Below are 72,089 nucleotides of genomic sequence, written 5' to 3' on the forward strand. Positions count from 1 at the left end.
ACACGCCCACTTTTTAAAAAAAATTTTTTTTAAATACAAATTTTAACAAAAAATTTAATATCTTTACTGTATATAAGTAAATTAAGTCAAAATTCAACTCCAGTAATGATATGATGCAACAAAATACAAAAATAAAAGAAAATTTCAAAATCGGCGTGGCTCCGCCCATTTTCATTTAGTGTGTCTAGAATACTTTTAATGCCATAAGTCGAACAAAAATTTACCAATCCTTTTGAAATTTGGTAGGAGCATTGATTCTATGACGTTAACTGTTCTCTGTGAAAATGGACGAAATCGGTGGAAGCCACGCCCAGTTTTTATACACAGTCCTCCGTCTGTCCTTCCGCTCGGCCGTTAACACAATAACTTGAGCAAAAACCGATATATCTTTACTAAACTTAGCCCACGTACTTATCTGAACTCACTTTATCTTGGTATAAAAAATGGCCGAAATCCGACCATAACCACGCCCACTTTATCGATATCGAAAATTACGAAAAATTAAAAAAATGCCATAATTCTATACCAAGTACGAAAAAAGGGATGAAGCATGGTAACTGGATTGGTTTATTGGCTCAAAATATAACTTTGGAAAAAACTTTGTAAAATGGGTGTGACACCTACCATATTAAGTAGAAGAAAATGAAAACGTTCTACAAGGCGAAATCAACAGCCCTTGGAATCTTGGCAGGAATACTGTTAGTGTTATTGAATATATAAATAAATTAGCAGTACCCGACAGATGATTTTCTGGATCACCTGATCCACATTTGGTCGATATCGCGAGAACGCCTTCACATATATATCTAAGGGCCACTCGCTTTTAAAACCCTCATCAATACCTCTAATTTGATATCCATATCGTACAAACACATTCTAGAGTCAACCCTGGTCCACCCTAATGGCGATTTCTCGAAAAGGCGTGCACCTATAGACCTAATGCCCACTCCCTCTTAAAATGCTCAGTAACACCTTTCGTTTGATACCCATATCGTAAAAACATTCTAGAGTCACCCGTGGCCCACCCTAATGGCGATATCTCGAAAAGGCGTCCACCTATAGACCTAATGTCCACTCCCTCTTAAAATGCTCAGTAACACCTTTCCTTTGATACCCATATCGTACAAACATTCTAGAGTCACCCCTGGCCCACCCTAATGGCGATATCTCGAAAAGGCGTCCACCTATAGACCTAATGCCCACTCCCTCTTAAAATGCTCAGTAACACCTTTCGTTTGATACCCATATCGTACAAACATTCTAGAGTCACCCTTGGTCAACCTTTATGGCGATATCTCGAAAAGGCGTCCACCTATAGAACTGAGGATTACTCCCTTTTAAAATACTTATTACCACCTTTCATTTGATACCCATATCGTACAAACACATTCTAGAGTCACCCTGGCCCACCCTAATGGCGATATCACGAAAAGGCGCCCACCTATAGACCTAATGCCCACTTTCTCTTAAAATGCTCAGTAACACCTTTCGTTTGATACCCATATCGTACAAACATTCTAGAGTCACCCCTGGCCCACCCTAATGGCGATATCTCGAAAAGGCGTCCACCTATAGACCTAGTGCCCACTCCCTCTTAAAATGCTCAGTAACACCTTTCGTTTGATACCCATATCGTAAAAACATTCTAGAGTCACCCTTGGTCCACCTTTATGGCGATATCTCGAAAAGGCGTCCACTTATAGAACTAAGGATTGCTCCCTTTTAAAATACTCATTACCACCTTTCATTTGATACCCATATCGTACAAACACATTCCAGAGTCACCCCTGGCCCACCCTAATGGCGATATCTCGAAAAGGCGTCCACCTATGGACCTAATGCCCACTCCCTCTTAAAATGCTCAGTAACACCTTTCGTTTGATACCCATATCGTACAAACACATTCTAGAGTCACCCCTGGCCCACCCTAATGGCGACATTTCGAAAAGGCGTCCACCTATAGACCTAATGCCCACTCCCTCTTAAAACGCTCAGTAACACCTTTCATTTGATTCCCATATCGCACAACTAGAGACACTCCTGGTCCACCTTTATGGCGATATCTCGAAACGGCGTCCACCTAGGGAACTAAGGATCACTCCTTTTCAAAATACTCATTACCATCTTTCATTTGATACCCATATCGTACAAACATATTCTAGAGTCACCCCTGGTCCACCTTTATGGGGATTTCTCGAAAAGGCGTTCACCTATAGAACTAAAGCCCATTCCCTTTTAAAATACTCATTATCACCTTTCATTTGATACCCATATCGTACAAACACATTCTAGAGTCAGCCCTGGTCCACCTTTATGGCGATATCCCTAAATGGCGTCCATCCATAGAACTATGGCCTACTCTCTCTTAAAATACTCTTTAATACCTTCCATTTGATACACATGTCATACAACTACATTCCAGGGTTACGCTAGGTTCATTTTCCTACATGGTGATTTTCCTTATTTTGTCTCCATAGCTCTCAACTGAGTATGTAATGTTCGGTTACACCCGAACTTAGCCTTCCTTACTTGTTTGTTTTTGTCATGAGTTAAGATAGGATAGGAAAGTTTTCTTTATGGTAAGAGGTGAATCCGTTATATCAAATGAACTAGAAATAATATTAAAATCATGACACAAACACTCAAAAGAAGAGGTTTGTAATGTCTTAACAATCGTGATCGCACGTTAAAGTTCACTTCGTTCAAGAGAATTGGGCTAGAAATCAATCCATTCAGTAGTTTAGCCATAAATATTATGCCTAGCATTTCTCTACGACTTGCAAGAGTTGGAAGATTGATAAGCTTCAACCGACTAGTATAAGGGGGAAGATTATACGCAGAGTCCCATTGAAAATTTCTTAAAGACAAAAGTATAAAATGCTTTTGTACTCCTTCAAGTCTATCTACGGGAACTCGATATTTTGGATTCCAAACTAATGATCCGCATTCTAGTATTGGTCTAACTACAGTGGTGAAAAGTGCTTTAGTTACATACATAAGGGTCACTAAATTCTCTGGATCACCGTTTAACGAATTCAATAACTGTTATAGCTTTATTCAGAGTACCATTAATATGAAGGTTGAAACTAAGTATATTATATATCGTGACTCCTAAGTCCATAAAATAGTTTACTGATAGAAGACAAAATTAACTACTAACTAAGCAGTTTAAATCCGCCTGAAGCAAGGGACGTTCTTCGATAGACGCATAAGATTTAAAAGGTTTAACATCATCAGCATACATTAAGATTTTGGAATACTTTATTATGGTACAGATATCATTAGTAAATAGAAAGAACAGAATTGGACCGAGATGACTGCCCTGTGGGACCCCAGAGGGAACATTAATGACATCTGAAGGAGTACTTTTAAATATTACTTGTTGCGTTCGACCGCAGAGATACGAAGAGATCCACTGGGTGAGATCAGGTTGGCAGCCAAGCCGATCCAGCTTGTAGATAAGTAAGGAGTTTGTTAAATGCTTTACTGAAATCAGTATAAATAACATCGGTGTGAAGATAATCTCTAAATCCATTAGGAACATGAGTTGTGAATTCAAGTAGATTAGTAATGGTAGATTTGCCTTTACAGAATCAGTGTTGCAGGTCTGCAATCAAAGTAGAATTGGAAAAAGTTATCTGATTGGTAACTGTAGCTTCAAACAACTACAACTGACCTACTGCCACTTTTTTGGAGGGGTAAGAGAAAAGATTCTTTCCAGGCAGAAGGAAAAACCCAACTTTTTTGGGACATATTGAATAAATCAGTTAGGGGCTGATAAATGTGTTCAGCGCATTTTTTAAGAAGGCAAGTGGGAACTAAATCACGACAGTACTTGTAAAATTCCTTCAAAGACGTTAAATATAAAAATCCCCCATCATTGCTGCAATATTGATTGTTAAGTGACTTAATTTATGTTCAGCGGAATATTTTTCTCTGAAAAATTGTGCAAAGAAATAAGCAATATCTTGATCGTCACTATACAAAACTGGTGGTAATTTTAAGCAGACGGAAACCCTTTAACCCTACGTTTAGAGTTCACGAAATCATAGAAGGCTTTCGGATTGCAAGTTATTTTCCTTTTCATCTTGCAAACGATGATTTCAGCTCTTTAGAGAACCATATTTGGATTGGTTCGGTAGACACAATTAGCTTTTGCAAAGTCATATCTGAAACTAGAGTCATATTTAGAAACAGCGCTACTCAAAGAATTTGTTCCGAAATCATATGATATTTCCAGGAAAGGATGGTAAGGGTCTTTAGGTACAGTTAGAGGTTCACCCCGACCGCGAACATTTCGCCATTTGTTGGGACTATTCAAAAACGTTCTCAGTACTATTTTAAAGATCATACATTGGTATATCCCAATAGTTTTATGTTATATTCTCTTCGTACGGACTGACTCGCGGGTATTGGCTAGTTTTACGAGTATGTGAAAGATGAACAGACGTTTAAATCCATATCAAATTAACGTCTCATTAATACTTAAGGCAAGATCTTGAGTTGTAAGTGCGGTTGCTGAAAATTAGTGCACTGCTCCGCACTCTGGTTCTGTAGCAATGTACGACGAAATATTACCAGCTTGAAAATAGAATAGACTAATTAAGTGTTCCCTTTGTTTGTTCACATGTCAACTTAATAACGCAATTCAACCTTACAAATACATATGGACAAGTCCTTGGTAACGGGCGCAACATTCGCACGAACTTAAAACTGTATAAAAGAGAAAATGAGCAGCGGACTGAGTGGATATTACAATATTTGAAGCAACAACCATATATGACGAGATTCGGGCGCGACAAGGAATAGATATAATTTTTTAATGCTTGTGAAAGTATGCAACACTTAAAGAAGCCAAGGAGAGGTTTTACATTCCCTAGATGAGAGAGAGAAGGTGAAATAAAGACCCAATGTCCGTATATTTTCGAAATCTGAAATATCTTTTTTAAATTCGTAAAATTACGGGCGCGACACACTAATGACATTGAAAATATATTCTTTGTGAGGCATTACGTTTTAGGTCTAGTAGGGTAAACAAAATCTGCGTCGACAAATTTTTATATATTTTTTTACAAGCAGATAACATTCACAAGAAAAATGCAAGCAAATTTGTACTGCTTCCTTTTGCATCTTCATATGAAATTGTTGAATACACCATTAAAGCCTACATTATTCTTTAAAATTCATATATTGTTAAAATAAAAGCAGATTTTAGATTTTCTCAGATAATCCTTTGTATAAATAAATTAAAAAAGAGATACAACAATTCAAATTTTCGTCATATTTTGTAAGATTTCTCTAACATCTCTAAGAATCAATAAATATTTTATACTCTGCTGAAGGTGCAAAATGCCTTCTTTCTGACACATAAAAGATTTGTTCGTTGGCTAAACAGAAATAAAGTTATTTGCCATTATATGGATCAACTAAAGGAAGAGAGTTAATGGACTTGACAAATTTGAAACACCAATAAATAATGTTACCCTAACTTTCCGGAAAAATTGTAGTAAACAGACCTATTTAACATCTGAAAGCTTTTTTAATTTAAAGTCGACGTTTCCTTACTAGCAAAATAATAAGGATAAAGGCATGATCAATTTATAAATCCTCTGCTTTTCAAAGTTTTTTAATGCTAAATAAAAGTCTAGACAAAGTTTTATTAATAGCAAAAATATAGATATGGGTTTAACAGCGCAACAATATGAAGAAAGAATTTTATATTTTGTTAGTAAAATATCCAAATTTGCAAACCCAATGAAGCCTTTCTTTAAAATCATATTTCTCTGTCCATTATGAGGGGAAAGAATAAACTATTTGATTTCCACATCATACACATATTTGACCTTTAATCCCAAGTGATACAAATAAGGTCTGACCACTTTTGATTTTCGGTTCGTGATGGACCTTTTTTGGGATTCGCCCATACATACATAAACAAACAAATTTTGTCTCAAAAAAAGCATAGCAAAATGCGTAATTTCATTTCGTTAGAATATCAATAGATATGTATGTACGTTTAATTTGTTATTTTGATAGAACAAAATATGTTTGTTCAGCTAATTAAAAAACAAAAAGCAAATAAATGTGCCTAAGTTTGAGTGTAGTCGAATATTTTATATTCAGCGTGGTTTGAATTGTACAGTTGATTTCAGATAAATTAACTTTTTCGAATTTTGTAACGATGCATTTATTTTTTTTTGGGCTATGGAAATCTTGTGTAATGTCTGATCGGAATAGGGGCGTGGCACCGCTCATTAAAAAAATGTCTCCTAATTTCTTCTTTCAATAAAACTTGATAAGTGAAATATCACTGACACCAAACTATTTTTCGCTAATATATAACATATTATTCTAGTCTACGACCATCTTAAAAGTCTTTTATATAAATATGGGCGTGGTTCTAGACCGATCTCGTTTTTTAGAGAAATATTTCCTGCTATAAGGAAGGTATGTCCACCCAATCTTATTACGATCCGTTAATTTTTCATCGAGTTATGGCTCCCGAAACATAGAAAATTGTTTGGTCATAAAAGGGGCGGCGCCACACCTATTTTCAAAAATTAAAATTTCTTCCATATTCTGGTTATAATTCCGCATGTAAAACCATTGATATAAAGCTCTTTTTTGCAAAAATATAGCTTATTTTATTCGTTCACGACCAGTTTAAAAATCTTTGATATCGAATTGGGTGTGGTTCTTGACCGATTTCGTTAGTTTTTCTTCGAAGGATTCTTTATAGTAAAGGCAACCTCTTTGCAAAATGTTGTTATGTTAGGGTTAACGGTTTTTGATTTATGATTAGTAATATTTGTAAAATTGATCTTATCACAAGTGGCGGTGCCACGCCCATTTTCATGAAAAATAAAGAGTTTCAATATCAGTTCACACATCAAATTTTAGCGTTCTAGATGAATTATTTAAAATTAATCAGGTTTTATGTGGTTTCCAAAATGTTATATAGGTAAAAAGTGGGCGTGGTTACCATCCGATTTCCCTCATTTTTAATAGCGATGGCAGATAAGAGCCAAATAACCCATATACCAAATTGCAATATTTTATTCTCGAGATTTACTCAAGTTATCATGTGCACCGACCGGATGGTTGGATGGAGATGGCTAAACCTATTCCCTTTTTCATCCTCAGCATGTTGATATACGGAAGTCTATATTTATCTCGATTCGTGTATGCCCGTTATGCTACCAAAATTAGTACACTCTGTGTGCAAAGTAAATGGAGCTATTTCAAAATCATTTAAATAAAAAAGTAATTCTGGGGAGTATTGGAGCCTACCTTTTTAAAACATGCAACATGTCATTCTTTCTACTTATCACTGTGTGGTTATTTCCGCGAGTGCGAACATTTCGCAATTGTTGGTTAGGTTAGGTTGAACTGGCCGATCAATAAATACCTCACATAAATTGAATGTGCCCATAGTGTTGCCAAACGGAAGAACTCCAAACAGGTGCCTAGATTTATGTTATAGAATAAATCCGTCTATACTAGCAGTTTTCTAGGACCCAGCTTAATTGCAGCCTCAAGATATGGCATCTATGCCGTCCCTAATAGCTGGAGCCTTGACCTGGCGAGCGCAGTACATGAACACTGAAAGTGCTCAACCGTTTCTCTCTGCAGCTCACACTTCCTACACTCGCTGTTTCTGACGAGGCCTAACTTATAAGCATGTGATGCAGGAGCCAGTGTCCAGTCAGTATGCCCATCGTGAGCCTTAAGTCTTCTCCCTTCAGAGATATGAGCCTGAGTCTAATATCGTAGGCTTTACACATGATCGTAGAAATTTTGCAGCCCCGCGCTTTTGTCCACGCCTTTCCTGCTTGATTGATCATATGTCTCCTTTGATTTCTCCCAAATGGAATGGAACGTCTATCGTCGACTTGGGGAGTGTTGCACCCTCCTTTACCAACTCATCGGTCCTTTTATTACCTTCTTTACCTTTATGGCTGGAAACACAGTAAATATTTGTGGTCCGGCCTGAGCGAAGTCCTTCTAATACTTCTTTGCATTCCAGAACACTTCTTGATGAAGTACTGTATGAGATTATTGCCTTAATCGCAGCCAGACTATCAATATATGTATAAATAGACAGCAGTTTCCAGAATTTTCGCTGCCATTATTTCCGCTTGAAAAACGCTGTAGTAATCTGGCAGCCTGTAGGATCTACTTATTTCTGGGTCGACACAGTAAACCGCAGAGCCAACCCTTTCGATTTATTTGGAACCATCTGTATACACGTGTATAGTATATTCTGCCATTTCTGCACGCCGGCACCAACCCTCCGGCACAATTGTGGCCCAATACCTCTTTCGAAGCTCAGACACCGGACCATATATTCCGTTTGCCCCGTATTAGATGGCGCTATACTGCTGTGGCCATAAGGACTGCACTCCAGCTGCCCCGAGGCCGTAAGCCTTGTTGCAGTTGCTATCGCGATGTTTTTGGCCGTTAGGTCTGCAGGCGAGATGTGTAGAATGGCATGCAATGCTTTGGGACTATTCAAAGATTATTTTCTGGACATTCTCGGTACTGTTTTCAAGATCATATATTGGTATATCGCATTAGTTTTGCATTTTATTTTCTTCGTGCGAATCTGTGAAAGATGAACAGACGTTTAAATCCATAAAAAATTGACGTCTCATTAATACTTACGGCAAGATCTTGATTGGGCTGACATCACTTAAGTTGCAATTGTTCTTGCTGAAAATTTAGTGCACTGATCCACACTCTGGTTTTGTAGCAGTGTATGGCGGAATATTACCAGCTTGAAAACAGATAAGACTAATTAAGTGTTCCCTTTATTTGTTCACATGTCAACTTAACCCTCATTTTGACGGATACCTGTATTGTCATATTGAGTACCCATGGTTCTGGCTGGACCCCAAAGAAAATTTAAAATAAATTTGTTGAAACTGCACTTTATTTTTTTTTAAATAACATCTTGAAAACTTATATAAGGCATTCTATCAATAAAATAAAATATTTAAATTAAAATTAGTTTGTTTTTGTGGACTAAAAACATATGTAATAGCATTTTGAGTGTTGCTGGCAAACAGCTTCTTCACAATCCAGGCAAAAGAATCTTGTTTTTCTACGATGTTTATCTTGAGAATGGCATAAGCTGCAGTCCCTTTTCTTTTCTAAAGTGTCACTTTGGGTTTCTCTTAATTCTTTTCGTAGTTTATGTAAAATATGTTTGCTATATATATTTATTCCCATTAAATTTATTGCATACATACCTCAGATTCTCCCAAAATAGCTTCAATTGCAGATCGGCAAACGGAATTCTTCATATCATGTATATTGTTGCGTCTGCATTCGATTTGTGGGAGTACTAACATTTCGGATAAATTAAATAAAAACTTTCTGCGTGCGTCTAATTTAGTGTAGCTATTATTTTCTTTGCATATAATAAAACTTGCTAACGCCATCACATCCACAATGTTATAAAAAAAGACAAGAGTCCATCTCTTTGTCTTCCTTTTTGTAGTGTATCGGGTTAGCATTTGGTCCATAGCATCAACACCCACTTTATTTTTGTTATAATACATTATTGCTGCTGGTTTTTGCTTGGCGCCTTCAACTTTCTTATCGTAATGCACCGTTGATAGCAATATCACTGCTTTGTTTTTCTTAGAAACGTATGAACAAATGGCAATGTTGTCTTTGTGGAATCCAAATTTAGAGGAAAGAACTGCCCTATTCTTCTGTTTTTCATTTCGGGTGCGATGCATGCTTTATTGCTTCGAAGAGTTCCAACGTAGGACAAACGTAAGCTCATTAGACGCTTACATAAATTGAAACTAGTATAAGAATATAGAAATGGTAGAGATATGTTTGTAAATTACAAAGAAAAAACAGTTGAAATAGCACTGAGAATGAGAAAGGTTATATATAAAGCAACTCAGAAAGTTTGGGAGCTTAGCGGTAGCTAGCAGTTTTAGAGTCACTGTCACTTGACACTTAAAAAGCGACGCAAACAGCTGCGAAGACAGTAAATTGCGAGAAAAACAAAAAGTGTGCGCACAAAAACAATTGCAAGGTGAAAAGGTGCCAATCAAAAATTGCAACAAAAACACAAATGCATTGTAAACTTTACCAAGTAGCGCAACTAACAGCTGATCGCTCAAAATTTGCACACACAGACAAACATCACTAATGGCCATATTACGGAAATCTTAAGGAAATTCAAGTTAAATTTTTAAACAGACATAAAATGTTATAATTTTGGAATATATAGCATCTAGGACACGTTAGTTGCAGTAATTGAACTAAAATGTTTGCTTATACTCAAGTATTTAATTATTTCTTCTAAATGTATCTTTAATATTGATGCAATGATTGATCGGAGGGTGGGGCCGTGTGTAGAAGTCCACGAAAGTGGGGAAAGCTTCTGTCCGCCATTCACCTGGGAATGGCCAGAGCGATTCTTTTGCATGCGGTTCAAGCAGCTCACTACTGCCGGTCGCTTGCGGCCAAGTATCCTCTGGGTAGCCGCTAAACACCCGTTTAGCGGTGAGCTAATGTGAGAAGGCGACAACCTGGCTAGGCCACTCTGACATAATCGGTTTAAGGGCTAGCCGGGGGAGATTTCATCGGCAGCGTCTGTACACCTCTAGGTGCGGCTGCAAGCGGGCGTCTGTCTTGGAGCAAGCGGCTCGCTATATAAACGTGCCAAGTAATATTTTCACCCCCGCTGAGCGGGTTGTGCGCTGGGCTTGGGACCCGCCACGTAAAACCATACTCCAATGAAATATAACAACAAGCCTCGGATAAATACACTCTCTATTGATGACGACCATGGCAAACGTTTGAAGGACAATGAATTGAGGGCATGCACCTGGAACGTCCGCTCCCTGAATGGGATTGGTGCAGATGCCCGGCTGGTTGATGTCCTCGTCAAAGCAAAATCTGACATCACCGCCATCCAAGAAATGCGTTGGACGAAGCAAGGAAGAAAGAAGATCAAAAATTGTGACATATATTGGAGTGGCCATGCGAATAAGCGCAGTTTCGGCGTCGGATTCATGGTGGAAGAGAGACTTTGTCGCCAAGTGCTGGCGTTCACGCCTGTGGACGAGCGTCTCGCCGCTATTCGAATAAAAGCAAAAATTTTTAATATATCATTCATCTGCGCCCATGCGCCGACAGAGGAGAAAGACGATGAGGTGAAAGACACTTTTTATGAACAATTAGAACGCACATACGAGCACTGCCCCCGTCATGATATAAAAGTCGTGCTTGGCGACTTTAACGCCAGGGTGGGCAAAGAAGGTGTTTTTGGCCCTACAGTCGGAAAGTTCAGCCTACACAATGAAACTTCTCCTAACGGACTGAGGCTGATTGACTTTGCCGGTGCTCGAAACATGGTCATATCAAGCACAAGGTTCATGCATAAAAAGATACATCAAGCTACATGGCTGTCTCCTGATCGAAATACTCGCAATCAGATCGATCACGTTGTGATAGACGGACGGCATGCCTCCAGTGTTTTAGATGTGCGAACGATCCGAGGACCTAACATCGATTCGGACCATTATCTCGTTGCAGCCAAAATACGCACCCGCCTCAACGCGGCTAAAAACAAGGAACAAAAAACACAAGGAAAGCTAGACGTCGAAAAGCTTCAATCACAACAGACTGCCAATGATTTCGCAACTCGACTCTCACACCTGCTCTCTGAGGGCACAACTCATCCTGAAGGAATACAGGAGCAGTGGGAGCATATCTCCAAAGCACTTCATACTGCCGCCGAGGAAAAAATTGGTTACCGGCGGCCACGAAAAAACAACTGGTATGATGAAGAATGCCGCGTTGCAACCGAAAGAAAATACGCTGCCTACAGGGCTACGTTAAAAGCGAGCGCGACAAGAGGAGTGTGTGAACGCTATCGTGAGTTGAAAAGGGAAGCGAGACGCCTTTTCAGGAAGAAAAAAGCAGAAGCAGAAAGGCGTGAGTGCGAGGAGCTTGAGCTGCTAGCCACCAGGAATAACGCCCGAAAATTCTACCAAAAAATACGGCGACAGACGGAAGGTTTTAAGACCGGCGCAAACTCCTGTAGGAATGAAAACGGCGACCTTGTAACTGATGTCCAGAGAGTGCTTAGATTATGGAGGGAACACTTCTCTGCTCTCCTAAATGGAGGCAGCAATTCACCGCGCAGAGATGAAGAACCCGATCCCGCAATCGATGATGATGGAATATATGTCCCCCCGCCCGATTATGACGAAGTTAGAATAGCAATAACCAGATTGAAAAACAACAAGGCCGTGGGCGCTGATGGATTGCCTGCGGAGCTATTCAAGTTCGGCGGCGAGGAGTTGGTAAGGCGCATGCAGCAGCTTCTTAGCAAAATATGGGCGGACGAAAGCATGCCCGACGGTTGGAATCTAAGTGTTCTTTGCCCAGTCCACAAGAAGGGGGATACTGCAAAATGCACCAACTATCGTGGAATCAGCCTTCTTAATATCGCATATAAGGTCCTTTCAAGTGTATTGTGCGAAAGATTGAAGCCCACCGTGAACCGGCTGATTGGACCTTATCAGTGCGGCTTCAGACCTGGTAAATCTACCATCGACCAGATTTTCACAATGCGCCAAATCTTGGAAAAAACCCGTGAAAAGAGAATCGACACACATCACCTCTTCGTCGACTTTAAAGCCGCCTTCGACAGCACGAAAAGGAGCTGCCTATATGCCGCTATGTCTGAATTTGGTTTCCCCGCAAAACTTATACGGCTGTGCAAAATGACGTTGAGCAACACCATCAGCTCAGTCAGAATTGGGAAGGACCTCTCCGAGCCGTTCGAAACTAAACGAGGTTTCAGACAGGGTGACCCCCTATCGTGCGATTTCTTTAATTTGATGCTGGAGAAAATTATACTAGCTGCAGAACTTAACCGCACTGGAACAATATACTATAAAAGCGTGCAATTACTGGCATATGCTGATGACATTGATATCATCGGCCTAAACACCCGCGCTGTTAGTTCTGCTTACTCCAAGCTGGCAAAAGAAGCGGTAAAGATGGGTTTGATGGTGAATGAGGACAAAACGAAGTACCTGCTGTCATCGAGCAAAGAGTCAGCGCATATGCGCCTTGGCAACCACGCTACTGTTGGCAGCCATAATTTCGAAATAGTAAAAGACTTCGTTTATTTGGGAACCAGCATCAACATTAGCAACAACATCAGCACTGAAATCCAGCGAAGAATCAATCTTGCCAATAAATGCTACTTTGGACTAGGTAGGCAATTGAAAAGTAAAGTCCTCTCTCGGCGAACGAAAATCATACTCTACAAGTCACTTATCGTACCCGTCCTGCTATATGGGGCAGAAGCATGGACCATGACAACAGCAGATGAAGCGGCTTTGGGAGTGTTCGAGAGAAAAGTTCTTCGAAAGATTTATGGACCTCTACGCGTTGGCGATGGCGAGTACCGAAGAAGATTCAATGATGAGCTGTACGAGCTATACGCAGACATCAACATAGTCCAGCGAATTAAAACGCAGCGGCTGCGCTGGCTAGGCCATGTTATGCGAATGAAAGATGATGCTCCGGCCAAGAAAGTGTTTCTATCGGAACCCGCCTATGGAAGCAGAGGTAGAGGGCGGCCCCCACTCCGTTGGAAGGACCAGGTGGAAGACGATTTAAACTCCCTTGGTGTGACCAATTGGCGCCGGTTGGCGGAGCGAAGGAGCGACTGGCGCGCCTTGTTGGACGGCCATAACCGTTTAGACGGTTAAGCGCCAATTAAGTAAGTAAGTAATGATTGATCCAATGCAACTCTGGTCTTCCTACTGTTCTTCATTCCACTCCATTCGAGTGCCTATTTTCACGGCCTGCGAGTGCCTTCCACTCTATTCGCAACATAACCTCGAATTAAGCTGCCAAACTATATAGTAAACAATGCACAAATGCACAATGACTCGGCAAACACAAAATGAATAATAAGAAATTGATTCAAAACTTTAAAAATTCACAAAATCTTAACTTTTCAAAGCAAATCAATTGTATTAAAATGAACTCTAGGTTTTCGCACTTATTTTTGTCACAAACTAGTATTACAATTTAGATATTATAATTTAAAACTCGCAAAATAAACACAGCAAAATAAAATGCAACTTCACACTTTGCGTCTGAAAAGATGGACCGCAAATTATCTGATTGGTCGGCAAGCGTCGGTTCAATTCCTCAAGCGTCTCAAAACCTAGGACAATTAATCAGGGTGTACCACAGGGTGGTGTCCTATCCCCATTTCTGCATATCAAATACCAAAACTCCCTTCCCAACCAGAAGGAGTTACAATCGTTTCCTATGCCGATGACTGCACGATTATGGCAACGGGACCTGGCCCTTCAATTGATGAATTAGATGCATGCGCTTTACCCAGTCCTCGCCCCCGTATTCGAGTAGTTATCCAAACAGCTTTATTTTATTGCTATTCTGATTTTGTCATAATTGAGTGTGGGGAATTTACTACTCTATGGACATTGGTAACAAGGTCGCCGTTTTTCCTCTTACGGCAGTTTGCCCCGAACTTAAAACTTTCGTCTGTCGCAGAATTAGCCTGGTGGCTAGCAGCTCAAGCTCCTCGCATTCACGCCTTTCTGCTTCTGCTTATTTCTTCCTCCAAAAGCGTCTCGCTTTCCTTCTTAACTCGCGGTAGCGTACACAGCGTTGTTTTTCCGTGGACGCCCGTAACAAATTTTTTCCTCGGCGGCAGTACGAAGTGCTTTGGAGATATGCTCCCGCTGCTCCTGCATTCCATCGGGTTGATTTGTGCTCTCACTGCGCAGGTGTGAGAGTCGAGTTGCGAAATAATTGGCAGTCTGTTGCGATTCCTGGCTTTCGGCGGGTAACTTTCCTTGTGTTTTTTGTACCTTGGTTTTAGCCGCGCAGAAGCGGGTGCGTATTTTGGCTGCGACGAAATAATGGTCCGAGTCGATGTTAGGTCCTCGGATCGTGCGCACATCTAAGAAACTGGCGGCATGCCGTCCGTCTATCACAACTTGGTCGATCTGATTACTTGTATTTCGATCGGGGGACAGCCATGTAGCTTGATGTACATATATTTGTATGCATGAACCTCGTGCTGGATATGACCATGTTTCGAGCACGCGTAAAGTCAATCAGCCTCAGTAGAAGTTTCATTGTGTGGGCTAAACTTTCCGACGGTGGGGCCGAAAACACCTTATTTTCCCACCCTGCCGCTAAAGTCGCAAAGCGCGACTTGTATATCATGGCGGAAAAATTGCATTCTTTAAAATGGCCAACGCACTTTTTAGAATTTTTGTGGATATTTGTTTTTTTTTCACCCAAAAAACTTGTTTCTTAAATAAAAATTGTTTATTAATTAAAGAAGAGGGGTTTTATTTCTAAAATTGGTAAATGGTTAAAAATCGGTTGATAAATACAAATATTTGAGTCATATTGGTATGGAAAGGTTGGTTCTTAACTTAGACAACAGTGAGCCAAGTAAAAATTACTGAGTCACTTTGATAAAATAAACATCATTTTAACATTTGGATCAGGATAGTTTCGGAATTGGCACTGGATTATTTTTGAATAGTTTTCGTGTCTTTTTAGGAATAATAACGGAATTTATTTAATATTTTTATCAGAACCATTCCTGGAGAATTTTAGGATGGTTTGGGAATGTTTCCGGATTATTTAATATTAATATTAATAATAATAATAATAATAATAATAATAATAATAATAATAATAATAATAATAATAATAATAATAATAATAATAATAATAATAATAATAATAATAATAATAATAATGGCAATGGTGGAGGCTGAGCTCAGGGCTCCACCGGGGTCACAAGGTGGCGGATCGTGAAAGGCCTCTAGTAGGTAAGCTGCGAATAACCAATAAGCAGTCCCCGACCAAGAGCGACCATAGAGGAGGGCGTGGCGCAAAAGGCCACACATACCCAATGAATCTTGGTGGCAGGGCGAGTGGGTGCCGCCCTAAAACTTCAATAAGCATCCTCAGGATCGAGCCCAGTAAGATCCTGACGGCGACAACTGGAAAATGTTAAGGAAAAGATTGCTATGGGCTGGCGTGGACGGTATTCTACCATTTTAGTAGCCGAGGGTGACACCTCGTCGAAACGGCTGGTGGGCTAATATCGTCTTCGTCTCCGTCTCGTCTCCAAGTACGTTCGAAGCCACGTCACCATTAAGTTGCCGGTGCAGGTTCAGTTGAGATGACTCCTGACTTACGCCGGATTCCCGGATTCTGGCTCTGAACACAGACTCTCATAAGCACCTGTGTCAACACTCGCGTGGCCTCCCTGCACATGCAAAGATAACCACGGGAATCTAAAACGGCGACTGCACATCGGGCGGAGATAGCGGCTTGGAGCGGAGACCCAACTGAAAAGAAATGAGCCAAACAATTGAAATGCGAAAAAGTAACGATGTTAGATATAGCAGCGTAACCCTTTTTCAAAGGAGCAGCAAGGTGCTCCGATCGCCGGTGTTAAAAGCCGCCACCAATGCGACAATAGCACCAGCAGAGAAACAAGGTGACAGGTCAGCAATGGCCAGGTACACCCCACGGCGAACGAAAGTAGATGCCACCCCATCTACCCCTGGACAGCAAGGTGGCGGCAATTACGGGCGGGAAACCTCCGTATGCGGTGCAACACCGGGGAGGACAAGTCATGCAGGCTGCTGCGGCCAAACAGAAAAATGTGTCGATGGACATAAAGAACGACATGGCACAAGTTGAAGAGACACTGAGTCGCATGCGCTCTTTATTAGAGGGTGAAAGCGCAGAGTACACCGAACCGAAAGCGCCTCGTGGGAACAAAAGAGCACGAGCGAACTCTGGCTCGCAACCGGGCGCCTCGGAGGCCAAGAAAAAGTTCGATGAGGGTTCTGGAGAGAAAATCTCGGGCGAGGCCTGGACGACCGTAAGGAACCGGAAAGCCAAACCACGCCCTGAGAAAGAACAAAGGACACCACCTGCGTAAGCCAAGAAGGCAAAAAGAAAAGGCAAGCCCAGAAACAGACGGGCCGCAACTTTCGTAGTTAGACCAGCCCAGGGAAAGAACTACGCCGAAGTCGTAGGAGCCATCCGGGGCGAGCTTCGGCCTGAAGATACAGGGACCATCATACGCTCCGTCCGAGAAACCAAATCCGGGAGTTTACTTATAGAAACTGCACGCTACGGCGATAAATCAGCGTTCATCCAAGCGATAGGAAGCGCTGTTAGAGAAGCGGGCGAAACCAAGCAGCTTACACGGCGAATGCGGATAGAGGTGCTGGGCATGGACTGTCTGGCAACCGCCGAAGAATTTGCCGAGGCTGTTAGGAAAGCTGCTGGCAGGGAAATGACGGGACAGGTCCGTGTGTCTATTTTCTCGGCAAACCAGCGTGAACAGGAGATGGCAGCCATTGAAGCGGACGAAGTTGTTGGCGTTCTTTTACTAGCCAAGGGCAAGATCTGTATCGGCTAGCTGCAATGCAGGCTTAGACAGAGGGTAGACGTGCAGCGATGCTTCAGGTGTCTAGGCTACGGACACCAAAAAGCAGACTGCAAAGGCCCTGATAGAAGAAGTGCTTGCTGGAAGTGCGGACAGAGAGGCCACCAGGCCTCGGCCTGCACGGAAACTCGAAAAGTGCTTTTTATGCCAGTCAGTGAAGGTCAACCACCTTCCCGGGTCTGGAGCATGCAGCACCTTCAGGGAGGCACTCGCTGCCGCAAAGGCCAAACAGGCGCGCAAGTGACCAGGTTCATCCAAGGCAACCTGAACCGAAACAGGTTAGCCGATTGTCTGCTGGACCAACTGGTTCTTGAAAACAGAGCCAGCTATGCCATCATCAGCGAACCTTATAGAGTCAGGAGTGACTGGCACGTAGACTTAACAGGTGCTGCTGCGATCTGGATCGTAGACGCTGGCACCCACGTACGAAGCCGTGTTTTCGGAAACGGCTACGTACGCGTAACAGTGGCGCAGACCACACTAGTGTGCTGCTACCTGTCCTCAAACGATCCAATTCAGGGGTTTAAAAATAAGCTTGAACTACACGAAGACGATTTACGTGATGAAATCGGTAACGTCGTCGTCGCTGGAGATTTAAATGCTAGGGCTGTTGAGTGGGGAATGCCCCAGACTAACTCCAGAGGAAGGCTAGCGCTAGAAATGGCTGCCCGACTTGGATTGATCATTCTGAATACAGGCACGACCCCCACATATCGGCGACCAGGCTTTGGAAACTCGATCTCTGATATTACATTAGTATCGGAAAACCTGCTGTCAAAGGCGGCTGGATGGAGGGTGATGGAGGATCTCACGGGTAGTGACCATAACTACATCACCTTCCATCTTAATGACTCAGGGAAAAGTCGGACAGGGAGACCGCCCCGTATGAAAACAAAATGGGATGCCTCTAAGGTTGACGCTGCAAAGTTCTCCGCTTTTCTACAATGTCGAAGCGGCGAACGCTACGGTAAAGCCTGAACCACACATGCAATACCTCAATGCCACGAAAAGGGCCTAGGAGAGGTAAAAAACAAGTGCACTGGTGGAGTAGCGAAATCGCCGAACTGCGCAGGGTATGCCACAGAAAGCGAAGGCTGGCAACCCGCGCACGCAGCAGGCTTGACGCGCTAGGACATGCGGAGGCATACAAAAGAGCAAAAAGGGTTCTCTGTTACGTCACCTACGAAGGCCACGACGAGCAGCCGTTCAGTGAAGGTGAGCTAAAAGCGGCCCTACACAGAATGAAGCCCGGTAAAGCGCCAGGACAGGATGGGATACCAGCTGAAGCAATAAGACTGGCTGCTAAGAACAGTCCTGAGTTGCTGCTGCATATGTATAACAAATGCTTGGAGGCCAGGATCTTTCCTACAAGGTGGAAGACAGCGCACCGCGTGCTAATCCCGAAAGGCAAGGGAGACCCGAACTCCCCGTCGTCTTTCCGACCATTATGCATGTTCGACACGGCCGGGAAAATGATGGAAAGCCTCCTTAAACAACGGCTGATAGCAGACATTGAAGATTGAGGTGGTCTGTCCTATCGGCAGCATGGGTTCCGGAAAGGTCACTCCACAATAGATGCCATAGCCGAGGTTATAAATGCGGTAAGGAAAGCCGAAACCGCGTGCCACCAAGCTAGGCCGGTTGTCTCACTGGTCACGCTGGACGTGAAAAATGCCTTCAATTCCGTCAGGTGGAAGGACATGCTCGATGCGCTGAAACACTCTTTCAAGGTACCTCCTTATCTACTAGCCATATTAGGGGACTACCTAAAAGATCGCTGGCTCACGTACGAAACAAATCAAGGTCAGAGAAAGGTGAGGATAACAGGCGGAGCAGCCCAGGGATCGGTGTTAAGTCCCGACCTCTGGAATGCTTCGTATGACAGCCTCCATCGTTTGCATATGCCAGAAAGTGCTTTTCTTGTCGTTTTTGCAGACGACGTGGCTGCCGTAATTACAGCACGGAGCTGCGAGATGGCGCAGCTTAAATTAAACCAAGTAATGCGCAGTGTAAATAGATGGATGAGTGACCATGGACTTCAGCTCGCGACAGCGAGAACTGAGATCGTAATCCTCACCAAGAGACGAATTCCCACTATTATGAATATCATGGTTGGAGAACAAGTACAAACACGCAGCTCCACGAAATACCTTGGGGTTAGGCTAGATAGCAAGCTAACCTTCTCGGAACACTTTCAAGGAGCCTGCGAAAACACTGCACAGACCATAGGATACTTAAGTCGATTAATGGCAAACACAGGCGGGCCAAGGCCATGTATAAGAAAGCTGCTTGCTTCCGCTTCCGCAATGGAGCTGCGGTACTGCAGGCAAGTGGACCAGGGAACTGATTCCCGAGATGAAGCCATGGTTAGAACGGCCACATGGAGAGGTCGACTTCTACCTGACACAGTTTTTAAGTGGCCACGGCTACTTCCGGGAATACCTCCACAGGATGGGAAAGGTTGAAAATCCGAATTGCTTATACTGTGGGCTCGTAGACGACGTACGCCACACCTTTTTAGAATGCGATCACTTCGCACAGCAACGAAGAAGAGTGGAAGTACCACTAGCGACCTATCCCCGGGCAGTGTCATCCATAAAATGACCTGCGGAAATGACAGATGGGACATGGTCATCAGATATGCAAAGAATATCCTCCCCGCTAAACGGCAACATGGTTGCTTAGCCCAATAACGTGAGAGTAGCCAAAGAGCTCACGTAGCGCGCTTCCGTACCCGAAGTTATGCTAAACGCGGTCCCAGGTGCGGAAAATGCGCGGGCCGTGGGAGGTTAGGAGGTTTTAGTAGGTAGCCCATGAAGAAAAAGAAAGGGAGTCCTACACTCGGAGAGGCTCGCTGCTGCAGAGAGTAGCACCGAGGCTTAACAACCCGGTTAGTGCATAAAGCATTTCCTCCTTCCACGTAACAAAAAAATAATAATAATAATATTAATAATAATAATAATAAAAATAATAATAATAACAATAATAATAATAATAATAATAATAATAAAAAAAAATTTTAAAAAGTACCCAACGGATTAACACCCTCCAAAGCCCACCCAACCGACGCGAAGGCCGCGTTTTGTTTTTGCCGAGTTCTTAATAGGCGGAGGTTTGTTAAGCGTTGAGATCTAAAACTGCTCAGCTACAGAATAAAAATCATCAGCTGAGTATTATACATAACAGTTAGAAATTATACATATACTACATTGTTAAATAAGTAAAATGTTTATGTTTATTTGTTTTTGTCACGAGTTAAGATAGGATAGGATAGTTTGCTTTACGGTAAAAGGTGAATCCGTTATATCAAATGAACTAGAATGAGTATTAAAAGCATGACACCGAACACCGAAAGGGTTCATTTAACTCGAAATTAGTTCTACACTGCCTCAAAAGAAGAGGTTTTGTAATGTCTTTACACTCGTGATGGTACGCTAAAGTTTACATCGTTCAAGAATTGGGATAGAAATCAATCCATTCAGTAGTTTAGCCATAAGTATTACGCCTAGCATTTCCTTTCGAATCGCAAGAGTTGGAAGACTGATAAGCATCAACCGACTAGTATAAGGGGGAAGATTATACGCAGAGTCCCACTTAAAATTTCTTAAAGAGAAAAGTAGAAATTGCTTTTGTACTGATTCAAGTCTATATGCATGAACTCGATATTTTGGCTTCCAAACTAATGATCCGAATTCTAGTACGTGTGTGGTGAAAAGTGCTTTAGTTACATAAGGGTCACTAAATTCTTTGGATCACGGTTTCACGAATGAAAGAATACCTCTAGCTTTGTTGACAGTACCAGTAATATGAAGGTGGAAGGAGACTAAGTTTAGTATATATCGTGACTCCCAAGTCAACAATTTAGTTTACTGATAGAAGACAAAATAATTAATTACGTAAGAGGGTACGGGCAAAGATCTTCGAGAGAGGCACATGAATTTGCATTTATTGAGGTTCAGCGGCATTGAGTTTGCGTTGCACCAAGCAACTAAGCAGTTTAAAACCGCCTGAAGCAAGGGACGTTCTTCGATAGACGCATAAGATTCAAAAAGTTTTACATCATCAGCGTACATCAAGATTTTGGAATATTTTATTATGGTACAGATATCATTAATAAATAGAAAGAACAGAATTGTACCGAGATGACTGCCCTGTGGGACGTCAGGGGGAACATCAATGAAATCTGAAGGAGTATTTTTAAAAATTACTTGTTGGATTCGACCGAATATATACGACGAGATCCACTGGGTGAGATCAGGTTGGAAGCCAAGCCGATGCAGCTTGTAGATAAGTATCCTTCCTTTGTCAAATGCTTTACTGAAATCAGTATAAATAAAATCGGTGTGAAGATTTTCTCTAAATCCATTAGAAGCATGAGTTGTGAATTAAAGTAGATTAGTAATGGTAGATTTGCCTTTACAGAATCCGTGTTGCAGGTCTGCAATCAAAGTAGAATCGGAAAACGTTATCTCATTGGTAATTATCGCTCCAAACAACTTTTGGATGGCCGACAACTTTGAAATTCCTCTATAGTTTTCTACACACGACCTACTGCCACTTTTGTGGAGGGGTAAGAGAAACGATTCTTTCCAAGCAGAAGGAAAAACCCAGCTTTTTGGGGACAGATGGAATAAATCAGTTAGGGGCTGATAAATGTGTTCAGCGTATTTTTTAAGACAGCAAGTGGGAACTAAATCAGTACCGTACTTGTAAAATTCCTTCAAAGACGTTAAATATAAAAAAAACCTCATCAGTAGATATTGCTGGAATATTAGTTGTGTTTAATGACTTAATTTGAAATGAATATTCGTTTGAAAAAGAGTTAAGTTCAGCCGAATAGGTTTCTCTGAAAAATTGTGCAAAGAAATAAGCAATATCCTGATCGTCACTAGACAAACCTGGTGGTAATTTTAAGCAGACGCAAGCCCTTTAACCCTACGTTTGGAGTTCATGAAATCATAGAAGGCTTTCGGATTGCAAGTCACTTTCCTTTTCATCTTGAAGACGATGACTTCAGCTCTTTAGTGAACCATATTTGCACTGGTTCGGTAGACACACGTTTTCGCTTAGGTACGTGTTTTTCCAAAATACCGTAAATGATGGTATAAAAGTATGAAACATTTTTGTGAATATCTGCACAGTATTTGGGCCAAGCCACTGTAGATAAAGTTTGATTAAGTTAGCTAAAATTAGCCTTTTCAAAGTCATATCTGAAACTAGAGTCATATTTAGAAACAGTGCTACTCAAAGAATTTGTTTCGAATTCGTTTCCAGGGAAGGATGATAAGGGTCTTCAGGTATAGTTAGAGGTTCACCCCGACTGCGAACATTTCGCGATTTGTTGGGGCTATTCAAAACGATCTCGGTACTGTTTTCAAGATCATATATTGGTATATCGCAATAGTTTATTGTTGTATTTTCTTCGTACGGACTGACTCGCGGGTATTGGCTAGTTTTACGAGTATGTGAAAGATGGACAGACGTTTAAATCCATAACAAATTAAAGTCTCATTAATACTTAAGGCAAGATCTTGAGTTGTAAGTGTTGTTGCTGAAAATTTAGTGCACTGCTCCGCACTCTGGTTCTGTAGCAGTGTACGACGGAATATTACCAGCTTGAAAACAGATAAGACTAATTAAGTGTTCCCTTTGTTTGTTCACATGTCAATTTAATAACGGAATTCAACCTTACAAATACATATGGGCAAGTCCTTGGTAACGGGCGCAACATTCGCACGAATTTCAACCTGCATAAAATAGAATATAAGCAGCGGACTGAGTGGATATTACAACATTTGAAGCAACAATTGTGGGTACCTCAAAAATGTAAGTATATATATGACCATATATGATGAGGTTCGACCGGGGCAAGGAATAGAAATAATTTTTTAATGCCTGTGAAAGTATGCAACACTTAAAAAGGCTAAGGGGAGGTTTTACATTCCTTAGATGAGAGAGAGAAGGTGAAATAAAGACCCAATGCCCGTATATTTTCGAAATCTGAAATATCTTTTTTAAATGCGTAAAGTTACGGGCGCGACACACTAAATGACATTGAAAATGTATTATTTGCAAGACATTAAGTTCTAGGTCTAGTAGAGTAAACAAAATCTGCGTACCTGGAATTTCGAATACGCCCTCAATATCCGGGCTAAGGGTCCAAAAACCCCTTTTCATACGCGAAGACTTATAGCTTTCCCTTTATTTATTCTTCGATAAATTTTTGGTCATTAAATGTTAGTTTTATAGAAGAAATAGAACAAAAGTACAAAATAAATTAAAACTTTAAACGGGTCGTTTATAATTATGCGTTCAAAAGCTCACGAATATAATAAATGAATTGAAATTTGGATAAGATATTCCCATTTAACCATTTCTAGTCGAAAAATTTGTATAAAGGTTTTTTCAGCACATAAGATTCACAAGAAAAATGCAAGCTAATTTGTACTGCTCCCTTTTGCGTCTTCATATGAAATTGTTGAATACACCAATAAAGCCAACATTATTCTTAAAAATTCATATATTGTTAAAATAAAAGCAGATTTTAGATTTCTCAGATAATCCTTTGTATAAATAAATTAAAAAAGAGATACAACAATTCAAATTTTCGTCATATTTTGTAAGATTTCTCTAACATCCCCAAGAATCAATTAACAGTTTATACTCTGCTGCACAAAATGCCCCCTTTCTGACACATATAAATCTTGTTCGTTGGCAAAACAGAAATAATGTTATTCGACTTGAGACTTGACACATTTTGGACACCAATAAAAAATGTTACCAGAACTTTCCGGAAAAATTTTAGTAAACAGACCTATTTAACATCTGAAAGCTTTTTCAACTTCAAGTCGACGTTTGCTTACTAGCAAAACAATAAGGATATAGGCATGATCAATTTATAAATCCTCGGTTTTTCAAAGTTTTTAATGCTAAATAAAAGTATACATAAAATTTTATTAAGGGCAAAAATATGGATTTGGGTTTAACAGCGCGACAATATAACGAAAGTACGTCATATTTTGTTAATAAAACATCAAAATTTGCAAAACCAATGAAGCCTCTCTTTGAAATCATGTTTCTCTGTCTACGATGAGGGAAAAGCATAAACTATTTGATTTCCACATCGTACAGATATTTGACCTTTAATTCAAAGTGATAGAAATAAAGTATGACCACTTTTGATTTTCGGTTCGTGATGGACCTTTTTTGGGATTCGCCCATACATACACAAACAAACAAATTTTGTTTTAAAAAAGTATAGCAAAATGCGTCACTTCATTTCGCTAGAATATCAATAGATATGTATGTACGTTTAATTTGTTAGTTTGATAGAACAAAATATGTTTGTTCAGCTAATTAAACAAAAAGCAAAAAACAAGTTAGTGTGTATAAGTTCGGGTGTAACCGAACATTATTTGCTCAGCGTGAGCTTCAATTGAACATTTCATTTCAGATAAATTACTTTTCTACATAACACGTGGCACCGCCCGTTTAAAAAAAATGTCTCCGCATTTCCTCTTACAATAAAACTTGACAAGTGAAATATCATTGATTCAAAACTAATTTTTGCTAAGTTATAGCTTGTTATCTAGTCTACGACCCTTTTAAACTTGTTTTATATCTAAGTTGCCGTGGTATTTCACCGATCCTTTCCATTTTTACTAGAAATATTTCCTGCTATTGGGAAAATTTGTATACCCAATTTTATTATGATCCGTTAATTTTTCTTGGAGTTATGGCTCCCGAAACATAGAAAATTGCTTAGGCATAAAAGGGGCGGTGCCACACCCATTTCCAAAAATTTTAGTGTTTTCTAATTTAATGTTATAATTCAATTTAGAAAGTAAAATTCTATTGAAACATAGCTGTTTTTCGCTAAGCTATAACTTATTATTTTCGTCTACGGCCCTTTTAAAAATCTTTTATATAAACGTGGGCGTAGTCCTTAACCGATTTCGTTAATTTTTCTTCAAAGCATTCCTTATAGCAAATGCAACCTCTATGCCGAATTTTGTTACGATAGGTTTAACGATTTTTGATTTATGATTAATAATATTTGTAAAATTGATTTTATCACAAGTGGGCGGTGCCACGCCCATTTAAAAAATCTTTTATCAAGAGTCTCAATATCAGTCCACACGTCAAATTTCAACATTCTAAGTGTATTATTTACTAAATAATCAGTTTTTTTGTGTTTTCCAAAATATTATATATATAAGAAGTAGGCGTGGTTATCATCCGATTTCGCTCATTTTCAATACCAATCTATTCTGGGTCCGGATAAGCTCGTGTACCATATTTGGTGAAGATATCTCAATATTTACTCATGTTATCGTGTTAACGGACAGACGGACGGACGTGGCTCAATCAAATTTTTTTTCGATACTGATGATTTTGATATATTGAAGCCTATATCTATCTCGATTCCTTTATACCTGAACAACCAACCGTTATCCAATCAAAGTTATAATACCCTGTGTACAAGTACAGCGGGTATAAAAAGAAATGCTAAAATGTGTGTTAGTTGGTCGCCGGTGTTTGAAGAGATGCGTCGGTCGATTTTCTTCGAACTTTCAAATAATTTGCGTATAGATCACGCGGTGGTTATTACATAGGTTTGGTTGCGATCGACGCACAGGCTATCGAGATATAAGCCAAAACGTGGACCCGGGTACCCCTAGAATGTGTTTATAGAATATGGAATATCAAATGAAAGCTTTTGATGTGTGCTTTAAAGTAATTTTCTTTGTGATATTCGATTTAGTCGCATCAACCTGGCAAAACTGATAAATACGCATTCGAAGCTGAAATAAAGATATTAATTAATAATACCCACATACCTATTTACATGCGCCCTATTCGAATGACCAGAAATTTGGTATATAAATTTGCCGATATTAATATTTACGATCCTTTTTTCCAGGAAGTAGAACAGAGACGCACTGGGACTGGGATCAGGACTAGGACTGGGACTGCGACTCGGAGTGGGACTGGAACAAAATACATACCACCCTCTGGGACTGAAAATAAGGGATGAAGAAGAATAAGAAGAAATTGAGAGAAGAGAGAAGAGGAAATAGAGAAGGAGGCTGAGAGAGATAGATTTCGATTAATTTGGAAGCATCGGTATACGCGTGTGTAGCATATTCTGCCATTTCAGCACGCCGGCACAAACCCTCCGGCACAATTGTGGCCCCAATACATCTTTCAAAGCTCAGGCACGGGACCATATATTTTTTTTGCCCGTTATTAGTTGGCGCTATACTGCTATGGCCATAAGGCCTGCACTCAAGCTGCTCCGAGGCCTTAAGCCTTGCTGCCGTTGCTAACGGATGTTTCTGGCAGTTAGGTCTGCAGGCGAGATGTGTGGAATGGCATGCAATGCTTTGGGACTATTCAAATATTATTTTCTGGGCAGTCTGGGTATTGTTTTGAATATCATATATTGATACATATATCGACACAGTTTCATATTGTATTTTCTTTGTGCGGACTCACCCGAGGGTAATGGCTAGTTTTACGAGTATGTGAAAGATGAACAGACGTTTAAATCCATAAAAAATTCACGTCTCAGTAATACTTAAGGCAAGATCTTGAGTTGTAAGTGTTGCTGCTGAAAATTTAGTGCACTGCTCCGCACTCTGGTTCTGTAGCAATGTACGACGGAATATTACCAGCTTGGAAACAAATAAGACTAATTAAGTGTTTCCTTTGTTTGTTCACATGTCAACTTAATAACGCAATTCAACTTTGCAAATACATATGGGCAATCATTGGTAACGGACGCCAATTCGCACGAATTTCAACCTGCATAAAAGTGAACATGATCAGCGGACTGACAAGGAATAGAAACAGTTTTTTAATGCTTGTGAAAGTATGCAAAACTTAAAGAAGCTAAGGGGAGATTTTACATTCTCTAAATAAGAGGCAGAAGGTGAAATAAAGACCCAATGCCCGTATGTTTTCGAAATCTGAAATATCTTTTTAAAACGCGTAAGCTTACGGGCGCTACATATTAAATATTATAATATATATATAATATATTCTTTGCGAGACATCAAGTTTTAGGTCTAGTAGAGTAAACAAAATCGCCATACCTGGAATTTCGAATAACCCCTCAAAGTTCGGGCTAAGGCCCAATACCCCCTTTTCATAAGCGGGGATGTATAGCTTTCCCTCTGTTTATTCTTCGATAAATTTTAGGTCATTAAATATTAGTTTTATAGAAGAAATAGAACAAAAGTACAAAATAAATCAAAACTTTAAAGGGGCCATATATAATTTTGCGTTCAAAAACTCACTAATATAATAAATCAATTGAAATTTGGATAAGATATTCCCATTTAACCTTTTCTAGTCGACAAATAATATTTATATTTTTTTTCAAGCAGATAAGATTCATAAGAAAAATGCAAGCTAATTTGTACTGCTTCCTTTTGCGTCTTCATATGAAATTGTTGAATACACCAATAAAGCCTACACTATTCTTAAAAATTCATATATTGTTAAAATAAAAGCAGATTTTAGATTTCTCAGATAATCCTTTGTATAAATGAATTAAAAAAGAGATACAACAATTATAATTTTCGTCATATTTTGTAATATTTCTCTAACATCTCCCAGAATCAATTAACAGTTTATACACTGCTGAAAGCGCGAAATGCCCTGTTTCTGACACATATAAGTTTTGTTCGTTGGCTAAAAAGAAATAAGGTTATATGGATCAACTAATGGAAGAGAGGTAATCGACTTGACAAATTTTAGACACCAACAAAAAATGTTACGCTGACTTTCCGGAAAAATTTCAGTAAACAGACCTATTTAACATCTGGAAGTTTTTTTAATTTCAAGTCGACGTTTGCTTACTAGCAAAATAAAAATTGATATCATCGGCCTAAACACCCGCGCCGTTAGTTCTGCTTAGTACCTGCTGTCATCGAGCAAAGAGTCAGCGCATATGCGCGTTGGCAACCACGCTACTGTTGGCACCCATAATTTCAAAATAGTAAAAGACTGCGTTTATTCGGAAACCAGCATCAACACTAGCAACAACATCAGCTCTGAAATCCTGCGAAGAATCACTCTTGCCAATAACTACTACTTTGGACTAGGTAGGCAATTGAAAAGTTAATTCCTCCTGTTCCCGTCCTGCTATATGGTGCAGAAGCATGGACCATGACAACAGCCGATGAAGCGGCTCTGGGAGTGTTCGAGAGAAAAGTTCTTCGAAAGATTTATGGACCTATACGCGTTGGCGATGGCGAGTACCGAAGAAGATTTAACGATGAGCTGTTCGAGCTATACGCATACATCAACATAGTCCAGCGAATTAAAAAGCAGCGTCTGCGCTGGCTAGGCCATGTTATGCGAATGAAAGATGACGCCGGAGAGTGTTTCTATCGGAACCCGTCTATGGAAGCAGAGGTAGAGGGCGACCGCCACCCCGTTGGAAATACGAAGGTGGAAAACGATTTAAACTCCTTTGGTGTGACCAAATGGCGCCGGTTTGCAGAGAGAAGGGTCGACTGGCGCGCCTTGTTGGACGGCCATAACTGTTTATATGATTAAGCGCCAATTAAGTAAGTAATGCTAAATAAAAGTCTAGACAAAATTTGATTAAATGCAAAAATATAGATCTTGGTTTAACAGCGCGCCAATATAAAGAAAGGACGTTATATTTTGTTAGTAAAACATCCAAATTTGCAAAACCGATGAAGCGTTTCTTTAAAATCATGTTTCTCTGTCCATGATGAGGAGAAAGAATAAACTATCTGATTTCCACATCGTACAGATATTTGACCTTTAATCCAAAGTGATAGAAATAAAGTCTGACCACTTTTGATTTTCGGTTCGTGATGGACATTTTTTGGAATTCGCCCATACATACATAAACAAACAAATTTTGTCTTAAAAAAAGCATAGCAAAATGCGTAATTTCATTTCGTTAGAATATCAATACGTATGTATGTACGTTTAATTTGTTATTTTGATAGAACAAAATATGTTTGTTCAGCTAATTAAAAAAAAAAACGAAAAAGAAGTAAGTGTGCTTAAGTTTGGGTGTAACCGAATATTATATACTCAGCGTGAGTTTGAATTGTACAGTTCTTTCAGATAAATTAAATTTTTCGAATTTTGTTATGATGGTCTTATCTTAATATCAGTTCACACATCAAATTTTAGCGTTCTAGATAAATCTATATATATAAAAATGAATGTTTGTATGTATGTCATCGATGAACTCAAAAACTACTGGACCGATTATTATGAAAATTGGTAAATATATGTATTTTTCCACGGGGAAGGTTTGTAGAATGAGTACTTTGATACCGGGCGACTAGGGTCTCGAGATATAGGCCAAAACATGGACCCGGATAACTCCAGGAAGTGTTTGTACAATATGGTTATCAAATGGAAGCTGTTGATGAGTGCTTTAGTACAGGGTAGTTTTCATACCTATTGGTGACTAGGGTCTCGAGATATAGGCCAAAACGTGGACCCGGGCACCCCTAGAATGCATTTATAGAATATGGATCTCAAATGAAAGCTGTTGATGAGTCCTTCCATACAGGGTAGTTTTCATACCTATTGGTGACTATGGTCTCGGGATATAGGCCAAAACGTGGATCAGGGTAACACTAGGATTCGTTTTTACATTATGGGTATCAAATTGAAGCTGTTAATGTGTGCTTTACTACAGATAATTTTTTATACCTCTGGGTGTCTTGGACCTCGAGATATAGGCCGAAAGGTGGACCCGGATACACCTAGAAAGTGTGTGTATTTTGGATATCAAATGAAAGCTGTTGCTAAGAGCTTTTAAGTAATTTTTATTGTGATATTCGAGTTAGTCGCATCAACCTGGCAAAACTGATAAATATGCATGCGGAGCCGAAATAAAGACATGAATTAATAATACCCACATACCTATTTACATACGTCCTATTCGATTTGCCTGAAATTTGGTACATAAATTTGCCTATATTAGTATTTACGATGCTTTTTTCCGGGAAGTAGACCAGAAACGGACTGGGACTGGGGTTAGGACTGGGACTGAGACTGAGGCTCGGAGTGGGACTGGGACTGAGACTCGGAATGGGACTGGAACAAAATACATACCACCCTCTGGGACTGGCAATGAGATATGAAGAAGAATGAGAAGAACTTGAGAGAAGAGAAAAGAGAGAAGGAGACTGAGAAAGCGATAGAATGAGACGAAGATGGAGATAGATGAAGCGAAAAATAAGGAGGGAGGAGAGAATACAAGGATTAGGAAACAGTGTAGAGGGGCGAGGGCAGAGTTAGACGGAAAAAGCGTATTAAAATGTATGCAGATAAACCAAATTTAGGGCAGAACAACGTCTGCCGAGTCTGCTAGTTATTGATAAATAATCAGGTTTTATTTGGTTTCCAAAATGTTATATATGTAAAAAGTGGGCGTGGTTACCATCCGATCTCCCTCAATTTTAGTAGCGATGGGAGATAAGAGCCAAGGAACCGATATACCAAATTGCAATATTTTATTCTCAATATTTACTCACCGACAGATGGGAGGACGGTTGGATGGACATGGCTAAATCTATTCCTTTTTTAACACACTTTTATTAGCTCGGGCTGTGTCTATGTAACGGAAACTTTGTGCTCAATTTTCACCGGTTTCTAGAAGCCTAATTAATTTGAAACTTTGCATACGTATCAAGGACCGATGAAAATTCATTAATGTGATGGTGTGGTGACATAATGTCAACCGCCATAAGGTCAATTGGCCTTATTACCACTTTGAATGACCATAAGTTTGATTGAAACTTTGCACACGTATCAAGACTCAACGACAATGCATTAATGTGATGGTGTGGTCACATAAGGTCAACGGACATAAGGTCAATTGGCCTTATTACCACTTTGAATGGCCATGAGTTTAATTGATCCTTTGCACACGTACCAAGGCTCGATGACAATGCATTAATGTGATGGTGTGGTCACATAAGGTCAACGGACATAAGGTCAATTGGCCTTATTACCACTTTGAATGGCCATGAGTTTAATTGATCCTTTGCACACGTACCAAGGCTCGATGACAATGCATTAATGTGATGGTGTGGTCACATAAGGTCAACGGACATAAGGTCAATTGGCCTTATTACCACTTTGAATGGCCATGAGTTTAATTGATCCTTTGCACACGTATCAAGGCTCGATGCCAATGCATTAATGTGATGGTGTGGTGACATAAGGTCAACGACCATAAGGTCAACTGGCCTTATTACCGCTTTGAATGGCCATAAGTTTGATTGAAACTTTGCACACGTATCAAGGCTCGATAGCAATGCAATAATGTGATGGTGGGGTGACATAAGGTTAACGGACATAAGTTAAATTGAATTTACGACCGCCCCAAATGGCCATAGATTTGAAACCTTGCACATAATGCGAAAAACGCATTCCTTTATTAATGATAGAAGTGGATGCATGGCACATCTACGAAAGTGCATACTGGAGCCCTTTTTAACACGCTTTTATTAGCTTGGACTGTATCTATCTATGTATCTGTATATCCATGTATGTATGTAACGGAATCTGGAGTGGAGCCGAAAGCCCCGGTAATGCAGAGCTCCGAAATCCGTTGCACCTTTTGAAGCATTTTAAGATAGGTACTTTTAGCTAGTGCAGGCCACCAGACCAAGGCACCATAAAGAAGAATCGGGGCACAATGGTTGTGTAAATCCAGTAGGTCACCTTAGGGGAGAATCCCCAGCTGCTGCCTTCTTGGATCGCTCCACTATATGGTCACTCCATAATATCTTCCTATCCAGAATGACTCCCAAATACTTGACTTGATCGCTAAATGCTAAGAACGCACCCCCAATTCTTGGCGGTGTAAGACTTGGTACTTTGTACCTCCTCGTGAAGAGGACAAGCTCGTTTTAAGCCGGGTTGACTTCCAAACCTGTGGCTGTGGTCCAGTGCGAAATTTTCGATAGTGCCCCTTCTATTAAGCTGTAGTCATTGGTGCTGTTTGTCGTATCGCTGTAGTCGTATCCCTAAAGTAATCAGCTGTTGTAAGGTTACCGATACGGTTACTGATAATGCACCAATGTCTGCAGCTTTAGGTTGCAAAGAGTTTGCGGAAATTTCCTCCACATGATGAGAACGTTGTTGAAGGCACACGCTATATCTAGAAATAACACCAGTGTGTATTCCTTGAAGTCAAGTGACCTTTCGATAACAAATGCCAGTGAATGCAAGGCCGTGTCAGTTGACCTACCCTTAGTATAGGCATGTTGAGCTTGCCAAAGAAGTGACGGCTCAATCCTCCTCCTGATGTAGTCCTCTAGGAGTCTTTCGAGTGCTTTTAGCAGAAAAGAATATACGCTTATAGGCCTGTAATCATTTGGTTTAGAGTGGGAGGTTTTCCCTGCCTTCGGGATAAAGACCACGTTGATTTCTCTCCACGACGCTGGTACGTAATTGAGCCCAAGACAACCTATAAACATCCCTTTTATCCAGGGTCTTATAAGTTCGGCAGTATACCGTAGATGATCCGGAAAAATGCCATCCGGACCCGGCGATTTATAGGGCTTGAAGGTCTGTAAAGCCCAATCAATCCTTTTAGCATCTGTAATTTCGCTTATTAGCTGATCATTTAGGTGACCCTCCGCTAACAATATTTGAAGACACGCCCGCGCTTGCTGGGAAGTGTGTATCCATAAGCAAGCTTATGGTTTCAGCGCTGGAGTCCGTCCAGTGCCCATCCGGCTTTTGGTCGGAATCCTGGAGCAGCTCCAGGATCTCAGCTGGGTCCGTTGGCGTCACTGGAACCCATGCTCTAGCCCTTGGTCGTGAGGGGATATCACTCTCCTCCACTACCTTGAGGCGCGCCCGGATATACCACCCCTATCAGCGTGACGACGGCCCTATAGAGGTTTACCGACCTGTCGTCGTCACAGGCAATTAGCTTGACATTGCCCTGGAAGCACCATGCATCGGTGTAGGATTGCGGTGGACCAGGGTTGTCTTTCTTAACCTTAATGGCCACCGTAGCGATCGCGGCCTCGATCCACTTCCACTGTTGTTTCGGGATCCTGCCATCTTCGCTGCTCTCATCTATAATGCCAATGATCTGCCGAACCTTGGCAATTTTGGCGAAAGACCGCGTATAGCCTCCCTGCGTCTTGGCCCTTTTCGGTGCCGTGGGGTTGGATTCATCCATGGACCGCTGGCGTTTCGAGGTTTCATCACTCTCGACTAAAACTTTTAAAATTATTTGAACTAAAAAATTAAAAATAAATAATAATAACCAAACTAAAAAATAGAAAATAATTTTCAATTAAAAAGAGTTTATATAACAGTAGTAGACGGTCCAACAATCATTTATAGTTAATCACCTCAAAATAAAATTATAATAAAATTTAAGTTATTAGCAGAGTAACTTAATTCATAGTAAAAAGCATGGGGTACTTGATATTGAATGTTACAATCATTCTAATGGCAACTCTATGAGAGGAAAGATATGAAATGTAGTCAAATGCACCCCACGCTTTTTAATCTGAATTAACTCTAAACGATTGTTTGACCTTCAACTACTGTTATATAAACTCTTTTTAATTGAAAATTATTTTCTATATCTTAGTTTGGTTAGCTATAAAAGCGTGTTTTTTTAGTTTTTTTAAACAATTATTTATTCATTCTCAGCATGTTGATATATGGAAGTATATATTTACCTCGATTCGTTTATGCCAGTTATGTTACCAAAATTATTACACTCTGTGTGCAAAGTAAATGGAGCTATTTCAAAATCGTTTAGATAAAAAAGTAATTCTGGGGAGTATTGGAGCTTACCTTTATAAAATATCCAACATGTCATTCTTTCTACTTATCACTGTGTTGTTATTTCCGCGACTGCGAACATTTCGCAATTGTTGGTTAGGTTAGGTTGAACTGGCCGGTCAATAAATACCTCACATAGATTGAATATGCCCATAGTGTTGCCAAACGGAAGAACTCCAATCAGGTGCCTAGATTTATGTTATAGAATAAATCCGTCTATACTACAGTTTTCTAGGACCCAGCTTAATTGCAGCCTCAAGATCCGGCATCTGTGCAGCCCCTAATAGCTGGAGCGTTGACCTGGAGAGCGCAGTACATGAACATAGAAAGTGCTCAACCGTTTCTTTCCACAGCTCACACTTCCTACATTCGTTGTTACTGACGAGGCTTAACTTATAAGCATGTGATTACAGGAGCCAGAGTCCAGTCAGTATGCCCATCGTGAGCCTTAAGTCTTCTCCCTCCAGAGATATGAGCCACTTTGTGAGTCTAATATCGTAGGCTTTACACATGATCGTAGAAATTTTCCAGCTCCGCGCTTTTGTCCACGCCTTTCCTGCTTGATGGATCATATGCAACTCCTGTCTCTTTTGATTTCTCCCAAACGGATTGGGACGTCTATAGGGCAGTGTTGCACCCTCCTTTACCAACCCATCGGCCCTTTTATTACCTTCTTTACCTTTATGACGGGGAAGTAAAGATTTGTTGTCCGGCCTGAGCGAAGTTCTTCTAATGCTTCTTTGCATTCCAGAACACTTATTGATGAAATATTGTGTAAGATTATTGCCTTAATTGAAGCCAGGCTATCAATATATGTATAAATAGATGCAACAGCAGCTTCCAGAATTTTCTCTGCTATAATTTCTGCTTGAAAAAAGTTGCAGTAATCTGGCAGCTTGTATGATCTACTTATTTCTGGCTCGACACAGCAAACAGCAGACCCAACACTTTCCATTAATTTGGAAGCATCTGTATACGCGTGTGTAGCATATTCTGTCGTTTCTACTTGCCGGAACCAACCCTCCGGCACAATTGTTTCCCCAATTCCTCTTTCGAAACTCAGGCACTTGACCATATATTCCGTTTGCCCGATATTAGATGGCGCTATACTTCTGTGGACATAAGGACTGCACTCAAGCTGCTCCGAGGCCTTAAGCCTTATTGCCGTTGCTATCGCAATGTTTTTGGCCGGTAGGTATGCAGGCGGTATGTGTAGAATGGCATGCAATGCTTTGGGGCTATTCAAAGATTATTTTCTGGACAGTCCCGCTACTGTTTTTAAGATCATATATTGGTATATCGCATTAGTTTTACATTGCATTTTCTTCGTGCGAATCTGTGAAAGATGAACAGACGTTTAAATCCATAACAAATAAACGTCTCATTAAACTTATGGCAAGATCTTGAGTTGTAAGTGTTGTTGCTGAAAATTTAGTGCACTGCTCCGCACTCTGATTCTGTAGCAGTGTTCGACGGAATATTACCAGCTTGAAAACAGATAAGACTAATTATGTGTTCCCTTTATTTGTTTACATGTCAACTTAATAACGAAATTCAACTTTGCAAATACATACGGACAAGTCCTTGGAAACGGCTGTGTTATGACCTGATAACCTGAGCCTGGCGAAACTGAGATATCAGTTTAACGAGAATGTCTTGTGATGCTGGCAACCGCTAAAAAGTGTGCACTCGCTTTTTCCAGGAGTTTCAGCCTGGGGTGGGTAAAATTGTTAGCGATTGACCAAGCCCTTTCTCCTCAGACTATGACCCTAACAAAACTTGGTTTGCACACTAAATAGCCACAACTCCAGACTAACCGTCTCCCTCTTTGTGCCATTCATGCCGCTGATGCAGCGCCTGTTTGTAACCTTGGCGACTGCTATGCACCCGCCCTACCATGGCTTTGTTGGTGTTATTTAAGCCCCTTTGTACCACCCACACTTCCTTCTATACCTATACCTATATATAAGGTCTATATAAAGTAAAAGTAAGCGATATATGGCTTCTAAAGAGAATAGTGAATTGAAGTTTGCTTACAATGTTTAATGGTTAAAAGTATATAAGTGATCCGGCCTATGAAAAGGTGGCTTATGACTCAAAAAAGAAATTTCGAGAAACAGCTGTTAAAGATAAACAATGCATTTCTTCAGTTTCGTAGTAGTAGTAATTTTTTTTGTGGATTTGTTCTAGGTCCATCTCTTTGGAATGCCATGTATGACGGCGTGCTACAAATCGACCTTCCCGGAAGCACGGAGATTGTCGGCTATGCAGATGATATTGTCGAATATTGGCGAATAATGCCCAATATCGGCGGCCCAGGCGAAGGCACCCGTCAGCTACTATCCAACGTAACCAGCTCTATAATATTATAAGCAGCACCAGCATGGCACGAATCCAAACAGTCTACCAAAAAGTTACTAGCAGCCTACCGCATTACTGCTGTACGAATAGCATGTGCATATCGGACGGTGTCCGACCACGCGATCCATGTTTTATCCAGGAAAATCCCTGTAGATCTACTCTCAAGTGAAATGGCCGATCTGTATGGCATTGGAATCAGCCGACCATCTGAAGATGCTAAGAAAAGCGCAAGGTCACGAACAATAGTTAGTTGGCAAGAACGGTGGGAAGAATCGAGGAAAGGGCGCTGGACCTTCAGACTAATTCGGAATATAGCGGAATGATATGAGCGAAAACACGGCGAACTAAATTACCACCTCACACAGATATTGAGTGGGCACGGCGGCTTTAAGGAATATCTACATAAGCGAGGTATAGAGGAGGATCCTTTCTGTCCACACTGTCCCCCCGACTTGGAGAGTGCAGAACATGTAATGTTTCACTGCCCTCGTTTTTACGGCGAATAAAAAAAATATGTGCACACCTTGGGCAAATGAGAAAAGCCAAAAGGAACTCGGAAACCGGTTTATGAAAGAAGAGACGAAAACAAGTTGGATGCACAAAGATATTCAAAAGGGAGTACTCAGAGATTGGGCTAGCAACGATACTATTGGTCTATGCGGTTTGGGAAGCATACAACTGAGTAGGTGCCTGACCTAAGTATGACAGGAATTGTGAAGCGCGAAGAAAAATATCAACTACGGCATCTGTGTAGGTAGAATAATTCAAGCATTTAGGATTGCATCGTTTTTTGTTTTTTTTTTTTTTTTTTTGATCCAAGGTGAGTTAACTTGCCCACCCCTCCTTACTCAATATCAAATAAAATGTGAGCATACCTATATACATGAATTATTGCAGGTTAATAAATATGCATATCACTACCAATACTTAATATGTGTTTATAAATAAGAATCAAATCAGAATGACTTAACGTTGCTGCCTTTTCAACGTAGTGAAGAGGCCCCCAAGCAATTTGTGCCTGCTGGTATATGATGGGAGGCCGTCGTAAAGCAATTTTTGTAAACATTAGTTGAACTTTCTCATTTTTATAGGAGTTATATTCATAGAAAGGATTCCATATTATTGAGCAATATTCAAGACCACTTCTGACCAAGGATATATAAAGTGCCTTCAACGTCATAGGGTCCTTGAAGTCACTGGTCTTATGTCTACTTAACCCAACCATTGCAACAAATTTTGAAACAATGAAGACAATGTGACTAGAAAAAGAGAGTTTGGAGTCAAAAATTACACCCAAGTCTTTACTCTCTTGACAACGATTAATACTATTTTCACACAGACGGCTTATTGAATAATAAAGGCAGTTTTCTACATTAAGACGCTTATTGAGCTCAATATTCCCTACAAAATTCGTATTTATAATTATTTCGTTAGTAGCTAATCGAATGCTTAATGAAGTCAAAAGCACAATGCAACTCTGTTGGCCGCGTCTGTGTGAAAACAGTATAAGAGATTTAGTATTTAGTTTGTAGATAAAGTATGTGGCAGTTGTCTTTATGGAATAATACACAACACAGCATTTTTATACTCAGTTGAGCAGAGCGCACAGAGTATATTAACTTTGATTGGATAACAGTTGGTTGTACAGGTATAAAGGAATCGAGATAGATATAGACTTCCATATATCAAAATCATCAGGATCGAAAAAAAATTTGATTGAGCCATGTCCGTCCGTCCGTTAACACGATAACTTGAGTAAATTTTGAGGTATCTTGATGAAATTTGGTACGTAGGTTCCTGAGCACTCATCTCAGATCGCTATTTAAAATGAACGAAATCGGACCATAACCACGCCAACTTTTTCGATATCGAAAATTTCGAAAAACTGAAAAAGTGCGACAATTCATTACAAAAGACCGATAAAGCGACGACACTCGGTAGATGAGTTGAGCTTATGACGCAGAATAGAAAATTAGTAAAATTTTGGACAATGGGCGTGGCACCGCCCACTTTTAAAAGAAGGTAATTTAAAACTTTGCAAGCTGTAATTTGGCAGTCGTTGAAGATATCATGATGAAATTTGGCAGGAACGTTACTCCTATTACTACATGTACGCTTAATAAAAATTAGCAAAATCGGAGAAGGACCGCGCCCACTTTAAAAAAAATTTTTTTTTAAAGTAAAATTTTAACAAAAAATTTAATATCTTTACTGTATATAAGTAAATTATGTCACCATTCAACTCCAGTAATGATATGGTGCAACAAAATACAAAAATAAAATAAAATTTCAAAATGGGTGTGGCTCCGCCCTTTTTTATTTAATTTGTCTAGGATACTTTTAATGCCATAAGTCGAACAAAAATTTACCAATCCTTTGGAAATTTAGTAGAAGCATATATTTTATTACGTTAACTGTTTTCTATGAAAATGGCCGAAATCGGTTGAAGCCACGCCCAGTTTTTATACACAGTCGTCCGTCTGTCCTTCCGCTCGGCCGTTAACACGATAATTTGAGCAAAAATCGACATATCTCTACTGAACTTAGTTCACGTACTTACCTGAACTCACTTTATCTTGGTATAAAAAATTAATGAAATCCGACTATGACCACGCCCACTTTTTCGATATCGAAAATTACGAAAAATGAAAAAAATTTCATAATTCTATACCAAATACGAAAAAAGGGATGAAACATGGTAATTGGATTGGTTTATTGAGGCGAAATATAACTTTAGAAAAAACTTTGTAAAATGGTTGTGACACCTACCATATTAAGTGTGACACCTACCATATTAAATAGAAGAAAATGAAAAAGTTCTGCAGTGCGAAATAAAAAACCCTTGAAATCTTGGCAGGTATTACATATATAAATAAATTAGCGGTATCCAACAGATGATGTTCTGGGTCACCTGGTCTGTTCTTTTGTCTAACAGTGGAAAACTCAACCTCCCCGACCAAATATCACCTAATGGATTCGTACTGGTCATTAGCGATATCCTGTATCTGATTTTAAACAAAAAATATACATTAAGCTGCGGGAAACACTTAACAAGTCGAATTTATTTGCAAACAGTTCCACCTATTCGCGAAAAAAACATGCAACTAAAAATAGATGGTCCTTTTATAGCCATCTGAGAAACGTTTTGATATTCCACGTTTCTTCAACATGGCATTTGTCGGTGCTTCAACCTGGCATTTGTCTGTGCTTAAATGTGTGGACGACAGGAAGCACTCCAAAACTGCCCTGGAATACCAAGAATATCCCTCAATATTTTCTTGGATATTAACAGGTTAGGTTAGGTTGAACTGGCCGATCCATGAGGACCTCACTGACTGAATAAGCCCGTAGTGTTACCAGAAGTTTGTTTTAATGACCAAACTGAAAAATCCTATCAAAAACCAACTCTCATTAATACCTTTAATTTGATACCCATATTGTACAAACTCATTCTAGAGTCACCCTTGGTCCACCTTTATGGTGATATCTCGAAAAGGCGAACACCTATAGAACGAAGGCCCACTCCCTTTTAAAATGACTCATTAACACCTTTCATTTGATACCCATATCTTACAAACAAAGTCTAGAGTCACCCCTGGTCCACCTTTATTGCGATACCTCGAAAAGGCGTCCACCTATAGAACTAAGGCCCACTCCCTTTTAAAATACTCATTAACACCTTTCATTTGATACCCATATCTTACAAACAAAGTCTAGAGTCACCCCTGGTCCACCTTTATTGCGATACCTCGAAAAGGCGTCCACCTATAGAACTAAGGCCCACTCCCTTTTAAAATACTCATTAACACCTTTAATTTGATACCCATATCGTACAAACAAAGTCTAGAGTCACCCCTGGTCCACCTTTATGGCGATATCTCGAAAATGCGACCACCTATACAATAACCACCACTCCCTTTTAAAACCCTCATTAATACCTTTAATTTGATACCCATATCGTACAAACACATTCTAGAGTCACCCCTGGTCCACCTTTATGGCGATATTTCGAAACGGCATCCAGCTATAGAACTAAGGCCCACTCCCTTTTAAAATGACTCATTAACACCTTTCATTTGATACCCATATTGTACAAACAAATTCTAGGGTCACCCCTGTTCCACCCTTATGGCGATATCTCGAAACGGCGTCCACCTATGGAACTAAGGATTACTCCCTTTTAAAATACTCATTAACACCTTTCATTTGATACCCATATCGTACAAACACATTCTAGGGTCACCCCTGGTCCACCTTTATGGCGATATCTCGAAACGGCGTCCACGTATGGAACTAAGGATTACTCCCTTTTAAAATACTCATTAACACCATTCGTTTGATGCCCATATTGTACAAACAAATTCTAGGGCCACCCCTGGTCCACCTTTATGGCGATATCTCGAAACGGCGTCCACCTATGGAACTAAGGATTACTCCCTTTTAAAATACTCCTTAACACCATTCGTTTGATGCCCATATTGTACAAACAAATTCTAGGGTCACCCCTGGTCCACCTTTGTGGCGATATCTCGAAACAGCGTCCACCTATGGAACTAAGGATTACTCCCTTTTAAAATACTCATTAACACCATTCGTTTGATACCCATATTGTACAAACAAATTCTAGGGTCACCCCTGGTCCACCTTTGTGGCGATATCTCGAAACGGCGTCCACCTATGGAACTAAGGATTACTCCCTTTTAAAATACTCATTACCACCTTTCATTTGATACCCATATCGTACAAACACATTCTAGAGACACCCCTGACCCACCCTAATGGCCATATTTCGAAAAGGCGTCCACCTATAGACCTAATGCTCACTCCCTCTTAAAATGCTCAGTAACACTTTTCGTTTGATACCCATATCGTACAAAAATTCTAGAGTCACCCCAGGCCCACCCTAATGGCGATATCTCGAAAAGGCGTCCACCTATAGACCTCATGCCCACTCCCTCTTAAAATGCTCAGTAACACCTTTCGTTTGATACCCATATCGTACAAACATTCTAGAGTCACCCTTGGTCCACCTTTATGGCGATATCTCGAAAAGGCGTCCACCTATAGAACTAAGGATTACTCCCTTTTAAAATACTCATTACCACCTTTCATTTGATACCCATATCGTACAAACACATTCTAGAGTCACCCCTGGCCCACCCTAATGGCGATATTTCGAAAAGACGTCCACCTATAGACCTAATGCCCACTCCCTCTTAAAATGCTCAGTAACACTTTTCGTTTGATACCCATATCGTACAAAGATTCTAGAGCCACCCCTGGCCCACCCTAATGGCGATATCTCGAAAAGGCATCCACCTATAGACCTAATGCCCACTCCCTCTTAAAATGCTCAGTAATACCTTTCATTTGATACCCATATCGTACAAACGCATTCTAGAGTCAACCCTGATCCACCTTTATGGCTATATCCCTAAATGGCGTCCACATATAGAACTATGGCCCACTCCCTCATAAAATACTCTTTAATGCCTTTCATTTGATACACATTCCAGGGTTTCCCTCGGTTCATTTTCCTACATGGTTATTTTCCATTATGTTGTCACCATAGCTCTCAACTGAGTATGTAATGTTCGGTTACACCCGAACTTAACCTTCCTTAATTGTTTTTCTATACCTTTATGACCGGGAACCCAGTAAAGATTTATGGTCCGGCCTGAGCGAAGTTTTTCTAATACTTCTTTGCACTCCAGAACACTTCTTGATGAAGTATTGTGTGAGATTATTGCCTTAATCGCAGCCAAACTATCAATATATGTATAAATAGACGCGACTGCAGCTTAAGCACGCTTCCAGAATTTTCACTGCAATAATTTCGGCTTGAAAAACGCTGCAGTAATCTGGCAGCCTGTAGGATCTACTTATTTCTGGGTCGACACAGTAAACAGCAGACCCAACTCTTTCGATTAATTTGGAACCATCTGTATACATGTGTATAGCATATTCTGCCATTTCTGCACGTCGGCACCAACCCTCCAGCACAATTGTGGCCCCAATTCCTCTTTCGAAGCTCAGGCACGGGACCATATATTCCTTTTGCCCGATATTAGACGGCGCTATACTGCTGTGGCCATAAGGACTGCACTCAAGCTGCCACGCGGCCGTAAGCCTTGCTGCCGTTGCTAACGCGGTGGTTTTAGCCGTTAGGTCTGCAGGCGGGGTGTGCACAATGGCATGCAATGCTTTGGGACTATTCAAATATTATTTTCTGGACAATCTCGGTACTGCTTTAAAGATCATATATTGGTACATATATCGCAATAGTTTCATATTGTATTTTCTTCGTGCGGATTTACCCGCGGGTATTGGCTAGATTTACGAGTATGCGAAAGATGAACAGACGTTTAAATTCATAACAAATTAACGTCTTATTAATACTTAAGGCAAGATCTTGAGTTGTAAGTGTTGTTGCTGAAAATTTAGTACATTGCTCCGCACTCTGGTTTTGGAGCAGTATACGACGGAATATTACCAGCTTGACTATAAAAGACTAATGAAGTGTTTGTTCCCTTTGCTTGTTCACATGTCAACTTAATAACGCAATTCAACTTTGCAAATAGATATGGGCAAGTGCTTGGTAACGGACGCGAATTCGCACGAATTTCAACCTGCATAAAAGAGAACATGAGCAGCGGACTGATAAGGAATAGAAAAAATTTTTTAATGCTTGTGAAAGTATGCAAAACTTAAAGAAGTTAAGGGGAGGTTTTACGTTCTCTAAACGAGAGACAGAAGGTGAAATAAAGACCCAATATTAAATTTTTAGGTCATTAAATGTTAGTTTTATAGAAGAAATAGAAAAAAGTACAAAATATATCAAAACTTTAAAGGGGCCATATATAATTTTGCGTTCAAAAGCTCACGAATATAATAAATCCATTGAAATTTGGATAAGATATTCCCTTTTAACCATTTCTAGTCGACAAATTTGTATATCATTTTTTTTCAAGCAGATAAGATTCACAACAAAAATGCAAGCTAGGTTGTACTGCTTCCTTTTGCGTCTTCATATGAAATTGTTGAATACACCAATAAAACCTATATTATTCTTTAAAATTCATATATTGTTAAAATAAAGACAGATTTTAGATTTTCCTCATATAATCCCTTATATAAATAAATTAAAAAAGAGATACAACAATTCTAATTTTCGTCATATTTTGTAACATTTCTCTAACATCTCCAAGAATCAATAAACATTTTATACACTGCTGAAGGTGCAAAATGCCCTCTTTCTGACACATATAAGTTTTTTTCGTTGGCTAATCAGAAATAAAGTTATTTGCCATTATATGCATCAACTAAAGGAAGAGAGTTAATGGAAAATAAAACAAGTAAGGAAGGCTAAGTTCGGGTGTAACCGAACATTACATACTCAGTTGAGAGTTATGGAGACAAAGTAAGGGAAAATCACCATGTTGTAAAAAGAACCTAGGGTAACCCTGGAATGTGGTTGTATGACATGTGTATCAAATGGAAGGTATTAAAGAGTATTTTAAGAGAGAGTAGGCCATAGTTCTATGGATGGACGCCATTTAGGGATATCGCCATAAAGGTGGACCAGGGCTGACTCTAGAATGTGTTTGTACGATATGGGTATCAAATGAAAGGTGATAATGAGTATTTTAAAAGGGAATGGGCTTTAGTTCTATAGGTAAACGCCTTTTCGAGAAATCGCCATAAAGGTGGACCAGGGGTGACTCTAGAATATGTTTGTACGATATGGGTATCAAATGAAAGCTGTTAATGAATATTTTTAAAAGCAGTGATCCGTAGTTCCATAGGTGGACGCCGTTTCGAGATATCGCCATAAAGGTGGACCAGGGGTGTCTCTAGTTGTACGATATGGGAATCAAATGAAAGGTGTTACTGAGCATTTTAAGAGGGAGTGGGCATTAGGTGTATAGGTGCACGCCTTTTCGAAATGTCGCCATTAGGGTGGGCCAGGGGTGACTCTAGAATGTGTTTGTATGATATGGGTATCAAATGAAAGATGGTAATGAGTATTTTAAAAGGGAGTAATCCTTAGTTCTATAGGTGGACACCTTTTCGAGATATCACCATAAAGGTGGACCAATGGTGACTCTAGAATGTTTGTACGATACGGGTATCAAACGAAAGGTGCTACTGAGCATTTTAAGAGGAAGTGGGCATGAGGTCTATAGGTGGACGCCTTTTCGAGGTATCATCATTAGGGTGGGCCAGGGCTGACTCTAGAATGTGTTTGTACGATATGGGTTTCAAACGAAAGGTGTTACTGATCATTTTAAGATGGAGTGGGCATTCGGTCTATAGGTGGACGCCTTTTCGAGATATCGCCATTAGGGTGAGCCAGGGGTGACTCTAGAATGTTTGTACGATATGGGTATCAAACGAAAGGTGTTACTGAGCATTTTAAGAAGGAGTGGGCATTAGGTCTATAGGTGGACGCCTTTTCGAGATATCGCCATTAGGGTGGGAAAGGGGTGACTCTAGAATGTTTTTGTACGATATGGGTATCAAATGAAAGGTGGTAATGAGTATTTTAAAAGGGAGTAATCCTTAGTTCTATAGGTGGACGCCTTTTCGAGATATCGCCATAAACGTGGACCAAGGGTGACTCTAGAATGTTTGTACGATATGGATATCAAACGAAAGGTGTTACTGAGCATTTTAAGAGGGAGTGGGCATTAGGTCTATAGGTGGACGCCTTTTCGAGATATCGCCATTAGGGTGGGCCAGGTGTGACTCTAGAATGTTTGTACGATATGGGTATCAAACGAAAGGTGTTACTGAGCATTTTAAGAGGGAGTGGGCATTAGGTCTATAGGTGGACGCCTTTTCGAGATATCGCCATTAGGGTGGGCCAGGGTGACTCTAGAATGTGTTTGTACGATATGGGTATCAAATGAAAGGTGGTAATGAGTATTTTAAAAGGGAGTAATCCTTAGTTCTATAGGTGGGCGCCTTTTCGAGATATCGCCATAAAGGTGAACCAAGGGTGACTCTACAATGTTTGTACGATATGGGTATCAAACGAAAGGTGTTACTGAGCATTTTAAGAGGGAGTGGGCATTAGGTCTATATGTGGACGCCTTTTCGAGATATCGCCATTAGGGTGGGCCAGGGGTGACTCTAGAATGTTTGTACGATATGGGTATCAAACGAAAGGTGTTACTGAGCATTTTAAGAGGGAGTGGGCATTAGGTCTATAGGTGGACGCCTTTTCGAGATATCGCCATTAGGGTGGGCCAGGGGTGACTCTAGAATGTTTGTACGATGTGGGTATCAAACGAAAGGTGTTACTGAGCATTCTAAGAGGGAGTGAACATTAGGTATATAGGTGGTCGCCTTTTCGAGATATCGCCATTAGGGTGGGCCAGGGGTGACTCTAGAATGTTTGTACGATATGGGTATCAAACGAAAAGTGTTACTGAGCATTTTAAGAGGGAGTGGGCATTAGGTCTATAGGTGGACGGTTTTTCGAGATATCGCCATTAGGGTGGACCAGGGTGATTCTAGAATGTGTTTGTACGATATGGATATCAAATTAAAAGTATTAATGAGGGTTTTAAAAGCGAGTGGCCCTTAGATGTATATGTGAAGGCGTTCTCGCGATATCGACCAAAATGTGGACCAGGTGATCCAGAAAATCATCTGTCGGGTACTGCTAATTTATTTATATATGCAATACCACTAATAGTCAAGATTCCAAGGGCTGTTGATTTCGCCTTGTAGAACTTTTTCATTTTCTTCTACTTAATATGGTAGGTGTCACACCCATTTTACAAAGTTTTTTCCAAAGTTATATTTTGCGTCAATAAACCAATCCAGTTACCATGTTTCACCCCTTTTTCGTAGTTGGTACAGAATTATGGCATTTTTTTATTTTTCGTAATTTTCGATATCGATAAAGTGGGCGTGGTTATGGTCGGATTTCGGCCATTTTTTATACCAAGATAAAGTGAGTTCAGATAAGTACGTGGGCTAAGTTTAGTAAAGATATATCGGTTTTTGCTCAAGTTATTGCGTTAACGGCGGAGCGGAAGGACAGACGGTGGACTGTGTATAAAAACTGGGCGTGGCTTCCACCGATTTCGCCCATTTTCACAGAGAACAGTTACCGTCACAGAATCTATGCTCCCACCAAATTTGAGAAGGATTGCTAAATTTTTGTTCGACTTATGGCATTAAAAGTATTCTAGACAAACTAAATGAAAATGGGCGGAGCCACGCCCATTTTGAAATTTTCTTTTATTTTTGGATTTTGTTGCATCATGTCATTACTGGAGTTGAATTTTGACTTAATTTACTTATATACAGTAAAGATATTAACTTTTTTGTTAAAATTTGAATTTAAAAAAAAATTTTTTTAAAAAGTGGGCGTGTTCTTCATCCAATTTTGCAAATTTTTATTTAGCACATATATAGTAATAGTAGTAACGTTCCTGCCAAATTTCATCATGATATCTTTAACGACTGCCAAATTACAGCTTGCAAAACTTTTAAATTACCTTCTTGTAAAAGTGAACGGTGCCACGCCCATTGTCCAAAATCTTACTAGTTTTCTATTCTGCGTCATAACGTCAACCCATCTACCAAGTTTCATCGCTTTAACCGCCTTTGGCAATGAATTATCGCATTTTTTCGGTTTTTCGAAATTTTCGATATCGAAAAGGTGGGCGTGGTTATAGTCCGATATCGTTCATTTTAAATAGCGATCTGAGATGAGTGCTCAGGAACCTACATACCAAATTTCATCAAGATACCTCAAAATTTACTCAAGTTATAGTGTTAACGGACGGACGGACGGACGGACGGACGGACGGACGGACATGGCTCAATCAAATTTTTTTTCGATCCTGATTATTTTGATATATGGAAGTCTATATCTATCTCGATTCCTTTATATATGTACAACCAACCGTTATCCAATCAAACTTAATATACTCTGTGAGCTCTGCTCAACTGAGTATAAAAATATCGATTTCGGAATTAATTTAAAGACCGCCTCTAAACTTAAAAAGTCACTAAAGCTTTTCATGATCGGGTAAGTAGAAGTAAAGTTATTCACGAAAATAAAGCCTTCTCGTCTGGCCAGACGCCATAATCTATCGGAAAGCAAAAATATAGATCTGGGTTTAACAGCGCAACAATCTAAAGAAAGGATTTTATATTTTGTTAGTAAAACATCCAAATTTTCAAAACCGATGAAGCCTTTTTTGAAATCATGTTTCTCTGTCCATGATGAGGAGAAAGAATAAATTATTTGAATTCCACATCATACACATATTTGACCTTTAATCCCAAGTGATAGAAGTAAAGTCTGTCCACTTTTGATTTTCGGTTCGCGATGGACCTTTTTTGGGAGTCGCCCATACATACACAAACAAACAAATTTTGTTTTAACAAAGCATAGCAAAATACGTAATTTCATTTCGCTAGAATATCAATAGATATGTATGTAGGTTTAATTTGTTAGTTTGATAGAACAAAATATGTTTGTTCAGCTAATTAAGAAAAAAGAAATAAATGTGTCTAAGTTTGGGCGTAACCGAATATTATTTGCTCAGCGTGAGCTTCAATTGCACATTTAATTTCAGATAAATAACTTTTCCACATAAAACGTGGCACCGCCCGTTAAAAAAAAAAAAAATGTCTCCCCATTTCCTCTTACAATAAAACTTGATAAATGAAATATCATTGATTCAAAACTATTTTTTTAATTTGTTTCATATCTAAGTTGCCGTGGTCTTTAACCGATCCCGTCCAGTTTTACTAGAAATATTTCCTGCTATAGGGAAAATCTGTGTACCCAATTTTATTACGATCCGTTAATTTTTCTTCGGGTTATGGCTCCCGAAACATACAAAATTGCCTAGTCATAAAAGGGTCGGTGTCACACCCATTTTCAAAAATTTTAGTGTTTTCCAATTTGATGTAATAATTCAATTTAAAAAGTAAAATGCTATTGATACAAAGCTCTTTTTCGCTAAGCTAAAGCTTATTATTTTCGTCTACGACCCTTTTAAAACTCTTATATATAAAAGTGGGCGTAGTCCTTAACCGATTTCGTTAATGTTTCTTCAAAGCATTCCTTATAGTAAAGGCAACCTCTATACTGAATTTTGTTACGATTGGTTTAACGATTTTTGATTTATGATTAATAATATTTGTAAAATTGATTTTATCACAAGTGGGCGGTGGCACGCCCATTTAAAAAATTGTTTATCAGTCCACACGTCAAATTTCAACATTCCAAGTGTATTATTTACTAAATAATCAGGTTTTTTGTGTTTTCCAAAATGTTATATATATAAAAAGTGGGTGCGGTTATTATCCGATTTCGCTCATTTTCAATACCAATCTATTCTGGGTCCAGATAAGCTCGTGTACGAAATTTGGTGAAGATATCTCAATATTTACTGGAGCTATCGTGTTAACGGCAGAAGGACGAAGGGACATGGCTCATCAAATTTTTTTTCAATACTGATGATTTTGATATATGGAAGTTTATATCTATCTCGATTCTTTTGTATCCGCACTAACAACCGTTATCCAATCAAAGGTATAATACACTGTGTACAAGTACAGCCGGTATAAAAAGAAAGACTACAATGTGTGTTAGTTGGTCGCCGGTGTTTGAAGAGATGCGTCGGTCGATTTTCTTCGAACTTTCACATAATTTGCGTGTACATCACGTGGTGGTTATTACATAGGTTTGGTTGCGATCGACGCACAGAGTCTCGAGATATGGGTCAAAACGTGGGCCCGTGAACGCGTAGACAGTGTTTATACAATATGGATATACAACGAAAGCTTTTGATGAGTGCTTTAAAGTAATTTTCATAGTGATATTCGATTTAGTCGCATCAACCTGGCAAAACTGATAAATACGCATGCGAAGCTGAAATAAAGACATTAATTAATAATACCCACGTACATATTTACATACGGCCTATTCGATTTGCCTGAAATTTGGTATATGAATTTGCCTATATTAGTATTTACGATCCTTTTTTCCAGGAAGTAGAACAGAGACGCACTGGGACTGGGATCAGGACTAGGACTGGGACTGAGACTCGGAGTGGGACTGGAACAAAATACGTACCACCCTCTGGGAATGAAAATAAGGGATGAAGAAGAATAAGAAGAAATTGAGAGAAGAGAGAAGAGAAAAGAGAGAAGGAGACTGAGAAAAAGATAGACTGAGACGAAGATGGAGATAGATGACGCGAAAAAGACGGAGGGAGGAGTGAATAAAAGGATTAGGAAAAAGTGTTGAGGAGGAAGGGAAGAGTTAGATGGAAAAAGCTTACTAAAATGTATGCAGATAAACCAAATTTAGAGCAGAACAACGTCTGCCGCGTCCGCTAGTATATATATAAATAAATGCGACTGCAGCTTAAGCGCGCTTCCAGAACTTTCACTGCTATAATTTCCGCTTGAAAAACGCTGCAGTAATCTGGCAGCCTGTAGGATCTACTTATTTCTGGTTCGACACAGTAAACAGCAGACCCAACCCTTTGCATTAATTTGGAACCATCTGTATACACGTGTATAGCATATTCTGCCATTTCTACACGTCGGCACCAACCCTCCAGCACAATTGTGGCCCCAATTCCTCTTTCGAAGCTCAGGCACGGGACCATATATTCCTTTTGCCCGATATTAGACGGCGCTATACTGCTGTGGCCATAAGGACTGCACTCAAGCTGCCACGCGGCCGTAAGCCTTGCAGGCGGTATGTGTAGAATGGCATGCAATGCTTTGGAACTATTCAAATATTATTTTCTGGACAGTATCGGTATTGCTTCAAAGATCATATATTGGTACATATATCGCAATAGTTTCATATTGTATTTTCTTCATGCAGACTCACCCGTGGTTAATGGCTAGTTTTACGAGTATGTGAAAGATGAACAGACGGTTAAATCCATAAAAAATTAACGTCTCATTAATACTTAATGCAGGATCTTGAGTTTTAAGTGTTGTTGCTGAAAATTTGCTGCACTGCTCCGAACTCTGGTTTTGGAGCAATATACGACGGAATATTACCAGCTTGACTATATAAGGCTAATGAAGTGTTTGTTCCCTTTGTATGTTCACATGTCAACTTAATAACGCAATTTAACTTTGCAAATACATATGGGCAAGTCCTTGGTAACGGGCGCAAAATTCGCAAGAGTTTCAACCAGCATTAGAGAGAACATGAGCTGCGGACTGAGTGGATATTACACTATTTGAAGCAACAATTGTGGGTACCTCAAATATGTAAGTAGATTTATATGACCATATATGATGAGATTCCAACGCGACAACGAATAGAAGTAATTTTTTAATGCTTGCGAAAGTATTGAACACTTAAAGGAGCTAAGGCAATATTTTACATTCCTTAAATGAGAGACAGAAGGTGAAATAAAGACCCACTGCCAATGTATATTTTCGAAATCTGAAATATCTTTTTTAAATGCGAAAAATTACGGGCGTGACACACAAAATGACATTGAAAATATATTCTTTGCGAGACATCAAGTTTTAGGTCTAGAAGAGTAAACAAAATCTGCATACCTAAAATTTCGAATACGCCCCAAAGTCCGGGCTAAGGGCCCATAACCCCCGTTTCATAAGCGAAGACGTACAGCTTTCCCTTTACTTATTCTTCTATAAATTTTTAGGTCATTAAATGTTAGTTTTATAGAAGAAATAGAAATAGAAATACAAAATAAATCAAAACTTTAAAGGGGCCATATTTAATATTGCGTTCAAAAATTCACTAATATAATAAATCAATTGAAATTTGGATAAGATATTCCCATTTATCCATTTCTAGTCGACAAATTTTTATATATTTTTTCAAGCAGATAAGATTCACAAGAAAAATGCAACCTAATTTTTACTACCTTCTTTTGTGTCTTCATATGAAATTGTTGAATACACCAATAAAACCTATATTATCCTTAAAAATTCATATCTTGTTAAAATAAAAACAGATTTATGATTAGATTAGATTTTAGATAATCCTTTGTATAAATAAATTAAAAAAGAGAATAACAATTAAAATTTTCGTCATATTTTGTAAGATTTCTCTAACATCCCTAAGAATCAATTAACAGATTATTCTCTGCTGCACAAAATGCCCCCTTTCTGACACATATAAGTTTTGTTCGTTGAAAAAACAGAAATAAGGTTATATGGATCAATTAATGGAAGAGAGTTAATGGACTTGACAAATTTTAAACACCAATAAAAAATGTTACCCCAACTTTCCGGAAAAATTTTAGAAAACAGACCTATTTAACATCTGAAAGCTTTTTTAGTTTCAAGTCGACGTTTGCCTACTAGCAAAATAATAAGGATAGAGGCATGATCAATTTATAAATCCTCCGTTTTTCAAAGTTTTTTTAATGCTAAATAAAAGTCTACACAAAATTTTTTTAAAAGCAAAAATATATATCTGGGTTTAACAGCACAACAATGTAAAGAAAGAATTTTATATTTTGTTAGTAAAACATCCAAATTTGCAAAACCGATGAAGCTTTTCTTTGAAACCATGTTTCTCTGTCCATGATGAGGAGAAAGAATAAACTATTTGATTTCCACATCGTACAGATATTTGACCTTTAAACCCAAGTGACAGAAATAAAGTCTGACCACTTTTGATTTTCGGTTCATGATGGACCTTTTTTGGGAGTCGCCCATACATACAAAAACAAACAAATTTTGTTTTAAAAAAGTATAGCAAAATGCGTCACTTCATTTCGCTAGAATATCAATAGATACATATGTATGTACGTTTAATTTGTTGTTTGGGTAGAACAAAAAATTTGTTCAGCTAATTAAACAAAAAACAAGTCAGTGTGCCTAAGTTTGGGCGTAACCGAATATTATATACTCAGCGTGAGTTGTCCAATAGCTCTATAGATGACGCCATTTCGGGATATCGCCATAAAGGTGGACCAGGGTGACTCTAGAATTTGTGTTGTACGATATGGGTATCAAATGAAAGGCGTTAATGAGTATTTTAAAAGGGAGTGAGCCTTAGTTCTATAAGTGGAAGCCTTTTTGAGGTATCACCATAAAGATGGACCAGGGGTGACTTTAGAATGTGTTTGTACGATATGGGCATCAAATGAAAGATGTTAATGAGTATTTTAAAAGGGAGTGAGCCTTACTTCTATAAGTGAACGCCTTTTTGAGATATCACCATAAAGGTGGACCAGGGGTGACTCTAGAATGTTTTGTACGTTATGGGTATCAAATTAAAGGTATTAATGTGGGTTCTAAAAGGGAGTGGCCCTTAGTTGTATATGTGAAGGCGTTTTCGAGATAGCGACTAAAGTGTGGACCAGGGTGACCCAGAACATCATCTGTTAGGTACCGCTAATTTATTTATATATGTAATACCACGAACAGTATTCCTGCCAAGATTTCGAGGGCTGTTGATTTCGCCTTGTAGAACTTTTTCATTTTCTTCTACTTAATAAGGTAGGCGTCACACCCATTTTACAAATTTTTTCTAAAGTTATATTTTGCGTGAAAAAGGACAGAACCACGCCCATTATGAAATTTTCTTTTATTTTATTATTTTGTTACACCATATCATTACTGGAGTTGAATGTTGGCATAATTTACTTATATACTGTAAAGATATCAAATTTTTTGTTAGAGTTTGATTAAAATTTTTTTTTTTTTAAAGTCGGCGTGTTCGCCATCCGATTTTGCTAATTTTTGTTTTACACACAAATAGTTATATGAGTAACGTTTCTGCCAAATTTCATCATGAACTGCCAAATTACAGCTTGCAAAACTTTTAAATTACCTTATTTTAAAAGTGGGCGGTGCCACGTCCATTGTCAAAAATTTTACCAATTTTCTATTCTGCGTCATAAGGTCAATCCACGTACCAAGTTTCATCGCTTTATCCGTCTTTGGTAATGAATTATCGCACTTTTTCTGTTTTTCGAAATTTTCGATATCGAAAAAGTGGGCGTGGTTGCAGTGTGATTTCGTTTATTTTAAATAGCGATCTGAGATGAGCGCCCAAGAAGCCACACCCCAAATTTCATCAAGATACCTCAAAAGTTACTCAAGTTATCGTGTTTACGGACGGACGGACGGACGGACATGGCTAAATGAATTTCTTTTTTCGCCCAGATCATTTTGATATATAGAAGTCTATATCTATCTCGACTAGTTTATGCCGTTACGGATTGCCGTTATGCGAACGAAGTTAATATACTCTTTGAGCTCTGCTCAGCTGAGTATAAAAAGTGGGCGTGGTTACCATCCTATTTCCCTCAATATTAATAGCGGTGGAAGATGGGCGCCTAGGAACTCATATACCGAATGCAATATTTTATTCTCAGTATTTACTCAAGTGTGCGCCGACAGATGGACGGACGGCTGGATGGACATAGCAAAATCTATTCCTCTTTTCATCCTAAGCATGTTGATATATGGAAGACTATATTTATATCTCAGTTCATTTATGCCCGTTATGTTACCAAAGTTAATACACTCTGTGTGCAAACCACGCTGAGTATAACAATATTTACCTTGTATAGCTTTAACTTAAATTTAGATGTGTTTTTGTTATTTCAAATTCTTGGAATCTTATTTTTTATTTACACGACTGAATTAGGTATAAATAGCGCCCACAAAGTTAATATCGCTGTATTTTATACTTTAAAAGTGGTAGAAACAGTTTAATATCGAAATGCATTTACAAAATCAGTTCGCATTGCCGTTGGTCCTGCTTATCTGCACTTTAACCAATACGAATGGGCAACCTGGCCAAGGTTCACAGGAAATAGGGCAAGTTAGAAGACCAGAACCCACACCTGGGAGTGAAGTAGAAATACTTGATGATGGCGAACGTGTTGGCACTGGTTACTTAATCAGTCAAAAAAAAGTGATTGCAAACGCGTTTCTCCTAAGAACTGCAGGGATTCTCAGCGTTCGAGCTGATGGGCAAGTACGCAGAGTGGATAATTCTCATTGTAGTCAGCGATATAGACCAGCTGTTCTTAATTTGGATGGTTCCTTTCCAATTACTCCTAGATTACAAACAACATCAATTGACACTGTTCCAATAGTAGATTTGGGAATACCAGGAATTCGACGCTTTTTGAAAGATGATGGTGTGGAGGTAGAAGTAAACGAAGATGACTGTTGATTGGAATATCACCATATCTCGACTGAGCGCCGAATTTCGAAACATTTTTAGATAGGGCGCTTTCGAACCAGCAGTTTAGATATGGTGATATTCTGCTCAGCAGTCAAATTGATTATATTTATTTCTCATATCATGTAAAAATAAATTGTTATAAGTGTGAGTTAATAAATATTTTTTATTGTATGCAATGAAAATGTGACGTATGTAAATGAATTAAGTTGTGAGACCAAACTTTGATCGCTTCCCAAGGCAGTCGGTTCTATGTACCGGAGCGACTCGGGGTTTTTCCCGACCAAAGACTGTCATTTCAGTGTAACCCCATTTAATTTGTTGCGTCCCTCCCACAAATTGTCTTCCTCCCAGCAGCTCCTTGCAGCGGGACTGCTCTATATTCTCTTTCTCCGTGAAGGTATCGAACCCAATCCGGGTCCGTCTCCTGACCCCGGTCCTGAGAAATGGGTTCGCTGTGTCTGCCGGAAAAGAATATTTTTAGGACGGTCATACCCTTGTCAGTGTGTATCGTGCCAGGGATGGTAGCATCGGACAGGTTGTTCTGGGCTAGATCCCAAAACCCGACGTCCTGGTAACTTTTATAAATCTTTTGTGGCTCCTTGCTGTTCACGCCCAAGGGCGTCCCGTAGTCTACAACTTAGCGCCCCCCACCCACTACCTTCCAGCAGCGCCGCTGCTCAGCAAGCCACAACAAGTACCCGGTGCTGCTCGCGCCCCACGGCGCCACCAACTCATACGAGCGCTCGCACTCATAACTACAATATGCGTAGTAGAGTCGGTAGCAATGTCGAGCATCAGCCCCTGCCCCCTTTATTCTCCCCCTCTTTTCCGGCAGCAATCGTCTAGGTCAGGAAAACAGACTCTTAGTCCCTACCACCTTTTCCAGCACAGAATATATATGTTTGCGACATCCGCCCAATGCAGCTCCTTCCTTGGACGATGCCACTTTCCTTGATTTTCACCGCGACGGCAACCCCCGACATCGGTCGCAGGGACAGTGTCTTAGAACGTCAAGGCTTATCTGTCCGGTCAGGCGATGAAAACCTAGAAAGCATCAACATCTACATCAATCCTGCCACCTGTTGCCCCAGTGGATACCACCCTAATATCAGCGCCTTACTCACTGGCAATAATCGCATTACCTTAGGCGATTTCAATGCCCATCACGGTCTATGGCAGATACATCAATCGTGAGCGCAGGACTTGTAAACTGCGTCAACTGGCAGCCGATGGTAACATTGGCATCTGACCATCTGCCTATACTTATTTCACTCGAGCGTACCGCCGACTTCATCTTCGCAGAAAAACGCACTTTCATAAACTTTAAAAAAGGAAAGTGCGATGAATACAAATCCTTTACAGGCAACCGCTTCGCTGCCCTCCCTATCCCGACTGATGCTCGCCAAGGGGAGCGTGCCGGTATAATTCCCGAAATTCGTCCTCACTATCTGGCGGAGGCGGCAAATATAGCGATAGAATGTGATCTTATAAGACAGCTCGATCCGGGCGACCTCCAAATAAGGGATATTAACCAACGCATCAGATTGCTTGCGGATGAACACAAGCGGTCGAAAAGGGAGGAGCATCTAAGGGGTTGTAACCTTTCTGCCGGTGTCCACCGTAAAGTCCCTATCGAATCCGTCTAAGCACAATGAAATGCGTGAGCGCCTTTGCCGACAATATATAATGCATTCTACGGTTGACAAAGTTAGACGGAGGGCCAAAAGACACGCACATAAACATAAATTCATCGCGTCTCCAATTACCATAACCGCCAAAGGGGTTGAGGATGCCATCGGTCACGCCAAACCAAGCAAAGCAGTGGGCCCAAATGGCATAGCCATGCCGATGCTTAAAAGCCTAGGGAAAGAGGGTTTCAAATATTTAACACATGTCTTCAACCTGTCTCTTTCCACCTTTGTCATTCCCGAAAAATGGAAAATGGCCAAGGTGGTCCCGATACTAAAGCCTTGGAAACCAGCTAACATAGGAGATTCATATCGCCCGATATCTCTCCTATCGCCCGTAGCCATACCACTTGACGCCATTTTGCTCCCCTATTTCAAAGAACATTTGCAACTAAACCAAGCAAGAAAGCTTGTCATCAGCATGGCTTTAGAAAACTTCATAGCACAACCATCGCGCTAAATGCCATTAGTACCCAGATAAATTGCGGTTTAAATCAAAACCCCCACCACAGAACAGTACTCGTTGCGATAGACCTATCAAAAGCTTTTGATACGGTCAACCACGGCATGTTACTGCAAGACCTGGAAAGGTGTACCCTTCCACCAAGTCTTAAAAATGGACCGCAAATTATCTAGGTGGTCGGCAGGAATCGGTGCATTTTAGAAACGCAACATCAAACCCAAGAAGAATTAAACAAGGGGTGCCACAGGGTGGTATCCTATCACCGCTTTTGTTTAACTTCTACATATCAAAGCTACCTTCGCCTACTATCGTTTCCTACGCCGATGACTGCACAATAATGGCCACAGGCCCAGGCCCACAGATCGATGAGCTTTGTAACAGAATAAACTGCTACCTCCCTGATCTCTCCAGTTGTTTCGCCTCGCGAAACCTGGAATTATCACCAACTAAATCATCCGCGACCTTATTTACAACATGAACGTCCCAAATGTCGACCACTTTAAACATCCACATCGATGGCACCACGCTACCGACTGTCCTACACCCCAAAATCTCGGGTGTGACGTTTGATCACTGGAGTAACTTTACACGTAATTCAGCAAGTTTAATTTTCGTAACACTTCCAAAAGAACTCAAACATTTATGTCGTCGGAAACATCAACATTTAAAAAGGATGTTTTGTATTATCTTATTAGATACGTGCGCATGAGTGAAAATTCGTAAAAACTTTAAAAAAATGTTACTAACTTCGGAAAAATCCTGTTCTTTCAAACAAAACTTTTGCAACATGAGGGCGCAATTTTACGTTTCGCTTGGAGAGGAAGTTGCAAAATTGTACCCGATAAATATCTCATAATTTTTTGCGCTGTAAATTCAAAAAAGTGTTTTTCGTTTTGTATTGATAACTGAAAAACTAGTTTTTTGTTGTTTTCCCATTTTGTGTGTTTTTTCGATTTGGTGGTTTTCTTATTTTGGTGTTTTCTTTTTTAACAAGTGGCACCATCGTCATAAGTACAATGTAGAGAGCACAGTGAGCGTAAAATACTCTTTGAATTTTTCTCATATATTGACTGTTGATCGCTGTTGAAATGACCAGTGAGATCAGTTGTGTTAAACAAAAATCAGTTAGATTGATTAGGAATCTGTCAATTTTTACATAATTTTGTTATCTTAGGAGCGACAATTTATCTTGTGTTGAAATGACTAAACTAATTTGTTCCCTTGACAAAGAACTCGTCGAATGAACCGTAATTCGATCAATTTTACCGAATCTCCGTTTAGTCAAGAACAACAGAACAGATTTGTTTATTTTACTAGCATCATTTCTTTCAGTGCAAGACCTTCAATGTGTTTGGCGTAGAACGCTACTAAAATCCAGCATACACAGTATCTAACGTTTTCTAGTGCACTTCTAATCGAAAATTAGATTAGAGAACTAGGTTAGAATTCGATTATAGAATTATTTGGGAAACATTGCAAATGCGATGCTGTTATCGATTATTTGTAGGACGTGATCACTCTCCTTACTGTTATACAAAAGTATGAAAAATAGTCAAAAGTTTTGCCAAAATTTCGGTAGTTTGTTTTGTTTGATGGTGTGTTCAATTTATACTTAATATTTAAGAATTCATGAACTTAACACCGGAAATGAACAGAAGGAAATTTACAAAAACAAATCTATATAACACACAAAGTAATATAGAAACAAAATGTCTCAATTGTGTTGTTAGTGTAAAAATGAGATAAACTGAAATAAAAAAGAAAACAAATACAAGAAGGATGCCTAGTGGTTAAGGCTATTGCAGTTTAATTCGCAGTTCGAATCTCGGTGAAACCTTTGATATATTACGAGATTGCTGATGATGGTTACGTGGTGGTTTTCGAAATGGTACCATAGCAATATGCCAGTAAATATTTCTTTCTTTTCAGCTTATCTTAAACAAACTTAATAATTGAATATTCAGTTGTTGTCAGACGGTGTTAAGCTCACAAATCTTTAATTATTAAATATAAAATATTGGTAGTTGCAAAACCAGTTTTTCATTTGTAGTAATTAAAAGTTGTAAGTGAAAATTTATAAAAAATAGTTAAGGAGTGAAACTGAGCAAAATGTTAGCATATTATTTGACTGACATCAGGAAGAAAACCTGCCCCATCTATATTTCAAATCAATGCAGAGCTAAATAATAAAGGAATAACTGACAGCGAAATTTTCGTTTAGGTTAGGTCATGATGTAATAAACCAAGCAAGCGAAGTCTATATTGCAATAAAAAGAAAATAAAAAAATTTTAATTCAAAGATTTTACTCGGCTCAATGCTACGTAGGCCTGGCCTTTGACGAAAAGTGCAGATCCAAGATTCACCACTGCCTTATCCACCGTACACCATTGCATTTTGTGAACTGTGCAAGTCAAACATAGCATAATAATCGATTGTAAGATTACCTCCGTTCCCTAAGATTTTTCTAAATATCTCAATCCGTGCACCCCTAGTGAAACTGTTTGTAATATATTTTATACTGTCATCGATCTCTTTGAAATTTCAAGTCTTTAGCACATAGAGAAGTTACTTTAAACCGAGCTCAAAATTCCAAATTTCTAATTTCTTATCTAAATATTATTGCGCCACCTAACGGAATTTTTTTCTACTTTTGTTGCATTGTCTCGGTGTCTTAACCTATCTGTAATGTTTCACGTTTGTAGCTCAATAAGAAGTAACTTAAAAATCGATTGCGAGATTTGTATGCGGACAAATATTCAACCGACATAATATAAAGGAAATAAAAATATAACTAAATTAACACTAAACAAGTTAGGATGGGTCTGCCCTGATGGGCACAGCCGAAGACTTCATACTTTTCATGAATGGGGTTGAACAATAATCTTATCCCATTCGTAATATCCAAATAATCGGCTGTATAAGATAAGAAATATATAGTGAACAGATGTACATACCTAAACGATTTTTAAGATAAATATAAAATAAAACAATTAAGGAAGGCTAAGTTCGGGTGTAACCAAACATTAAATACTCAGCTGAGAGCTTTGGAGACTTTTGGCATCAAAAGTATTCTAGAATAATTAAATTAAAAAGGCCGGAGCCACGCCCATTTTGAAATTTTCTTGTATTTTTGTATTTTGTTGCACCATATCATTACTGGAGTTGAATGTTGGCATAATTTACTTATATACTGTAAAGATTTAAAATTTTTTGTTAAAATTTGATTTAAAAAAAATTTTTTTTTTTAAAGTGGGCGTGTTCGTCATCCGATTTTGCTAATTTTTATTTAGCACATATATACTAATTGGAGTAACGTGCGTGCCAAATTTCATCATCATATCTTCAACGACTGGCAAATTACAGCTTGCAAAACTTTTAAATTACCTTCTTTTAAAAGTGAGCGGTGCCACGCCCATTGTCCAAATATTTACTAATTTCATATTTAAACAATATATGACGTAAATGTAAGTATTTGATGAAATTGGAAGCTTGTAGCCGTAAGAAAGGGGCAAAAATGACAGTTTATATGGGGTATATAATAGATATACCACCGATCTCTATGATTTTTTTGTACGAAAAATGTACCCTTTTGCAGGCTCGAAAATTATTTTTTTGGGTATGCGTAGTGGAACTTTTTTTCTTGAGCCCAAATCCTATCGAAAAATCGCTAGCGCGATATCGGTTAAATTTCGTCCATACAAATCTACCCAGGTTAGTATATATATATACTATATATATCACCATATATATACTAAATATACCACCGATCTCTATAATTTTTTCAGACAACAATGAATGCTCTATACGTCAGCATTCGGTGAAATTTGAAGCATCTAGCTGTTAAAATGTGGCAGTAACTACGAAAAGCTTCTTATCTGAACAATCAGTTGTGGAGTATATATACTATATATATGACCGATCTCATCCGTTTTTTAGACAGCAATATGTGCAATATAAGAAAGCATATGATGAAAAATCGGTTGTATGCTATAGTGATCCGATCCGGCCGGTTCCGACAAATGTCTACCGCTTACCGAATTTTATCAAGATATCTCAAAAATTGTGGGACAAGTTTGCATATAAACAGACAGAAGGACAAACGAACATGTCTAAATCAACTCAGCTCTTCATCCTGATCATTTCGGTATATTTATTGTCGGGTTTATCTCTTTTTCTTTAAGGACTTAAAATTTTGAGATTCGTGACAAAGCTAATTTTCTTGAAAGGTATAAAAAAACATTTGAAAAGGAAAATAATAAAAAGAAAAAATTTTAACATACATATCTCTACCACTATAACAAAGCAACAGGTGTACTAGGACTTATCAAACGTTGGGCTAAAGAGTTTGATGAACCTTATTTTACCAAGGTCCTGCATATCTCGCTGTTACGTCCTTTCTCCAGTATTGTTCATGTGTTTGGCCTCCAACCTATCAAAGCCGTATAGAGAAATAGGCTTATGTTAATTAATTTGCCATCTCTAGAAAATTGTAGAGCTTTACTCGGCGTTATGTCCATTCATAAGCTCATCACTCCCCTGACCTAGTCAGTCAACTAAATTTTGCTGTTCCTGCTAGGGCTCCCAGACATTTTGTACCTTTTCATTTACCTCTATGCCGGCAAAATTTTGCTAGAAATAGTCCCCTGCGTCGTTGGTGCTCACTTTACAATGATTTGTACAACTGCATTAGCCTTGAATGTTCGTTTTCCGCTTTACATACTGCCATCCTAAGAGTACATTTAGCCTGATATTTTATTTTATTTTTCTTTCGCGTGTTCCCCCTACTGGGCATCCAGCTCCCTTATGAGCACGTCGCGTCAGCCCCTTTATGGGCACCGAGCTCCTTTCTGAGCACCTGGCGTAAGCTCCCTTCTGAGCTCTTCACGATGGCCCCCCACTGGGCACACTTAAATAAAAAATTATGCAATGCGATGTCAAATTTTTATAACATACTAATTTTCTATGTACTTCTTTTAAACTTTTTAATTTTATGGATGGCTCTGTATTTAAATATACATCTGTTCTATTACAATAATTAGTCGACCGTTTTGTGTTTGCGTCGACTTTAAATAAATAAATATATAAAAATATGGACATGTATGATATACTTTTTTTTTAAGTTCATTCTTCTTTCATTAGGAGTGTTCAAAATATGTAGCATTTTTAAGTGAATCGTTTGCTGTAATGTTTTTCAAAGCCCAGTATAGTTACGTTATCGAAGTCGGGGTAGTGCCCTGTGTCCTTGCAGTGAGAGTGTAAAGCCGTCTTGTCGTTCGAAGCATTATCCATAAACACACAGATTATTTACGGATTAAATTAGGAAAAACCCCACCATAAGACACTTGACCTGTCAAAAGCCTTGACACAGTCTAACACTGCACGCTACTCCAAGATATAGACCAGACTCACACCTTACCCCTTGCCTAAAAGATGGACCGCAAATTAGCTGAATGGTCGGCAAGCGTCTCAAAACCTAGGACAATTAATCAGGGTGTACCACAGGGTGGTGTCCTATCCCCATTTCTGTATATCAAATACCAAAACTCTCTTCCCAACCAGAAGAAGTTACAATCGTTTCCTATGCCGATGACTGCACGATTATGGCAACGGGGCCTGGCCCTTCTATTGATGAATTAGATGCATGCGCCTTACCCAGTCCTCGCCCCCGTATTCGAATAGTTATCCAAACTGCTTAACTGGTGCTATTCTGATTTTGTCATAATTGAGTGTAAGGACTTTACTACTATATGGACATTGGTAACAAGGTAGCCGTTTTTGCTCTTACGGCAGTTTGCCCCGAACTTAAAACCTTTCGTCTGTCGCTGAATTAGCCTGGTGGCTAGCAGCTCAAGCTCCTCGCACTCACGCCCTTCTGCTTCTGCTTATTTCTTCCTCCAAAAGCGTCTCGCTTTCCTTCTTAACTCGCGGTAGCGTACATAGCGTTGATTTTCCGTGGTCGCCCGTAACAAATTTTTTCCTCGGCGGCAGTACGAAGTGCTTTGGAGATATGCTCCCACTGCTCCTGCATTCCATCGGGTTGATTTGTGCTCTCACTGAGCAGGTGTGAGAGTCGAGTTGCGAAATAATTGGCAGTCTGTTGCGATTCCTGGCTTTCGACGTCTAACTTTCCTTGTGTTTTTTGTACCTTGGTTTCAACCGACTAGTATAATGGGGAAGATTATACGCAGAGTCCCACTGAAAATTTCTTAAAGACAAAAGTAGAAAATGCTTTTGTACTCCTTAAAGTCTATCTACGGGAACTCGATATTTTGGGTTCCAAACTAATGATCCGCATTCTATTATTGGTCTAACTACAGTGGTGAAAAGTGCTTTAGTTACCTAAGGGTCACTAAATTCTCTGGATCACCGTTTAACGAATGCAATAACAGCTATAGCTTTATTGAGAGTACCATTAATATGAAGGTTGAAACTAAGTATATTATATATCGTGACTCCCAAGTCCATAAAATAGTTTTCTGATAGATGACAAAATAATTAATTACGTAAGAGGCTACTGGAAAATATCTTTGAGATAGGCACATGAATTTGCATATTTGAGGTTCAGCGGCATTGAGTTTACAAAGTTGCACCAAGCAACTGAGCAGTTTGAATCCGCCTGAGGCAAGGGACGTTCTTCGATAGACGCATAAGATTCAAAAAGTTTTACATCATCAGCGTACATCAAGATTTTGGAATATTTTATTATGGTACAGATATCATTAATAAATAGAAAGAACAGAATTGGACCGAGATGATGGCCTGTGGGAACCCAGAGGGAACATTAATGACATCTGAAGGAGTACTTTTAAATATTACTTGTTGCGTTCGACCGCAGAGATACGAAGAGATCCACTGGGTGAGACCAGGTTGGCAGCCAAGCCGATCCAGCTTGTAGATAAGTAAGGAGTTTGTCAAATGCTTTACTGAAATCAGTATAAATAACATCGGTGTGAAGATACTCTCTAAATCCATTAGGAACATGAGTTGTGAATTCAAGTAGATTAGTAATGGTAGATTTGCCTTTACAGAATCCGTGTTGCAGGTCTGCAATCAAAGTAGAATTGGAAAAAGTTATCTGATTGGTAACTATAGCTTCAAACAACTACAACTGACCTACTGCCACTTTTGTGGAGGGGTAAGAGAAAAGATTCTTTCCACGCAGAAGGAAAAACCGAACTTTTTGGGGACATATTGAATAAATCAGTTAGGGGCTGATAAATGTGTTCAGCGCATTTTTTAAGACAGCAAGTGGGAACTAAATCAGTACCGTACTTGTAAAATTCCTTCAAAGACGTTAAATATAAAAAAAACCTCATCAGTAGATATTGCTGGAATATTAGTTGTGTTTAATGACTTAATTTGAAATGGATATTCGTTTGAAAAAGAGTTAAGTTCAGCCGAATAGGTTTCTCTGAAAAATTGTGCAAAGAAATAAGCAATATCCTGATCGTCACTAGACAAAACTGGTGGTAATTTTAAACAGACGCAAGCCCTTTAACCCTACGTTTAGAGTTCACGAAATCATAGAAGGCTTTCGGATTGCAAGTCATTTTCCTTTTCATCTTGAAGACGATGACTTCAGCTCTTTAGTGAACCATATTTGCACTGGTTCGGTAGACACACGTTTTCGCTTAGGTACGTGTTTTTCCAAAATACCGTAAATGATGGTATAAAAGTATGAAACATTTTTGTGAATATCTGCACAGTATTTGGGCCAAGCCACTGTAGATAAAGTTTGATTAAGTTAGCTAAAATTAGCCTTTTCAAAGTCATATCTGAAACTAGAGTCATATTTAGAAACAGTGCTACTCAAAGAAACAGAATACCTCTACAGGTATAGTTAGAGGTTCACCCCGACTGCGAACATTTCGCGATTTGTTGGGGCTATTCAAAACGATCTCGGTACTGTTTTCAAGATCATATATTGGTATATCGCAATAGTTTATTGTTGTATTTTCTTCGTACGGACTGACTCGCGGGTATTGGCTAGTTTTACGAGTATGTGAAAGATGAACAGACGTTTAAATCCATAACAAATTAACGTCTCATTAATACTTAAGGCAAGATCTTGAGTTGTAAGTGCGGTTGCTGAAAATTAGTGCACTGCTCCGCACTCTGGTTCTGTAGCAATGTACGACGGAATACTACCAGCTTGAAAACAGATACGACTAATTAAGTGTTCCCTTTGTTTGTTCACATGTCAACTTAATAACGCAATTCAACCTTACAAATACATATGGACAAGTCCTTGGTAACGGGCGCAACATTCGCACGAATTTAAAACTGTATAAAAGAGAAAATGAGCAGCGAACTGAGTGGATATTACAATATTTGAAGCAACAACCATATATGACGAGATTCGGGCGCGACAAGGAATACATATAATTTTTTAATGCTTGTGAAAGTATGCAACACTTAAAGAAGCCAAGGGGAGGTTTTACATTCCCTAGATGAGAGAGAGAGAAGGTGAAATAAAGACCCAATGTCCGTATATTTTCGAAATCTGAAATATCTTTTTTAAATGCGTAAAATTACGGGCGCGACACACTAATGACATTGAAAATATATTCTTTGCGAGGCATTACGTTTTAGGTCTAGTAGAGTAAACAAAATCTGCGTCGACAAATTTGTATATATTTTTTTCAAGCAGATAAGATTCACAAGAAAAATGCAAGCTAATTTGTACTGCTTCCTTTTGCATCTTCATATGAAATTGTTGAATACACCAATAAAGCCTACATTATTCTTTAAAATTCATATATTGTTAAAATAGAAGCAGATTTTAGATTTTCTCAGATAATCCTTTGTATAAATAAATTAAAAAAGAGATACAACAATTCAAATTGTCGTCATATTTTGTAAGATTTCTCTAACATCCCCAAGAATCAATTAACAGTTTATACTCTGATGAAAGCGCTAAATGCCCTCTTTCTGACACATATGAGTTTTTTTTGTTGGCTAATCAGAAATAAAGTTATTTGCCATTATATGGATCAACTAAAGGAAGAGAGTTAATGGACTTGACAAATTTGAAACACCAATAAATAATGCTACCCTAACTTTCCGGAAAAATTGTAGTAAACAGACCTATTTAACATCTGAAAGCTTTTTTAATTTAAAGTCGACGTTTGCTTACTAGCAAAGTAATAGGGATTAAAGCATGATCAATTTATAAATCCTCTGTTTTTCAAAGTTTTTTAATGCTAAATAAAAGTCTACACAAAATTTTCTTAAAAGCAAAAATATAGATATGGGTTTAACAGCACAACAATGTAAAGAAAGAATTTTATATTTTGTTAGTAAAATATCCAAATTTGCAAACCCAATGAAGCCTTTCTTTAAAATCATGTTTCTCTGTCCATTATGAGGGGAAAGAATAAACTATTTGATTTCCACATCATACACATATTTGACCTTTAATCCCAAGTGATAGAAGTAAAATCTGACCACTTTTGATATTCGGTTCGTGATGGACCTTTTTTGGGAATCGCCCATACATAGACAAACAAACAAATTTTGTTTTAAAAAAGCATAGCAAAATGCGTCACTTCATTTCGCTAGAATATAAATAGATATGTACGTATGTATAATTTGTTATTTGGGTAGAACAAAATATTTGTTCAGCTAATTAAAAACAAAAAACAAGTAAGTGTGCCAAAGTTTGGGTGTAACGGAATATTATATACTCAGCGTGAATATGAAATGTACAGTTCATTTCATATGAATTAATTTTTCGAATTTGGTTCGATGGATTAATTTTTTTTTGGGCTATAGAAATGATTGGAATAGGGGCGTGACACCACTCATTAAAAAAAATGTCTCCTAATTTCCTGTTACAATAAAACTTGGTAAGTGAAATATCAATGAAAGAAAACTACACTTCGCTAAGATATAGCATACTTTTCTAGTCTACAACCCTTTTAAGGATCTTTATAACAATTTGGGCGTGGTTCTAAACCGATCTCGTCTTTTCTTTTGAGAAATATTTCCTGACATAAGGAAAATATGTGTACCCAATCTTATTACGATCCTTTAATTTTTCTTCGAGTTATGGCGCCAGAAACATAGAAAATTGTTTTGTCAAAAATGAAAATTTGTTTCTTTTTCTTGTTATAATTTCGCATGGAATATGAAACACCGTTATAAAAATGGGCGCGGCCCTTCACAGATTTCTTTCATTTTCCTTCGAAGCATTTTTGTAGTAGAGGCAACCTCTCTGTCGAATTTTGTTATGATAGGTTTAATGGTATTTATGATTAATAATATTTGTAAAATTTATTTTATCCCAAGTGAGCGCCCATTTTCATAAAAAATCAAGAGTCTTAATATCAGTTCACACATCAAATTTTAACATTGTCAATAATCAGGTTTTATGTGTTTTCCAAAATGTTATATATGTAACAAGTAGGGGGGCTAAGTTCGGGTGTAACCGAACATTACATACTCAGCTGAGAGCTTTAGAGGCAAAATAAGGGAAAATCACCATTTAGGAAAATTAACCTAGGGTAACCCTGGAATGTGTTTGTATGTCATAGGTATCAAATGAAAGGTGTTCATGATTATTTTAAAAGGGAGTGGGCCTTAGTTCCAAAGGTGACGCCTTTTCGAGATATCGCCATGAAGGTGGACCAGGGGTGACTCTAGAATGTGTTTGTACGATATGGGTATCAAATGAAAGGTGTTAATGAGTATTTTAAAAGGTAGTGGGCCTTAGTTCTATAGGTGGACACCTTTTCGAGATATCGCCATAAAGGTGGACCAGGGGTGACTTTCGAATGTGTTTGGACGATGTGGGCATCAAATGAAAGGTGTTAATGAGTATTTTAAAAGGGAGTGAGCATTAGTTCTATAGGTGGACGCCTTTTCGAGATATCGCCATAAAGGTGGACCAGGTTTGACTCTAGAATTTGTTGGTACAATATGGGTTCCAAAGAAAAGTGATAATGAGTATTTTAAAAGGGAGTGTGCCTTAGTTCTATAGGTTGACTAGGGGTGACTCAAGAATGTGTTTGTACGATATGGGTATCAAATGAAAGGTGTTAATGAGTATTTTAAAAAGGAGTGGGCCTTAGTTCTATATGTGGACGCCTTTTCGAGATATCGCCATAAACGTGGACCAGGGGTGACTCTAGAATGTTTTTGTACGATATGGGTATCACATTAAAGGTATTAATGGGGGTTTTAAAAGGGAGTGGGCCTTAGTTGTATATGTGAAGGCGTTTTCGAGATATCGATCAAAATGTGCACCAGGGTGACCCAGAACATCAACTGTCGGGTACCGCTAATTTATTTATATATGTAATACCACGAGTAATATTCCTGTTGATTTCGCAGGTGTCACACCCATTATACAAAGTTTTTCTAAAGTTATATTTTGCGTCAATAAACCAATCCAATTACCACGTTTCATCCCTTTTTCATATTTGATATAGAGTTATGGCATTTTTTAATTTTTCGTAATTTTCGATATCGAAAAAGTGGGCGTGGTTATTGTCCGATTTCGGCCATATATCGATTTTTGCCCAAGTTATCATGTTAACGGCAAAGCTCAATGACAGGTGGTCGACTGTGTATAAAAACTGGGCGTGGCTTCAACCGATTTCGTCCATTTTCACATAAAACAGTTATCGTCACAGAATCTATACCCCTACCAAATTTCACAAGGATTGGTAAATTTTTGTTCGACTTATGGCATTAAAAGTATTCTAGATGAATTAAATGAAAAAGGGCGGAGCCACGCCCATTTTGAGATTTTCTTTTATTTTTGTATTTTGTTACACTATATCATTACTGGAGTTGAATGTTGACATAATTTACTTATATGCTGTAAAGATGTCAAGTTTTTTGTTAGAATTTGATTAAACATTTTTTTTTTAAAGTCGGCGTGTTCGCACTCCGATTTTGCTAATTTTTATTTAACACACAAATAGCTATATGAGTAACGTTTCTGCCAAATTTCATCATGATATCTTCAACGACTGCCAAATTACATCTTGCAAAACCTTTAAATTACCTTATTTTAAAAGTGGGCGGTACCACGCCCATTGTCCAAAATTTTACTAATTTTCTATTCTGCGCCATGAGGTCAACCCACCTACCAAGTTTCATCGCTTTATCCGTCTTTGGTAATGAATTATCGTACTTTTTCTGTTTTTCGAAATTTTCGATATCGAAAAAGTGGGCGTGGTTGCAGTGCGATTTCGTTTATTTTAAATAGCGATCTGAGATGAGCGCCCAAGTACCCACATACCAAATTTCATCAAGATACCTCAAAATTTACTCAAGTTATCGTGTTTACGGACGGACGGACGGACGGACATGGCTAAATGAATTTCTTTTTGCGCCCAGATCATTTTGATATATAGAAGTCTATATCTATCTCGATTAGTTTATGCCGTTACGGATTGCCGTTATGCGAACAAAGTTAATATACTCTGTGAACTCTGCTCAGCGGTGGAAGATGGGCGCCAAGGAACCCATATACCGAATGCAATATTTTATTCTCAGTATTTACTCAAGTTATTGTGTGCGCCGACAGATGGACGGACGGCTGGATGGACATGGCAAAATCTATTCCTTTTTTCATCCTAAGCATGTTGATATATGGAAGACTATATTTATATCTCAGTTCATTTATGCCCGTTATGTTACCAAAGCTAATACACTCTCTATAACAAGATTTACCTTGTATAGCTTTAACTTAAATTTAGATGTGTTTTTGTTATTTCAAATTCTTGGAATCTTATTTTTTATTTACACGACTGAATTAGGTATAAATAGCGCCCACAAAGTTAATATCGCTGTATTTTATACTTTAAAAGTGGTAGAAACAGTTTAATATCGAAATGCATTTACAAAATCAGTTTGTGTTGCCGTTGGTCCTGCTTATCTGCATTTTAACCAATACGGAAGGGCAACCTGGCCAAGGTTCACAGGAAATACGGCAAGTTAGACGTAGAAGACCACGACCCCCAGCTGAGAGTGAAGTAAAAATATATGGTAATAACGAATATATTGGCACTGGTTACTTAGTCAGTGAGAGTTTGGTGATTGTAAAAGCGTCTGTTCTAAGAACTGGAAAACGTCTCTCCTTTCGAGCTGGTGGGCAAGAACGCGATCCGTGTTCTTCTCATAGTAGGCAGCAATATATGCCAGCTGTTGTTAATTTGAGGGGTGCCTTTCGAATTGGTCCTACATTACAAACAACATCAATTGACACTGTTCCAATAGTAGATTTGGGAATACGAGGAATTCGACGCTTTTTGAAAGATGGTGGTGTGGAGGTAGAAGTAGAAGAAAATGACTGTTGATTGGAATATCACCCTATCTCGACTGAGCGCCGAATTTCGAAACATTTTTATATAGGGCGATTTCGAACCAGCAGTTTAGATATGGTGATATTCTGCTCAGCAGTCAAATTGATTATATTTATTTCTCATATCATGTAAAAATAAATTGTTATAAGTGTGAGTGAATAAATATTTTTTATTATATGCAATGAAAGTATGACGTATATAAATGAATTAAGTTGTGAGACCAAACTTTGATCTCTTCCCAAAGCAGTCGGTTCTATGTACCGGAGCGACTCGGGATTTTTCCCGACCAAAGACTGTCATTTCAGTGTAACCCCATTTAATTTGTTGCGTCCCTCCCACAAATTGTCATCCTCCCAGCAGCTCCTTGCAGCGGGACTGCTCTATATTCTCTTGCTCCGGGGAGGTATCGAACCCAATCCGGGTCCGTCTCCTGACCCCGGTCCTGAGAAATGGGTTTGCTGCGTCTGCCGGAAAAGAATATTTTTAGGACGGTCATACCCTTGTCAGTGTGTCTCGTGCCAGGGATGGTAGCATCGGACAGGTTGTTCTGAGCTAGATCCCAAAACCCGACGTCCTCGTAACTTTTATGAATCTTTTGTGGCTCCTTTGCTGTTCACGCCCAAGAGCGTCCCGTAGACTACGACTTAGCGCCCCCACCCACTACCACTGCTACCCAGCGCCACTGCTCAGCAAGCCACAACAAGTACCCGCTGCTGCTCGCGTCCCACGGCGCCACCAACTCATACGACCGCTCGCACTCTTAACTACAATATGCGTAGTAGAGTCGGTAGCAATGTCGAGCATCAGCCCCTGCCCTATTTATTCTCCCCCTCGTTTCCGGCAGCAATCGTCTAGTTCAGGGAAAGAGACTCTTAGTCCCTACCACCTTTTCCAGCACAGAATATATATGTTTGCGACATCCGCCCAATGCAGTTCCTGCCTTCTGCCACTTTCCTTGATTTTCACCGCGACGGCAACCCCCGACATCGGTCGCAGGGACAGTGTCTTAGAACGTCAAGACTTATCTGTCCGGTCAGGCGATGCAAACAAATCAATCATCAACATCTACATCAATCCTGCCACCTGTTGCCCCAGTGGATACCGCCCTAATATCAGCGCCTTACTGACTGGCAATAATCGCATTACCTTAGGCGATTTCAATGCCCATCACGGTCTATGGCAGTTATATTAATCGTGAACGCAGGACTCGTAAACTGCGTCAACTGGCAGCCGATGGTAACATTGGCATCTGACCATCTGCCTATACTTATTTCACTCGAGCGTACCGCCGACTTCATCTTCGCAGAAAAACGCACTTTCATAAACTTTAAAAAAGGAAAGTGCGATGAATACAAATCCTTTACAGACAACCGCTTCGCTGCCTTCCCTATCACGACTGATGCTCGCCAAGGGGAGCGTGCCGGCAGAATTCCCGAAATTCGTCCTCACTTTCTGGCGGAGGAGGCAAATATAGCGATAGAACGTGGTCTTATAAGACAGCTCGATCCAGGCGACCCCCAAATAAGGGATATAAACCAACGCATCAGATTGCTTGCGGATGAACACAAGCGGGCGAAAAGGGAGGAGCATCTAAGCGGTTGTAACCTCTCTGCCGGTGTCCACCGTAAAGTCCCTATCGAATCCGTCTAAGCACAATGACAAAATTTCCACCGCCTTTGGCTATAAAGTGCTGTCGGATGCGAAAAAATGCGCGAGCGCCTTTGCCGA

At 39.3% G+C, this 72,089-nt stretch overlaps 1 long non-coding RNA gene across 1 annotated transcript; it reads right to left on the reverse strand.

The window, feature by feature from the left end:
- Positions 1–9,040: 9,040 nt before the first annotated feature.
- On the reverse strand, positions 9,041–50,703 carry LOC137251889 (uncharacterized). The gene is made up of 3 exons (XR_010953385.1): positions 50,586–50,703; positions 9,252–9,815; positions 9,041–9,182 (listed from the first exon to the last, which is right to left on the reverse strand). It is a non-coding gene; the product is annotated as an uncharacterized lncRNA (long non-coding RNA).
- Between the last annotated feature and the right edge of the window lie 21,386 nt (positions 50,704–72,089).

The sequence above is a fragment of the Eurosta solidaginis genome, chromosome 5, assembly GCF_040869045.1.
Source record: "Eurosta solidaginis isolate ZX-2024a chromosome 5, ASM4086904v1, whole genome shotgun sequence".
In the NCBI taxonomy this organism is placed as follows: Eukaryota; Metazoa; Arthropoda; class Insecta; order Diptera; family Tephritidae; genus Eurosta; species Eurosta solidaginis.